The sequence below is a fragment of the Ovis canadensis genome, chromosome 4, assembly GCF_042477335.2.
Source record: "Ovis canadensis isolate MfBH-ARS-UI-01 breed Bighorn chromosome 4, ARS-UI_OviCan_v2, whole genome shotgun sequence".
NCBI lineage: Eukaryota > Metazoa > Chordata > Mammalia > Artiodactyla > Bovidae > Ovis > Ovis canadensis.
Genome location: NC_091248.1, coordinates 80569592 through 80641680, shown reverse-complemented (window position 1 = coordinate 80641680; position 72089 = coordinate 80569592). Strand labels below are relative to the sequence as shown.

Sequence of the window (72089 nt, the reverse complement as noted above, 5' to 3'; positions counted from 1 at the left end):
AACCATAACCTCCCCAAGGGGACTGTCTCTGGCCCTTAGGGAGGGAATTAAAGTTAAATAAAGTCCTAAGGGTGGGTCCCTGATCCAACAGGACTGGTGACTTTATAAGAAGACGGAGATGCAGGCAGGGGTGCCCGGCTAGTATGCAGTGAGGAGGAAGCTGGCTACAAGCCAGGAGGAGGACTCTCATATGAGACCCGGTTTGTGTTACCTTGATCATTAATCTCCTGCCCGCAGAACTGCGAGAAAGTAAATGTTTGCAGTTTAAGACCTCCAGCCTGTATCAGAATTTCCTCCCTTTCTTTGGCAGAATCATACTCCATTGTATGCATATATCACATTGTGTTTATCCATTTATCTCCTTCTATATTCTTTAGAATTCCTTACCCTTTAGTGGTTAACTCTCTCTTATCAGTTAATAATTATATTATCCTTGTTCATATTATGTAGTTCCTATCTCCTGACTGCAACCCTGACCAACACACCTGCCTTTGGGAACTGCCTTTCTCTCAGCATGACTTGGATGGGGCCACTCATGGCCCCTCATTTCTCCCATCATACATCATATTACCCTCATTGTGCTAGTAACAGTGATGAGCTCCAGGGCAATAACATGTCCCAGCCACTGCCAGTCAGAGTCCTTCTGGAGGATGGATGGGTGAACGTGGGAATCCCCATGGATTGCTTCTCCAGAATTCTTGCAGCCACATTTCCAGACACTACAGGGGGCTTATCTTGCGGTAGGAGGAACTGAGACCAATATGCAAAGAGAACTAGAGATGGAAATGAGACAGGAGGAGGTTTCTGATTCACTTAGAGGGGGGACAGCTGGAAAAGGAAGTTAGAATTTAAGGAAATGAGGAAGTCAATAAGAACAGTGAGTTAGGGCAGCCAGATAGGGGAGGAAACCTCAGGAGCTGGTGGCATCCTGCTGTTGTGATCATCATGATATCAAGACAGGGTCTTTTCGGGCGGGGGCAGGGGGGTTGGGGGGGCGCAGGGTGGGACTTCCTTGGCAGTCCAGTGGTTAGCACTCAGGGCTTCACTGCCATGGGCCCAGGTTCAATCCTTGGTTGGGGAACTAAGATATTGCAAGCCAAGCGGCATGGCCAAAGAATAATTAAATACATTTTTTAAAAGAGAGAGAAGGGAAGGGCTCAAAAATGGGCTGGAAAAAGGCCCCTGGATGGAACACTGGTTGGTGGTGGACCCCGGTGAGAACAGGGTGGGTACAGAGCTCTGGACTAATACCGTGGGTCTCTCCCTGTCCATCTCCAAGACCTTCGAGGGCCCTGGGCTCAGGCCACGCTTGTGTGCTTAGTTGCTCAGTCATGTCCAATTCTTTGCAACTCCATAGACTGTAGCCTGCCAGGCTCCTCTGTCCATGCGGATTCTCCAGGTAAGAATACTGGAGTGGGTTGCCATGCCCTCCTTCAGGGGATCTTCCCAAGCCAGGGATCGAACCCAGGTCTCCCGCATTGCCGGCGGATTCTTTATTGACGGAGCTGCCAACCAAGTGCCCGGGCCATGCTTGCTGTTCCTCAAAGGTGCTGTGGCTCTCAAGCTTCACAAGCTCATCCTTTTGACCAAGTCTGACTGATTCTTTCCAATTCAGCCCAAGCAAGGCTCTTTAGAGAAGCCCAGCAAGTCAGCTTCTTGATCCCAAAGAGGAGGTACTTGGTGTGTTTTTTCCTTGGTCAACCACTTACCGTCACTCTGTTGACCCCTCGGGTTTGTCTCCTTCTCCAGCCTGTGGACTCTTTGGAAACAGGGACTTGGGTTTATCCATTTTTGTGTTCCAAGCCCAGGGTCTGGCCTTGAAAGGAGCTCAGGGCACACCAATGGATCCGTGACTGCAGGGGTGTGCTCAGGATCCCCCTGTGAGAGGAGAATGTGATCTGCTTGCCTTGGAGCTGAGAGAGCCACTTGTCCACCTGCTGTTTGCAAAGGGAACAAACCGCGGTGAGTTGACTACATTCGGGCATCCGGCCAGCAGGGTCTGCGGACTCCAGGAGCGTGGATGCTGTGCTAACCCTGGGATGGCCGAGACACACTTCCAGCTACGCAGAAGCCTTTCTGCCCTTTTCTCCCAGGCAGGCAAACTGTTGAGGAACATTGAAGAGTTGCCTCCTTTCTGTCCTTGGCAGCTGTAAAGGCCTCATCTCTTGCCAGTGTTCCCTTAGTTCTCATGCCAGTTTTTTCTCCCCCTTCAATGTCCTTTCTACCTCCTTGCCTGCTGCTACTCTAAGGCAGGGGTTCCAGACTCTAGCCTGTGGGCTGGATCCTTGGAGGACCTCAGTCTTTTCCTAAGGGCTTTCTTCTGTTTGGATGAGGCCCACCCACATGATGGAGATTTACTCCACTCAAAGTCTACTGATTTAAATGCTAATCTCATCTAAAAATTCCTTCCAGGAACACTTGTGTTTGCCCAGATATCTGGACAGTGTGGCCTAGCCAGGCGACGCATAGAGTTAAACATCACACTGTATGACCCAGTGCTGGTCAATGGGATGCTAGCAAAAGTGATTGAGTACCCAGGGCTTCCTGAAGAGGGAGACAGCTATGCTGGCCCGGGTCATGGTACTTCTTCGCCCTTCCTGTCCAAGAGGTGAGCCTATTAACTGGCCTTCCACTAGCCATCTTGAGCCAGCCCTGGAAAAGCCAACAGAAGCTCAAAGAACCTAGCCGCAACATCCTTAAGCCTCGCACCCACCCTGGACTTCTTACCCTTGGGCTTCTTTTCAGATGAGAGGAAAACAGAGCACTGTGTGGTTACGCCTGTTGTCCATGTCTCTGTTACTTGCAACCAGAAGCAATTTCTAGCTAATATTCTCTGCTTCTTGGCCATGCAGACCTCTCTCAAGTCTGCACATCCTGGTTCCCAGGCTCCCACTGACTCCCTGTTGTACCTCAAGTTAGATGCCCAGTCATTTAGGTTAGCCTGAATGGGATCTTGCCTGTATCCACGAACCCTCCTGGTATAAGGCATAAGCCATGTGGGAAGGACTAAGGAGATCAGGGGCATGATGGGGGAGATGGAAGAATCTGAAAAAAGAATATAACTGAATCACTTTGCTGTATACCCGAATCTAACATATTAATAGTATTGTAAGTCAACTATACTTCAATTAAAAAAAGAATTCTGTCGTGAGCACCCAGATGGATACCACGTTTTTTCCTCCAGCAGGCAGTTTATCATCCTCATACCAATCTCTGGTACCTGTGGAAGTGTTCTCAGTGACCAAAGAGCTCACCATCTCTCATCTCTCCCCTAGAGTTGCCATGGTCACAGCCATTCAGGTGGTCTCAGGCTGCATCATCAAAGATACTGAGTTCGGAACAAGGGAGGTGATGCTCCTGCCCTCTTGACTCTGTTAGAACATACTCCAGCTATATCGTGTCTAGTCTTGACCCCTAACCACAAAGAGAAATGGAGCTAGTCCAGGTAAGGTGACCGTCAGGAAAACACAGCAATGAGGATGTTCTGAGGGACTTGGGACCAGATAGCTCTTAAGGGGATAAGGTCCTATGCATAAATGTCTAAGGGCAGAGGGTTCTTGGTGGCCCTAATACACAGCAAGGACAGGTGGGCAGAAGCTGTAGGTAGGCAGACTTTTGCAACATAAAAACATTATCTGGGTCAGAGTTGCCCTGTGTGGACTGGAAGCCTGAGGAGGGAAAGAACAGCCCCTGCTAAGAGGAGTTTTGGGGGCACCTAGTGGGTTCCTCCTTCTAGGCACCAGGGATGTGTGGAACAGGGACCACACAAATGCCCACACGTGCCAGGAGAGTCACGTGTAGGAGCAGTCCAGCCAATGGCACACAAAATCAAAGTTAAAACCAATGGCAGCAACAGCAAGCACTATGCGTACAGAAAAAAGCCTGCTGCAGAGGTGTGACTGAGTGGATGCAGTGCTTCTGCCCAGGGAGGTGGTGGTGGTGGGCTGCTGGAGGTATTAGCTTGCTGGCACTGTCATAATAAAGTACCCCAAACTAGGTGGCTTCACAGAAATTCATCATCTCACAGTTCTGGAGGTTGGAAGTCCAAGATCAAAATACCGGCAGGGCTGTGCTCCCTCTGAAGCTTCCGAGAAAGGATCCTTCCAGCTTCTAGCAGCCTCAGGTGCCCCTTGGCTTTTGGCAGCACAACTCTGATCTCTGCCTCTGTCTCCGTGGCCACGTTTCCCCCGTATTGCCCTCTACTTACAAGGACACCAGTCACATTGGATTAAGGGCCGCCATACACCAGGACAAATTCAATTTACAAGTCATAAAGATAACTTAGTTATATCTTCACTGACTCTATTTCCAGATGAGGTCACAGTGGAAGGTGGCCTTATCTTTTTTGAGAGACACAACTCAAACCATAACTGGGAGTCTGAGGTCCTGTCCAGCTGGAGCCGTGTCGGCCTAGGCGTACAGCTAGCTTGGGTGAGCCTCATGCTTATCTGTCTGGTTTTGTCGTCCTGTCTTCCCAGCTTGCATAAGCTTCCCCCTCTCCACCTAACTGGCAAAGCCAGAGTTCCACTGATATGTACAGACTGACCAACTCTCTACAGGACAGGTATGGAGGGTCTGACTGCCTTAGGGAAATGCTGAGAAGGGGCTTGAGGGCTTCCTTATGGTCACGTTCTGGGGGCAGGGTCCCTGGTGCTCAGAAACCTGCTCAGAGGCTACTTCCTGCACGAACGCCCCAAAAGGCCCGGCCTCCACATGCATGTCACAGCCCTGGCTCTGCGGAGCTGTTGGTTTGTGGGGAGATGCTCCCCTCTGCTGGACAGAGGGAAGTCTGCTCTCCTTCCATTTCTCAGCATGTGTTTCCCTAAGTTGCAGGTTCACAAACCCATAGTAAAAACAGTCAGGGGCTAGAGGTTAGCAGGGCCAGTTTCCCCATTATTCAGTGGGGAGACTGAGGCCAGAGAGGGGAAAGGACTTGTCTCAGGTCCCACAGAGACCAGATGTGCACTGCCTTCCTCCTACACTAAGGTCTGGGAAGCATCTCTTAGGATCCTGGGGCTGTGAGCTGGAAGAAAGTCAGGGTGGGGCCCCTGGGAAGTCTGCACATGGCTAAGCTTGGACAACAAATGGCCAGAGAAGGAGAAGGTAAAGAAGTAGAGGCATCAGAAAGCTAGACAGACCCTGACCCAGGAAGACAGCCAGGACCACCAGTCAGTCCAGTCACTTGGGATGATTCCCCACCAGCCTGTGTGTAGTCTAACTCCACACTCCTAAGAAGTCATGGACAGACAGAACTTTTGTAAATCAAATGCTCTTCCTACCCTCCCTCTCCTCCTGTGTCCCAGATAATCTGACCATCTTTCCCACTTGTGACGCAGTGGTAGGATGGTAGTTAGAGCAAGTTTGTTGTTCAGTCATCCAGTCATGTCTGACTCTTTCTGACCCCATGGACTGCAGCATGCCAGGCCTCCCTGTCCCTCACCATCTCCTGAAGTTTGCCCAAGTCTACTCCTCTGGTAAATACCAGAACGTATCATAGTTCAAATGCAATGGAAACTCACTTTTTGCTGGTGTCAACAGACCATAGAGCTTATCAGAAAGGAGTCAGGGAGGGGCTCTGTTCCCCATAGCCGCCAAGGCACCAGCCTCTGCCATCCTTAACACATGGACATTGAGACCCAACCAGCAGAAAAGGGAAAGGCATAGAGGATGGTACATAGGCTGGGAAGTGATGTACAACAAATTTCAGTCATGTTCCATTAGCTGGAACTCAAAGGACCTGGAAAGGACGAGGAAAAAAAAAAAAAAACCAGTCCAGACCGGGATTAGATGGTGATCTGATGGGAGGCGTGGCGATACAAGAATACACCTGGCAGACTTCCTACCACAGCTGCGGCTCTTTGAAATCCTTGAGTCTCTGCCAAAGCTCGCCCCCTACAGGCTGCTCCCTGCCACTGACAGCGCAGCTGACGCACTAAGGCAGCTGGTTCCTTTGAGTACAGGGGACTCCCCTACTATCAACTTTGTTCCCGAACTCCCAGGGGCTTTGCTGAACCTTCCTTAGACTACAGGGCAGGCTAGGATGCTTCACTCGGCTGTCTCTCCCTCTCTCCTCCCCATGGGGTCAGACTTCCCTGTGGCCTGGTGGTTCTCCCGGCTTTCCTCGCTTCCTCCCTCTTTCCTTTCACATAGGAGCTCCCCCCAATAAAATCCTCATGCGCTTCATCCTGTCTTGACGTCTGCATCCTGGAGGACTCCGTCTAGCACGGGGGACTACTCCCTCGTATCCTGACTCCAGCTCTCTTTGGAGTCATTTAACCCAGGTGGTGAAGACAGACAAGACTTGTCTGAACAAAAGACGCTCTGGGTAATCTCAGAACCTGCAGATTTCATATAGAGGTATCAGGGGTTAGGATTTCAACATATTTTAGCGGGGGGTGGTGTGTGCGTGCGTGCTAAGTCGCTCTAGTTAAGTCTGACTCTTTGCCACCCCATGGACTGTAGCCCATCAGGCTTCTCTGTCCAAGGGATTTCCCAGGCAAGAATACTGGAGTGGGATGCTCTGCCCTCCTCCAGGAAATCTCCCTGACCCAGAGATCGACCTGTGCCTTCTGCGCCGGCTGCACTGCAGGCGGATTCTTTACCGCGGAGCCACTGGGGAAGGCCCTGCCGCCCGAACAGGGTTACTCTACTTTTCTTCACAAGGGCTTTTACAAACTTTCTCCACCCTCCTCGTTACAGCCCTGCAACCCTCCTCTTCACATTCAACAAATGACTTTACCTACTCCTTCTCAGAAAAACCAACACAAGGGGAGTCCCTTACCCCTAAGCTTTGTCTGCCTCTCACTTTCTCCACCTCCTTCTCCTGTCCTTAATCACCATATTCATCCTTAGGTCTAATCTATGGCCTCTGTTTTGGATCCCTGTCCTCTGATGCAGGAACCCTGCACCTCTCCCATTTTTTTTTTCCACACCAGGAAATATACCCACTGGCTTACAAGTCCATTTTTATTATTTGCTTTTCCTGATTCTCCTTTGTCCTCCAACACAACTCTCTATAGCATGTCTGATTTGCTCTGCCTTTAGAATATTTCCTAAATCCAATCCCCTTTTCTCTAAAAGAGAGGATATAGGTTTATATATAACTGATCCACTTTGCTGTACACCTGAAACTAACACCACACTGTAAATCAATTATACTCCAATAGAAACTTGAAAAGCCCCATCCTCTTTCAGTATCACCACTATTACTATTCTGATCCAGGCAATCGAAGAGGCAACTACAGGTAACTATCTCTAACTGGTCTCTCCACCTCCACTCTTATCTCATTCTAGCTCAGTCTCCACACACAGTCAGACATAGTAAAAGACACATTGGACCATTGACTCCTCTGCTTCAAATGTTTCAGTGACTTCCCATTGCACTGAAAATAAATGATTTATTTTTACATGGCCAACCAGATCTACATGATTTGGTCTCTGTTTACCTCTCTGATACTATTTCTTACTTCTCTCTTCACTCACATTCCAGATACATGGGTTTTCTTACTGTTCTTTACACAGGCCAAGTAGGTTCCTACCTCAGGGCTTTGCACATGCTATCACCCCAGGTCTTCTCATGGCTAATTCTTTGTCATCATTCAGTTCAGTTTAGTTCAGTCGCTCAGTCGTGTCCGACTCTTTGCGACCCCGTGAATCGCAGCACGCCAGGCCTCCCTGTCCATCACCAACTCCTGGAGTTCACTCAGACTCATGTCTATGGAGTCCGTGATGCCATCCAGCCATCTCATCCTCTGTCGTCCCCTTCTCCTCCTGCCCCCAATCCCTCCCACCATCAGAGTCTTTTCCAATGAGTCAACTCTTCGCATGAGGTGGCCAAAGTACTGGAGCTTCAGCTTTAGCATCATTCCTTCCAAAGAAATCCCAGGGTTGATCTCCTTCAGAATGGACTGGTTGGATCTCCTTGCAGTCCAAGGGACTCTCAAGAGTCTTCTCCAACACCACAGTTCAAAAGCATCAATTCTTTGGCACTCAGCCTTCTTCACAGTCCAACTCTCACATCCATACATGACCACTGGAAAAACCATAGCCTTGACTAGACGGACCTTCCTTAGTCGGCAAAGTAATGTCTCTGCTTTTGAATATACTATCTAGATTGGTCATAACTTTTCTTCCAAGGAGTAAGCGTCTTTTAATTTCATGGCTGCAGTCACCATCTGCAGTAATTTTGGAGCCCAAAAAAATAAAGTCTGACACTGTTTCTACTGTTTCCCCATCTATTTGCCATGAAGTGATGGGACCAGATGCCATGATCTTCGTTTTCTGTTGAGCTTTAAGCCAACTTTGCACTCTCCTCTTTCCCTTTCATCAAGAGGCTCTTTAGCTCCTCTTCACTTTCTGCCATAAGGGTGGTGTCATCTGCAATGTCACCTGCTCAGAGGGGCCCGACCACCTATCTAAACACCACCCTTACCCCAAGTCATATTTCATATAATTTCTCCCCTTTATTATTTTTAGAGTCTTTATCACTGTCTGAAACTATTTACTAGTCAGCTCATTTTTATCTTGCCAGTCTAGTCCCAAAGAACATAAGCTCCTTGTAAACAGGAAGTCTGTCTCTTCATTGCTGTCCATCCAGTGTCTAGGAACAATGTCTGGCACCTAGTAAGCACTTTGTAAATGTCACTGACTGACTATGTGACAGGTGCCAGGGCTTTTAAGCAGAATGCAAGATTTGGGGGTGGGGGGTGACCTCTTTCTGCTGTGACATTCACCGAGCAAGTCTTCAGAAGTCCCTTGAAGGCCAGTAGTTTGGTCACTTGTGTGCCAAGCTGGAACACAGGAATCGTTTCAAAGACTAGGAGTCCCAGGGCTTGCATCCAGCCTCCCTAGGGGTGCTGCATAAGCATGTCTCACCAAGATCCTGGCACTGTGACCAGGATGGTGTTTGAACAGTTGCTGGTCTCCATTTCTTGAGACTCACAGACCTTGGTTCCCAGTCTCAGAGAAGATTCTGCCGCTCTAGCCACTTCTGCTCATGTTCCAAGCCCCTGGGTAGGCATCTTCCCCCATCTCCCCATGTTAACAGTGTTGGAAGATAAAATCTTCCCTTAACTATGCCAAGGACTCAAGGAGGGAAGGAAAGGGCAGCGGTTCTCTTTCCTCCTGATGCTTCCACACCAGTAAACTCAAAACAGAAATTATTCTGGTGATAAATGACTCTGAAGCAGCCAAAGATATTATCACTCAGGACCTTGCCTCCTAGTTTTTGGAGGACAGAGGCTGAAACAAATCTCTGCTTGGGCAGGCTGGAGGTTGAGACAGAACTTTATTAATGACTCAGAAGCCAGAAAGGGCTTCCCAGGTGGTGCTAGCGGTAAAGAATTCACCTGCAACATAGGAGATGCAGGAGATGTGGGTTTGATCCCTGGGTCGGGAAGATCCTCTGGAAGAGGGTAAGATGACCCGATCCACTCCAGTATTCTTGCCTGGAGAATACCATGGACAGAGGAGCCTGGTGGGCTACAGTCCATGGGGTCACAAAGAGTCGGACACAACTGAAGAGACTTAGCACACACACATGCACACGGGAGCCAGAAAAGAGACAGTGAGAGAGAATTAAGGAAGCCAGCCCAGCTGGATAGTGGCCTGTGTTCACTCCTCCTACATTTGGAATCTTTTTCAGGGCACCTCCCTGCTTTAGTTCCCACTATTGCTCCTGGCACCTAAGTGCAGAAGACCCATAACAATCAAGCCTTGGGGTCCTCTGCTTCTCAGGGGTTAAATGTTTACTGAATGACTATTTGATAAGTGCCTGGCTCTTCTATAGTAAGGAGATTCAGGGAGGACACTACAGTCACTGCTCTGACACTCTCACTGTCAAAGCTTCACAAAGGTCCTTTAAAAGTCAAAAGATTGGCTACTCACTTCTCAAGACAACAGATTTATGGTCGATTCAGGGAAGAACCCTGTATTAGTTATCTGTTTTTGTATAACAAATAACCCTAAAATCTATCACCTTAAAAGACAACATTTATTACCTCACAGTTTCTGTAGGTGAGAAATTTGAGAGCTATTTAGCTGGGTGGTTCTGGATTAGGGTCTTCCATTAGGTTGGAGTCAAGACATTGGTTGGGGCTGCAGTCAGCTGAAGGCTGGAGTGGGGCCAGAGGGCTTGCTTCGTAGGTGGCTCACTTACTTGGCTTATGGTAGTAGGATTCATCTCTTCGTTGGCCATTGGTACTAGTCATCGAAAAGCTGGAGAGGAGACTTCCCTCGTGGTCCAGTGGTTAAGATGCCTAAGGGAAACCACTTGGGAAATTCTGCTAAGGTTCTTGAAGTATACTGAGCAGAGGTGCATGAAGCACAGCTTTGCCTTTTAGAAATAATCACAGAGGCAGAAGTAGGGAGGATGCACTGGAGGGAGGAAAGGACAGATTTGGAGAACAGTGATAAGACTATCCTCGCATGAACATGGATGCAACATTATTGACTGAAAGAATTTTAAAAATGTATAATTGTATCCAAAGTGTAGAGAGTTTAAACATGGTTTAATAAAAATCTAAATAAGAGTATATCTAAAATTTTTAATTGCTTTTCATATTAAAAATTTTTAAGATAAATTCAAAATTACATATTAAAATAAAGCCAAAAACTATGCTTAACAAATATCAAAATTTGAAATAAAAAATTTAAAAATACAAATAATTCTAAAATTTATATGGAAACACAAAAGAGCCCAAATAACCAAAATGATTTTGAGAGAAATGAACAGAGCTGGAGGAATCACCCTCCCTTACTCTAGACTATACTATAAAGCTAATTAAAACAGCATGGTACTGCCACAAAAACAGACAGACAGCTCAATGCAACAGAATAGAGAGCACAGATATAAACTCACATGCTGTGGTCAATGAATCCATGCCAAGGGAAGCAAGCATATACAACAGGGAAAAGACAATCTCTTCAGTAAGTGGTTTTGGGAAAAGTGGACAGCTACATGTATTAATAACAGAATGAAATTAGAACATTCTCCCATACCCTATACAAACTTAAATTAAAATGTTTTGAAGACCTAAATGTAAGACCAGAAACCACAAAACTCCTAGGGGCAAATACAGGCAGAACACTCTGACACAATTCATTGCAATGTTTTTTGTTTTTGGATCTGTTTCCTAATAAAAGCAAAAATAAACAAATGTAAAATGTAAAAGCAAAAATAAACATAAGTAAACTTAAAAGCTATTGCATAACAAATGAAACCACTGACCAAAAAAAGGCAACTTACTGAATGGGAGAAAATATTTGCAAATGATATGACTGACAAAGGGCGCATATACAAAATATGTAAACAGCTCATACAAGTCAATATAAAAAAAACTGATTAAAAAATGGGCAGAATAACTGAACAGAAATTTTTTCAAAGAGGAAATGCAGATGGTCAGCAGGCACATGAAAAGATGCTCAACACTGCTAATCATCAGAGAAATGCAAATCAAAACCTATCCGTGAGATATCACCTCACACCTGTCAAAACGGCTATCATCAAAAAGAATACAAATAACAAATGTTGGCTAGGATGTGAAGAAAACAGAACCCTCACACATTGTTGGCAGGAATGTAAATTGATGCAGCCACTGTGAAAAACAGTATGGAGTTTTCTCAAAAAACTAAGACGAGAACTACAATATCATTCCACTCCTGCATATATACTTGAAGAAAAACCAAAAAGACAAACTTGAAAAAAATACCTGCACCCCAATGTTCACTGAAGCATTATCTACAATTGCCAAAATACTGAAGCAACCCAAGTGTCCATCAACAGGTGAATGGATAAAAAGAAGATGTGGTACATTGGAATACTACTCAGCCATTAAAAGGAATGAAACTTTGCATCTACAGCAACATGGATGGACTTGGAGGATATTATGCTAAGTGAAATAAGTCAAAGAGAAATACTGTATGATACCACTTATATGTGGTATCTAAAAAATAAAACAAACTAGTGACTATAACAAAAAAGAAACAGGCTCATGTACGGATGTAAGAGTTGGACCACAAAGAAAGCTCAGTGCCAAAGAATTGATGCTTTTGAACTGTAGTGCTGGAGGACTCTTGAGAGTCCCTTGGGTTGCAAGGAGATCAAACCAGTCAATCCTAAAGGAAATTGACACTGAATGTTCATTGCAAGGACTGATGGGCAAAAGCTGAAGCTCCAATACTTTGCTCACCTGATGCAAAAAGTTGACCCATTGGCAAAGACCCAGATGTTGGGAAAGATTGAAGGCAAAAGGAGAAGGGGGCGGCAGAGGATGAGATGGTTAGACAGCATCACCAACTCAATGAACATGAATTTGAACAAAGTCTGGGAGATAGTGAAGGACAGGGAAGCCACAATGAATTGGACAAGACTTAGGGAAGGAACAACAACAAATAAAATACAAACTAGTGGTTACCTGTAGGGAGAGAGAAGGATAAAGAGGCAACATAAGGGCAAGGGATTAAGAGTATGAACTATTATGTATAAAAAAAGCTGCAAGGATATGTTGTACAACACAGAGAATATAACCAATATTTTATAAAAATCTGTAAGTGGAGTGCTGTTGCTGTTGTTCAGTTGCTCAGTTGTGTCCGACTCTTTGCAACTCCATGGACTGCAGCATGCCAGGCTTCCCTGTCCTTCACTATTTCCTGGAGTTTGCTCAAACTCACATCCACTGAGGCAATGATGCCATCCAACCAGCTCACCCTTCTCAGTCCCTTAAAAACTGTGAATCACTATCTTGTACACCTGAAACTTATACAGTATTGTATATCAGCTATACTTCAATTAAAAATATAAAATTACCTATTAAAATAAAGCCAAATAACAGTTATAATTAATAAATATCAAAGCTTGTACTAAATGAAGTCTCTTCTAGCAGGTGCCTAATATTTAAGTTTCACGTCAGGTTAACAAACTTAAATATATTCTCTGTGTACAAAACAGTCATACTACAAAGACTTACTGTATAGCCCAGGGAACTATACTCAGTATATTGTAATAACCAGTAATAGAAAAGAATCTGAAAAAAAATATATGTATGAATGTATAACTGAATCACTTTGCTATACACTTGAAATGCAACATTGTAAATTATACTTCAATAAAAGTATATATTCTATCCCCCAAAATTAAATCTTGAAATAAAAGTTTTAAGAATACAAATTATTTGACATTCTGTACCTGCTCTGCTTATGCTAAGCTGTGCGTACTTCTCTAGAACCACAAACTGAAAGAGGAGGAGAAGTACTATGAAGTTTTCACAGTTCTGGGAAAGGTGACTTCAGTCTGTTAAGCCTGTGTACTCTTGTACACTCCTGGGCACGGGTCCTCTTTGCCCATGACCCCTTTCATTCCCTGGAAGACTTGATTTCCAGGCATCTTCCTCACCTCCTCCACTTTGGACTAAGGTGTGTACCGTTGGTTTCAGGAGATACTGTCAAAACTGTCCTCCAAAGTCGGTACCAATCCACATTTCCCTCAGCTGTGTGGGAGGGTCCCTGAGCATCTCCTAGCATTTTCCATCATTTCCATTTTAGGCATTCTAACGGGTGTGTGTAATGCTATTTCTAAAATTAACACATTCCTTATTTTTCTATTCTCTCTGGGGAAACAGAATCCAGCTTCTTCAGCCAACCTGCCCTTGCCACAGGAGGGAGAGAAGAAGCCACTTCCAGAGGGTCCATCATCTGGGGCCTAACCATGAGTCAGGTTAGCTGAGGCAGGGCCAAGCAGAGGGAAGCCGGGGCACTTGGATGCTCTCTCCACTCCCTGGCACAGTATCGCTTTCCAGTCTTTCTCATGTCTTTGCCTCTTGCCTTTCCTCATCTTTGCTGATTGAAATCTTGTTCGCCCAGCAAAGGATGGTCAGCACTGATTTTCTCCAAATAAGTCCATCATTCTCCCTTTCTTCAGCTTTTGTCTTGACATTGGGAAGGGCATGGATGGGTGAAGATGAACAGATCATTCACTTCTCTTGATCTGTTTCCTTATCTGAGGATCATCTGAGCTTGGGCAACACTAAGTCTAAGTGTCTATCTGTTTTGACGTCTACCCAGGTAGCTCAGTGGTAGAGAATCCGCCTGCCAATGCAGGAGACTTGGGTTCCATGCCTGGGTGGGGAAGATCTCCTGGAGGGGGAAATGGCAACGCACTCAAGTATTCTTGCCTGAATAATCCCATAAGAGGAGCCTGGCGGGCTACAGTCCATGGGGTCGCAGAGTCGACATGACCCTTTAAGAACCTGGGGGCGAAAGAACAGAAACAGAAGTGTGTACTCCCGTGGGTCTGCCACAACGTCAGTGTCCCTGTACACGCCTGTGCTCTGAAGGTCCTCGTGAGTTTCAGTCCGCGTGTCTCGGACAGGGCTGAGTCCTTAAATGTCCACTAACGCACTGTGCAAATCTGTTCGCCGGGGGTCTACCGGGGCCCCACAGCCCTCTTGTACGCCCGAGGCGGCTCAAGCCCTTTCGGGGCTCTGAATGATTCCGGGTCCTTCCGGGGTTTTGTGTCGAATCGGCCGGTGGCGACCCGGCGCCGCGTCGCGGGGTGGGGAGTGTGCGGCTGCGCGCGCCGCGGCGTTTACGCGGCGATTTCATCATGCTCCCGGCCCGGCCGCGCGCGCCGCTTCCGCCGCCGCCCGCTCCCGACCTCCCAGCGCCGCCGGCTCATGCCCTCTCTGCGTCCGGCGCTGCTTAGAGCTGCCCGCGCCGCTCTGCTGCAGTCGCTGCCAGCCGGTCTCCCGGCCTGGCCTCCACTCCTGCCCTGCCGGCCCATCAGCAAGCCCGCCCGCGCCCCGACCTGGTTCCCCGCCGCCGCCTCCCGGAGCAGCATGGACGGCGCCGGGGCTGAGGAGGTGCTGGCACCTCTCAGACTAGCCGTGCGCCAGCAGGTACCGGCATTCTGCGCTTTGCACTCAGCCCCGGCTCTCCTCCCTCCTGGTCCCCTCCTTCTCATCTTCTCTCTCTCTTTTTCCCGGGCACCGGTCCACCTCATCGATTACCCGTCTCTTTCATTCTCTGAAAGCCCTTGGTTTCCAGGCATCTTCCTCGCCTCTTTCACTTTGAACTCAAGTCCCCGCGTGCGCCGGCCACCTTCCCTCCCGTGGACCCCTCTCCTCCCCTCTCCTTGGGTGACTCCCGCGGATCCCTCGACATCCTGCGTCCCTTCTCTCGCCATCTGTTCTCCTTTCCCAGTCCTTGTTACTGCCTTGCCTCTTCCCTCTCCGATGACGCTGGGATCTGTAGCCCTTAGCTTCTCCACCCTGTTCTAGCTCAATAACCTCAATTTTAGATTTCCTGTCCCTGCTATGTTCTTTGTGCTTCCTGGGTGGCGAGATTCCTAATTCCTCCCTGGTCAGTTACGATCCGAAGAAGCTGCGGGTTCTCTCTTCTTACCGCCTGACTCTTTTTTTTTTTAATCTTCAAGATGCTTTAAATAGTATTTCTTCCTTGACATCTTCATTCGGTGCTTAGTGAGCCTAATGGTCCGCTGAAAAAGTAAAATAGTTGAAACCTGGATAAGGGGAGGTTTTGAGCTTCCTCCCTCTATTCTAATAATGTGAGTTCATCATCCTTCGCTCCTGTCATTTTCTGGGTTCCGAAAAGACCACTTGAAACGAGTGAGCTTTCAGATCGTAAACGTGGGAAGCTGTAAATGTTCCTGAGTTACTTGGTGAAGGCAGCCATCCTTCGTATGGAACATTTTGAAATTTGATTTTGTGGAAGGGAGGGAGGTTTCATGGAGTGGAGAGCTTGGTGGTTTAATCCAGGCCTCCTTTTCCTAGGGCACTGCATGGACATCAGAATTTAGAGAGGACAGGGTATTCTCACATCCAGTCAGGTAGAACCAGAAGCTCGGAATAGAACCCCAAGAGTAGATGACCTAGTAGGAAGCACCGAACGGGTTTCTCCAGCACCGGCGCCTGATGCAATAACTTGCCTTGGCTACGGAGGGTGGATCCCTCTCTCGGAAATAATTCATTGGGGAAGCACTGCAGAAAATTCGGCAAATTCTTCCCCTTTATCTACTTCTCTCTAGTTTGAGCCTGATTGATTCTGTCCTGTTTAATTTTGAAGTTTTACTGTGGGCTTAATTTATTCTTTTTTCTTGGTATCAGAGCTTTATGCATGCTTGTTCTCCATCTTCCTCCACACACCCTCCTTAAATAAAATTAAGTGTGATTCCTTTTGTCTTTTCTCTCTCAACTTTTTTTCCCCCCTCTTTCTTCATATCCTTCACTTCAGAAGGGAGAATACATCTAATTTGGAAAAACGCACACCCAAACCCCTCCCTCTGCCACGTTACCCTGGAACTGCAGTGCACATTATCCATCTGTAGTAAGACTTCAGAACTAGTTAACTGAAGTACACTTTGATGGGGGAATAGCCTTCCCCTGTTATTACTGTCTTGTGTATTGTTTGTGTTGGCTTGGTTGCTAGATATTTGGTGCTTCAAGCTATTTTCCGAATATGTAAGTTAGTCTATGTCAGTCAGTTTGTGTTTTCTTTTCCTGATTTTTCAGGACCACACATAAATCAGTTAACTACCTGGGACTTTGAATCGCACTGATTTCAGGGTCAACTGGAAGGGAATTTAAAGATCATCTGGTTAACTTTTTTTGCTTTCGAAGAAAGGAGATGCAATTTCCACTGTGAAGTTTGTGCAGTTGAAGACATCCTTGGAGTGGGATTTGTAAGGTGCTTAGTAACGGGTTTTGTTAGTGGCACGTGTTTCAGATAGATGGCTAGTTCCTATAAATTTGCCAATCTGCTATGCCATGTGAATGCTGCTGTTTTTTTACAGATTTGGTTTGTTGATTGGCTGAAATGTGTTTCACCATGGCACATTCTTAGTTGTTTCCTGCAGAATTTAGTTTTGGAGCTTGTAAAAGGGCCTCAGAGCACCTAGAAAACTTAATTGTTTGATGAAGGACACCCTAGGGCATTGAGCTAAAAAAAAAAATTAGCATACAGTGGCCAGACTTTATTTTGCCAGATTTGTTGTTGTTTAGTTGTCAAGTCGTGTCATACTCTTTTGTGACCCCGTGAACTGTAGCCCACCACCAGGCTCCTCTGTCCATAGGATTTACCAGGCCAGAATACTGGAGTGGGTTGCCATTTCCTTCTCTAGGAGATCTTCCTGACCTAGGGATCAAACTCGGGTCTCCTGCATTGCAGGCGGACTCTTTACCACCGAGCTACCAGGGAAGCCCCAGTTTGCCAAATAAGGGCATTAAAAGAAAACAAAGCAGTGCAATCAAGAAACTACCATCTGGTTTCCCCTTTTATTTCATAAAAGAAAATCTATTTTAATACCTAAGAAAGGACAGGCCATAACTCGGAATAAAGAACAGTCTTTTATATTTGAAAAATGTTCTGATATATTGGCACCCCACCACCACAACCACCACCATGCTGATGAACATATCCTGGAGTGTCTTGTTTGGGAAGTGGCTCTAGGGCAGTGTTTCTCAAAGTATGCTCTGCAAACCCTTGGAAGTCTCCAGGGTCAAAACCACTTTCATGATGAAACTAAGATGTTATTGGCATCTTTCACTCTGGACATTTGCACTGATGGTGCAAAACATGGTGAGTAAAACTGCTGGCCTGTTTTACTAATGGGCACATTAGAGCTCTTGCTTAATCCACAAAGGACAAATGATACATTTATGAAGTTTTTGTCAATAGTTGTAAAACATTTGGGAATCTGAAATTAGTTTATTAATCTTCACAAGAACTGTCCAGGTCCATAGGTAGAAAGTTAAACATTGTTAAAAGGTAATGTTTTCTTGTTTTTCTTGGCTGACTGAATATACACCATGATATGTATGAAGGATGAATGAAAAAGGTCTGTTGGAATGATTTCTCACCTGTAATTATTTCATTTTATAAACACAGACTTTTAGTTCTAATCTATGTCTTTATGGTAAGAATTTATATAGAAATTAAGCTTCTAGTTGATGTATCTTGAAGGTGATTTAGAAATATTGATATTTCACATTGATTTCATTCAACACACACATACACACACACACAATAGTCAGTGGTGAAGAAAGAGGAGAGAAAATAATTAGAAATTAGGAATCCATAAGTACTTTCTTTCCATGTTTAGATCATCTACACCTTTTGTTTTCAGAATTAGATCATTATAAATCATGGTTTTAATTATTCCGTTATTCAGAATGAACTCGATTATTTTCTTTTTAAAAAAAATTGTTTATTTTTTAATTGAAGGATAATTGCTTTACAGAATTTTGTTGTTTTCTGTCAAACCTCAACATGAATCAGCCATAAGTATACATATGTCCCCTCCCTTTTGAATCTCCCTCCCATCTCCTGCCTCATCCCACCCCTGTAGGTCAAGTATTTTCTTAATTGACTGAGGTTTTTAGAGATGATTAACTCAGTGTAGGATTCCTGACTGTTCCACTGCTTCTGTTGATAGTGAGCCTCTCCTGGAATGTGTGTGTGCCTCATTCTATGCCTGAACTTTAAAAAACAGAAAAAAAATGATTCAGGAAAATTAATTTTAAGTTCTTCTTACCTTTACCGAGTTGTGGCCTTGCTTGCCCAGTGTCCTTTGAAAAGCTCCAAAAGAAAACATGGGAGTGCCAGTACTTGACACACAAAGGTAGGTATTCAAAAGAACTGCTTGCTTCTTTTAGACATTCAAAAAGAACTGCTTGCCGCCCTCTTTTCAGAACACAGACTCTCATAGGTTCTTATCCCCATCAAAAAGGACTGTTAGTGAACCTTTAAGAGATAAGTGTTCTGACAGGTAGAGGAAGGGAAAAGAACCACTGAATGTGTAAACGCTAAGCCAGTAGATATTTACCAAGTATTAAGTGCTTGGGATTGTGCTAGGTTTAGGTTGTGATAGCAGGCAAGAAATATTTGAGTGCCAGCACTGACATTCTAGGGTTCCTGTCTTAAAAGAGCCTGCTGTATAATGGCAGGGACAAATAAAATGCATGTAAATAAATAAGCCAATCCATTGATGGGATGATTTCAAGTATTGTGTGTATAATAAAGAAGTTAAAATTAAAAGGTGACTGAGGATGTTGCTTTAGCTAGAGGGGTCAAGATAATAAAAGTTGCTAGTGTAATAACAGACCAGACCTATTTGTATGTAATAAGAGAATGGAAAGAAGAACCAACTCAGTGACTCCCAACCATATCAGACTCAGTGTCCCCTTTTATACCACATATTTTGAAATTCTTTACTACCCTGTAATGAAATTCATGCCTCAGAAATATCATGTTTCATAAGAAAAATATATGTACACATAGTGCTCTAAATGTAATACAAATAAAAAGTAATTTATAATAAATAATATGTATTTCAGTACATAAGTTTGGGGGTATGACTCCACTGGAAGTTATACTGAAGTAAGCAGATGCTGCTGTTGCTGCTGCTAAGAAGCTTCAGTCGTGTCCGACTCTGTGTGACCCCATAGACGGCAGCCCACAAGGCTCCCCTGTCCCTGGGATTCTCCAGGCAAGAACACTGGAGTGGGTTGCCATTTCCTTCTCCAGTGCATGAAAGTGAAAAGTGAAAGTGAAGTCGCTCAGTCGTGTTCGACTGTTAGCGACCCCATGGACCGCAGCCTACCAGGCTCCTCCGTCCATGGGATTTTCCAGGCAAGAGTACTGGAGTGGGGTGCCACTGCCTTCTCCGAAGCAGATGCTTATACCCCATACAGATTTACTGTGAATGTGGTTGCTACTAATGCACATTGATAAAGATATATTGCATTGTTTACTCAGGGCAGCAGCATAGCTGGCAGTCACATGTCTTCTTTGTTTTTTGTTCCAAACAATAGCAACTTTCTAAAATTCTGAACAAAGCAAGGTATAGTCTTCCTTTTTTATTTTTTTAGTTGAGGTGTAGTTTATTTAGGGGCTTCCCAGGTGGCACAGTGGTAAAGAATCAGCCCGCCAGTGCAGACGATGCAAGAGATACAGGTTTGATCCCTGGATTGGGAAGATTCCCTGGAGGAGGACATGGCAACCTGCTCCATTATTCTTGCCTGGAAAGTTCCACGGACACACGGCATGGTGGGCTACGGCCCATGGAGTCGCAAAGAGTACCACACAGCTGAGCAACTGAGCACTCACGCATAGTTGATTTTAGTCTTCCTTTAAATTACATTTTCCTGGGTGCATCCGTGGAAAATTCAATGTATGTTAAAACTGGGGAAATACTTCTCATTTATAAGCAGAGTTAGATTCTTAGTTCAGATAATTTTAAACAGCTTTTTCGCTTCCTAACTGGGACATTGTGAAATAGCATGAATTACAGGAGAGTGGGTTCTGTTCACTGAATGGGGGAAGTAGGCAGGAGCTCGGGAAAATATCCACAATGGGGAAAGGATGATGGTAGGCCCCTCAAAGGACTTGGGGTTTTAGAAAGAGAAAGGAGGAATCAGTTTGAAAGTACAGAGGGTGTTGAGGTCCTTTAATGGACCGGAACCTGGTGGTCCGGAGTCAACGATAAGAAAGTAAAATAGAGAGAAAGAGGCTGATATTCCTTGGTTTATGCAGAAAACCAATAAAGTCCTTGATACAGGGCTTGCGTCGCTCATGAAGGCACCTGGCGCCCTCTCGAGGGGGTGAAGGCACAGTGCGCCTTCTCAAGAGGGTCTTAGAAGCCTGGGCAGGAGAATGAGCACGACGGGTTCCTGTGCTCCAGAGAATTAAGCCTGAAAGAGAGAGAGCGGAGGAAAGAAGCAAAGACATGGGGACCCAAGCTCTGATGGAGCAAAGGTGTTTTATTCAACATTGTGTGGGTATTTATACTGTCTTACAAGGTAGCTATTTTCAGCAGAGATAAAATCGAAAAGTTATCAAGGAAACGAGGTCATTCATATGAAAGAGAGAGGGTTGTAAATAATCACTTTAACCGTATGGTTCATAAAACGGAAGGGGTTAGTAAATAGTTACTCATCACCGTATGGAAAAACTAAGGAAGGCAATGCATGCATTCCTAAGCCCCTGGGATAGTTTGCTACTCCACTTAATTCATGAATATTCAGGACTTAATAAGGGACGGAGGATTCTTGACAGATGCAGAGCAGCACACAGGAAGCCTCCTGTTAAATGCTTCCTGACAATTCCCCCTATTTTATTATATTTGTAAAAAAGGTCCTGACCAATTGAGTTTGTTTAGTATTGCTGCTGCTGCTGCTAAGTCACTTCAGTTGTGTCCGACTCTGTGAGACCCCATAGACAGTAGCCCACCAGGCTCCCCCGTCCATGGGATTCTCAAGGCAAGAACACTGGAGTAGGTTGCCATTTCCTTCTCCGTGCATGAAAGTGAAGAGTGAAAGTGAAGTCACTCAGTCATGTCCGACTCTTAGCGACCCCATGGACTGCAGCCTACCAGGCTCCTCCGTCCATGGGACTTTCCAGGCAAGAGTACTGGAGTGGGGTGCCATTGCCTTCTCCGTTGTTTAGTATTAACCAACCTTATAGAAAGGCTATAATAAACAACAAATGTAATTATCAAGACAATCACCAAAGTTACAGTTCCAGACCCGATGCTGTGGGTAATACTTTGAAACCATCTTCGTGGGTCTAGCCCAGATAATTGATCGGCTAGTTGTTCAGCTAACGTTTCCAAATTAGTGGAGGAGTGGAGACGTTTAGAAAAAGTTTCAAAGATTTCCTTTTGCAGTGATTGTACATTCAGAGAGGCATTATCATGTATGTTTTGTAAATGAAATTTGATTTGTTCTCAGTTGTAGGCACTGTGATTAAAATGAACAGGAGTAACACAAAATTGAAGTAATCTGGAAGCAAGTCCAGCCACGGGACCTTCTTCCCAGGGTCGCTGGAGATTTACTGGTAACCACAAATTAGGTCTAGATTGAAGAATCAAAAGGGAACCATTTCTTAAAGGGATAGCGGAGTTAAGACAAGTATATAGTTTGCAATTAATATAAGTTACAGAACTAAAGTCTTATTGTAAATTTCCTATGGCTATAACAAAAGGAAGTGAGACACAGGCCTGTGTAAAATATGACTGATTATAGAGAAAGAAATAGTTACTATGACCACGACTGGTGCCTGTGAAATGTGCGGTCTAAGTTCCAAGTTCTTCGGTGCTCACAGCAAGTTTCCAAATGTCCCATGTTCAGGCCCACTCTGTTTATCGAGGACGATCCTAGGACGAGGTGGGGCTGATCCACCGTCAAGCCACCCAAGAAGTCCTTTGTCGTGGTAATGCTCCATCGTAGTATCGGTGACCTTCCATGTCACTTGTGTAACAGTCATACACCATGCTGTTAACCTCTTCTGAGCAGTTAGATAACCACATACCATGGGGTCACCAAGCAACAATTGTATGATTAGCCACAAACATTAATTTTCCTGATTTGGCTTGACGTTTGTCCCAATGAACAGGAGTATATGTAAAGTTCTTATATGTAAACCCTTTGCATAATGTTCTTTGTTCTTTCCCTGACTCTTTCCCTAAAGTCTCAGTAGTATAAACATGGTTCAGAGACAAAGAAAGGGCAGTAAATGATCCAGGCAATGTCTGAAAGTCTTCTTTTGGAGGCAGGACGAAAGCCCAAGTTTGTTGGCTGACGTTTATGCATAATTTTCCTGGGCCCAGGTCACAGGGGAAGGACTTCATAGCTTAAAGAAATGTTAATTAGTTTTCCCTCCTCCCCAAGATGTGAGGGCCCTTTCACGTTCCAGGGAGGAGGCATATGGGTGGAGTCATTGACAGGATCGGTCTTCTCCTCCATTTTATGACCTGCAGTAAAAGGGGGTTGAGTAAGTAAGCCCAGTTAAGTCTGATTAGTTAATCTGGTTCGAGCAGGGGAGGCACAGGTCAGGAGACTGAGAATTCTCAGGAGAACGTATTCAGGACTCAGGGGCATTCTCTGTTGAGAAACCAGATTTTTAGCTTGATTAGTAAGGGTTTTATTTGTCCCCAAGTGGGGAGATCATAAGGGTGATGCCACCGAGGGCGGTACCTCCTAGAGATCTTTAGAGCCATCGTGGCCCATATTGGAATTTCTTCCTCCTGGGGTTTTTGTTGTCCCGTCTCCATTTTGGAGGCCGGGGTCCCCCTTGGGTCGAATCTTCCAAAGAGGAAGCCATGTGAGTTTGTTGGATCCATCTGGGGAAATACAAGCATAACCCTTTCCCTGTAAGATTAATTTCCCAGATTTCCATTGTTTCGTTAACCCGTCTTGGTACCAGATGGACAGAGGAAGAGAAGTGTTCTTCAATTCCTTGAAATGCTTTTCTGCCCTCGTTAAAATGTCTCCCTGTGGTAAGTTTAAAAAATTTAAAACAAAGCTGTATTAACAATAGTTATAGGTTTAGAAAATATCTTATGTTGGAATCTAGTAAAGTCTGCTTTAGATAAGAAAGACAGTGGTGTTCCTGTGTATTCCCCCTTTTTAATTTTTTATTTGTAACTTTAGTGTGTGATGTGCTCTTTCGACTATGCCTTGTGCCTGTGGATTATAATGAATACCTGTAATATGTTTGATAGAAAAAGATTGTAAAAATTGTTTAAAGTGTCTAGAAATATAGGCAGGGCCATTGTCTGTTTTTATAGAACTAGGAGTTCCCATTACAGCAAAACAAGTTAATAAGTGAGTTATAACGTGTTTTGTAGCCTCACTGCGACGAGGTGTGGCCCAAATAAAAGGAAAATTAGTGTCGATACAGACATGCAAGAAAGAAGATGGAGAAAGTTCAGGGCAATGAGTTGCATCCATTTGCCATAGTTCATTAGGTTGCAAACCTCGAGGATTAATACCTTGTGCGACCGGTTGAGTTGAAGATGTAGGGGTCTACAAGTAGAGCAATTACTAATAATTTCTTTAGCCTGGCGGTATGGGATTTTCCATAGCTGGTGTAGGGAACCAGCATTGTTACGCAACAGAGCATGCTGTTCTTCTGGAGTACCAAAGGAAGCCAGTTTACCAGCTTGCTCATTACTATAAGTCATGGGACCGGGAAGGAAAGAATGTGCTCGAGTATGTGTAATATAAATGGGAGAATTGCGGTTTCTAACAACAGATTGTAGTTCAAAAAAGAGTTGTTGAATAATAGGTTGATGGGAGTTTATGGTGGAGGTTTCTATGTTTTTTAATACAAAAACTGAATATATAGAGTCAGAGACTATATTAATGGGGTAGGGATGTAGGCAAATAAGTTGAATAAGAGTGTATAATTTATTTTGTTGAGCAGAATGAAATTTTTTTTTCTTTTTTTTTTTAAATTTTAAAATCTTTAATTCTTACATGTGTTCCCAAACATGAACCCCCCTCCCACCTCCCTCAGAATGAAATTTAGTATAAAAGACTTTATATTCCTTAAGAGACCAGAACGAAGCTTTGGCGTTTTTAGTCCCATCTATATAAAAAATCTTAGCCTGTGGTATAGGCTGTGAGCTGATAATTCGAGAAATAATAAATTCAGTATTTTTGAAGAAATTCCACAGCTTACCAGAAAGATAATGAAATGAAATTTCTCCAAAATATTCCAGAAAAGCTATTTGGAAATCAGTAGAAGTTTTTAATGTGTTCTCAAATTGAGATTTATTGATAGATATTACAATTTTATGAGGATCAGAGCCAACTAGAGTTTTAGTCCTATTTCTTCCATTGATAATGATTAGAGCAATTAAAGTAAGGTAGGGTGTACGTGACTTTATTCCCCTAAAACGGGTATAGATCCTTTCTACTCGGTGTTCTTGTTGGGCAAGAAGTCCTGTGGGAGAATGAAGAAAGGGGAGTACAAATAATTCTAGAGGTAAATCCAGTTTGATGTAAGTAAGAAATTGTTTTTGTAATTTATTTTGCACCAAATAGAGTTCCTTTCGTGCCTCTTGAGAAAGTGAACGAGGGCTATTTAAATCAGGATCTCCTTTTAAAGTATTAAATAGGTTATTCAGTTGATAATTAGCAATGTCTAAAGAAGGTCTAATCCAATTTATATCATCTAAGAGCTTTTGAAAATCATTTAAGGTTGATCATTTATCAGTACGGATCTGAGTTAGTTGGGGAGTAATATGTTGTCTATTAAGAACAAACCCCAAGTAATGGTAAGGTGTAGAGGTTTGAATTTTTTCAGGGACAATGATTAATCCAGAGGTTTTTAAGCATAGTTGAGCTATATCAAACGTGTGTTGAGTTTCTAAGATAGATGGAGCCGAAAACAATATATCATCCATACAGTGAATAACAAGAAAGTTAGGAAATTGCTTTCTCACAGGCTCAAGGGCGTTGGCTACCTAGTACTGACACATGGCGGGAGAATTCATCATCCCCTGTGGCAGTACAGTCCATTGGTACCTTTATGGGGTCCAGTATGATTAGGATAAGGGAGAGAAAGCAAATCTCTCTCTGTCTAAAGGGTGTAAAGGTATATTAAAAAAGCAATTGTAAATCAGCAATAATAATATGCCAATTTTGAGGAATAGTGGTAGGTGATGGGATTCCTGGTTGTAATGCACCCATAGGTTTCATAGATGCATTAACTTTTTTAAGGTCTGTTAGGAGACACCATTTGTTAGTTTTGTGTTTTTTTAATAACAAAAATAGGAGAGTTCCAAGGAGAACAAGATTCCTCAATGTGCTTTAATTCTAGTTGTGTATCTAAGTTCCTTAGCCGCCTGTAATTTCTCTTTGGTGAGGGGCCACTGCTCTGTCCAAATAGGCTCGTCATTCTTCCAAGTTATTCTAATAATTGTATTGTTTGTTAAATGAGCAGTGGCCCCTAGGAAGAATGTGGAATGCACATCTGAGTTTGCCGTTGCATAAGGAAGTCCCTCCCTATCAGGTTAAGGGGTGCGTCTATCACATAAGGTCTTAGTGCTGCAGGTTGGCCTTCTGGTCTCTCACAGGGATAAATCTGAGTACTCTGATGAACCTCTTGTACTTTGGTTTGAGAAATCTCTGCAATTTGGCAAGAAATTTTTTGTACAGGCCACGATTTGGGCCATAAATGTTTGGAAATAATAGTACTATCAGACCCAGTGCCGAGGAGACCAGAAAATCTTTTACCATTAATTTTGACATTTATAGTTGGTTGGGCAAATTCAGATACTAATGATGTCCAAAAGGACTGTTTTTGATCTGTACTGCCAAATCCACCTGTCCATACGTCATTAGAGGAATTAATAGAAAAGTAAGGTAAAAGAAGTAATTGAGCAATTTTATCCCCCTTTTTAAATTGTCATAAAATCTGAGATGACATCATAATTTGAATTTCTCCTGGTTTAAGGAAAGCTGTTATGAAAGTTCGCCAGTCATGGGGAGTAAAATCTCCAATAGAGGATGTTATAGAATTTAGAAGTGCTTTAGTAAAAGATGAATGTGGGCCATACATAGTTATAGCTTTTTTTATTTGTTGCATGTGAAAAAGGTTAATACCCTCATAATGAGGTATTATTTGCCCTCGAGCATCAGGATTTCTAAAAACTCCAGTTTTAGAAGGCGGAGAAACATCCGCTTCAGAGACCTGTGATTGTAAAGCCAGCAATTCAGAGAGCCTCTATCGTGAAGGAGAGTGAGTAGGTCGATTATTGTTATTCAGAAAGGTGCTGTCGGTTTTAATGTCAAAAGGTGTCTTAGAGGAGTCGTTGCCAGAATCTTTAGGTTCTAGCAAAGGAGAGACTTTGGGATTCGTGCCTGCTGGCAGGGGAGGAGCGCTTGGAGCAACTTGGGCAGGGCTTGTAGGAAAATTCTGAAATATTTTATGTTGTTCTAATTCAAAACCACCTTCATCAGGGAACCAAGGGTTACATTCATCCACTGTCTGAAGGCAAGCCTCTATTCACTGATGTGAAACTGAAATTCCCTGAGCTTTAAATAAGTGCTGAAGTAAAGTAGAAAAGTGGCGGGGCTTTCCAGCCGTATTACCCATCTCCTAGTACTTACCAGCCATATTACCCATCTCCTAGTACTTTCCAGCCGTATTACCCATCTCCTAGTACTTACCAGTCTCAATAGGCCCTTGGGGTCAGCTTGTCCGAATTTGCCAAGTGCACCAGGCTCCTGTTTGGACGCCACTTGTTGAGGTCCTTTAATGGACCAGAACCTGGTGGTCCGGGGTCGACGATAAGAAAGTAAGAGAGAGAGAAAGAGGCTGATATTCCTTGGTTTGCACAGAAAACCAATAAAGTCCTTGATACAGGGCTTGCGTCGCTCATGAAGGCACCTGGCGCCCTCTCGAGGGGGTGAAGGCACAGTGCGCCTTCTCAAGAGGGTCTTAGAAGCCTGGGCAGGAGAATGAGCACGACGGGTTCCTGTGCTCCAGAGAATTAAGCCTGAAAGAGAGAGAGCGGAGGAAAGAAGCAAAGACATGGGGACCCAAGCTCTGATGGAGCAAAGGTGTTTTATTCAACATTGTGTGGGTATTTATACTGTCTTACAAGGTAGCTATTTTCAGCAGAGATAAAATTGAAACTTAGAAGTTATCAAGGAAACATGAGGTCATTCATATGAAAGAGAGAGGGTTGTAAATAATTACTTTAACCGTCTGGCTCGTAAAACGGAAGGGGTTAGTAAATAGTTACTCATCACCGTATGGAAAAACTAAGGAAGGCAATGCATGCATTCCTAAGCCCCTGGGATAGTTTGCTACTCCACTTAGTTCATGAATATTCAGGAATTAATAAGGGACGGAGGATTCTTGACAGATGCAGAGCAGCACACAGGAAGCCTCCTGTTAAATGCTTCCTGACAGGAGGGGAATAAGGAGAACATGTATCCCATTTCCAGTCTCTTTTCTGTGTTTGATTATCTGTATTTTCAACTTTGTCTTTCTGTTCCATCCCATGGAATGAAAATTATCCAGGGGTAATTTCTTTTCTAAGTCACTAATTCTCTCTTCAGCTCTCTGATCTGCTGTTTAAACTGTCCAGTGAGTTTTTAATTTCAGTGATTTATTTCCTAATGTTCTATGTGTTTCTTTTTCAAGTCCCCTGATTGTTTTTGATAGTCTCTTATTCTTTACTCATGTTTTTGATTCCTCTTTTTATTTTACTTTAAACATCTTAAGCATTTAAAAAGTATGTTTGGTCATTCTAATACTTTTAAAGGATCTAATTTCATTATTTGTTGTTTTTGCCGAGTCTCATTCATGGTGTCTTTCTTCCTCATGGATTTTAAAATTTTGAGCTGAGTTCTTACTTTGGTAACCTTTAACTGGAAATCCTAAAAGGCCTGTGGAAGGTCTACTTTAGAGAGCAGTTGCTTCTGTTGGGCCCCCCAGGGCTCTATTAATTTGATACCTTTTAATTTCTCATCTTGAAATTTCCCAGACCATGTGGTAACGTTTTGTTTGTTCTCTCAGATTACTTATTCTACCACGTTACTGTAAGAAAATCAATGTACGGGTGGTAGGTTGTTGGAGGTGAGTAAAGTAGTCTAAAGAAATTAGCAAGGAAAAAAATGCAACAGTAAAGGGCAGAGGAAGGTAAGTGACTGAGAACAAATGGGCAGAGAAGTAAGCAGAAAACTAAAACAGTCTCTCTTTTTTGTATGCAAGAAAAAAAGAGATTCAAGGAGATGGTAGTCTCATTGGTTCTTCTGAGTCCTCAGCGCTTATATTGCTCTTTACTTTTTTTTTTTTTACTGTGCTGGATCTCTGTTGCAGGGAGCAGGCTTTCTCTAGCTGCAGAGTGCATACTGCCTAATTGTAGCATGTGGTCTTAGTTGCCCTGCGGCATGTGGGATCTTAGTTCTCCGACCAGGGATCAAGCCCTCATCCCCCTGAATTGCAAGGCAGATTCTTACCCGGTAGATACCAGCAGGGTTTTTACTTTTTGATCAGTGCTTTTCTCCCCTCTGTGCATCTCCTCCCTACAAAGAAAACAAACCAGTAATAATCACAGTGCAAGAGTAGTTATTTATGTACCTGTCTATATGTTTAGATTATACATGCTGAGAGCAGAGACCTACAGTATTCATAATGACCTTTTACATAATAAACCTTTGAATTTCCTCATTCTCACACAGATACTGTTTAAAAGACCTGCTGAAAAGCACATTTCTAACTTTACTTCTGAAACCAATCATGACTACAGATTTTCTTTGTTGGCTAGGGAGATCTCGTACGAAAACTCAAAGAAGATAAAGCACCCCAAGTAGATATAGACAAGGCTGTAAGTGAGCTCAAAGCCCGAAAGAGGATTCTGGAAGCAAAGGTGAGTCTTGGATCCTTGGAAAGGAACGTAAGTAGATATAGAATTGCTCATCTTTACTTAGTCTCTGTGGGTGGGAGAGACCTAGAAAAAAATCTAAAAGTTGCTCTATTTCTGTTTATCCAGAATGCCTTCTCCTCCTTCTCTACTTGGTGGATTCCTTTCTTTCAATGTGTAATTCAAAATGTCAGCTTTTCTACAAAACTTTTCCTCACCCTAACCTACTCCTTCTCCCACCAGACAAAAACCCTAGACTGGTTGTGTTCCATTAATTTCCCTGGAAGGCAATTGTGTTCTTCTTGAGGAATTCTTTTATATTTACAAATAATGGTTATGCTGTTTTAGAATCTCTTCTTTTAAGGAAAAGTTTTATTCATCTGATACCTGCTCACAAACCTTTCATATTATCTCACATCACTAAACTGAAATCGTTTGGAGTTTTTTCTTTTTTTGGCCAAGCTGCACAGTTTGTGGCATCTTAGTTCCCCAGCCAGGGGTTGAACTCAGCCCCAGCAGTGAAAGCGTCCAGTCCTAACCACTGGGAAGCCAGAGAATTCCTCATTTGGAGTTTTAAGTCACTATTTCACTACAGTGATCCTCTAAAAAATACTCTAAAATACTGTTTATTAGTATCTACATCTAAGTAAGCTTAGTTTTATAGTCTTGGAAATAGTCATACATTTTCCTAAATAGTTAAATAAAGGTATCTTTTCTGTAACTCAGAGGGAAAAACCCCCAAGGTTTCTATTGTTTTAAGGGTATGAAAATCTTGTCTGATAAATTTTATATTGAATTCTGAGGAATAAAGTAAATTTAGGTGTGTAAACTGAAATTCCCACTCACTCCTTCAATCACATATTTTCTCCTTAAAAATCTCTTACAGGAGCTAGCATTACAGCCCAAAGATGATGTTGTAGACAGAGCAAAAATGGAAGATACTCTGAAGAGGAGGTTTTTCTATGATCAAGCTTTTGCTATTTATGGAGGTAGGGGATTAATGAATGAAAAAATGTGTTGTTAGTGGCTTTAATATGGTTCCTAAATGAAAAGCACAACTTGCCAATGGATATCTCGTTGTATCAGGTCATGCAAAGCAGGGAATAGATATCTTGCATTTATTTGTTTAGTCATTCATTTGGTATGATACCAGTTCTTATTTCCTTCTACCCTCCTTATTCCTGAAGATGGCTTTTTTCCCATTAGGACCTAGGGAATTGGAGGGGTAGGCAGATATTAAGTGTTTGATGTGTCCGTGTACATATCAGACTCTTCTTAAAATCCCAGTGGAGACTTGGGAGTAGTAGAGGGCCATCTGTAGCACTGGCCAGCTGCACTGTGCTGTTCCCCACAGGGCAGTGATAAACTCTAGTTCCTATGTTACTCATTATGGCAACTGCCAGGTGAAAACATTCTTCTTAGCTATGCAGATAAATTTCTACATCCCTCTGAACACTACATGAATTTATATAGACAAATATAATTCACTGATATTTTCATAAGTAATGGAGATCATTGCCACAGTATTAAACTTTCAATACTTTGCCACTGAAACTTGATTTGATTTTTAGTCCCAGCAGATCTCTAAATGTTTTATTTCTTGAGGTTTAAATAGTGGCTCAAATACCAAGAATAAATTGGAGAATGGGGTATTGGGCATCATTGTTATTCCACTGATGCAGCAAGTTATTTTCTCATTTCTGTGGCAGAAAACTATAATCTGCTTTTTCATTTTGTTTCTTGCATAAGGAGGAACTTCTTTTTGTTTTTAGGTTTTTCTAATCCTTCTTGAAATTTCAGCCTTCACATACAGAAATAGTAAATAGAGTAAGACGTTTTCAGTTTAAACATCTGTTGGCTAGTTGGAAATAAGACTCTTTAGTATTGGGGGATTTGAAATGTTGGCTTGAATACCTGTTTTGGGAATATGTGAGTCTTTCGGCTTTCTGATGTCTTCTTGCTTTGATTTGTTCAGAGTGATAAGGCAGAGTACGTTTTCCTTTCATTTTGCAGGTGTGAGTGGTCTTTATGATTTTGGCCCAGTTGGATGTGCTTTAAAAAACAATATTATTCAGACCTGGAGGCAGCATTTTATCCAAGAGGAACAGATCCTGGAGATTGATTGTACCATGCTTACCCCTGAGCCAGTTTTAAAGTAAGATTTCTACTTTGAAGGCTGAAATTCTTTAATTTATATACCTAAGTAACTTTTTGATTAAAAAAAATTACCCATGTTCATTGTGAAAATCTGAAAAATAAAAACAAAATATATACTCATTGCCAACAGATAGCCAGTTTAAAATGTTGTATTTATCCTTTCTTTTTAAGTTTAGAAGTAGCATAGTGTGGCGTTTAGTAGTAGCACAATGCTTTCTTTCACCTAATATAGGTGAACATTATATCAATAAGCTTCAAGAGTATTTTTAATGACAGAATACTATTCTCTGTTACAGATGTGGCATAATTTACTTAGCTGGTGCATTAGTATAGGCGTTTTAGTTTCTGAGTTTTGATTGTGCTGAACATCCTAATAGATGAATATCTTGATTTCTTTAGTATAAATTCATAGAAGTTCTGGGCAAAACTATGTACATATTTTAAATTAAATACCACTATGTGTATTGACGTTTCAATGCCGAAATTTAGATTGTTCCTACCAACATTGTTGAAAGCAGGTCAGCATTTCTCAGATATGAAACTGAAAGAGGAATTGTTACTATTTTTCATCATTTCATTTAATATTGCTTGTTAAAGAGCTAATTTTCACTTTCTGTATACTTTAAAGTGAAAGTGTCAGTCTCTCAGTCGTGTCTGACTCTTGGCAACCCCATGGACTGTAGCCTGCCAGGCTCCTCTGTCCATGGAATTCTCCAGGCAAGAATACTGGAGTGGTTAGCCATTCCCTTCTCCATGGCATCTTCCCAGCCCAGTGATCGAACCCAGGTCTCCAGCATTGCAGGCAGATTCTTTACCATCTGAGTCACCAGAGGAGCCTTTTGCATACTTTAAGCTCTCTCTCAATAATTTCAGGCAATTAAAATAAGTTGAAATTCTTGATGATAGATCTAAAAGATCAGGACAACCTATTCTTAGCTGCTTGCTCCACTAATAGGAGCCACGTAGCGATAAAACCAGTGTCCCTACAGGTTTCAGCGGCAGAAAACTCTTTCTGTAAGGTTCAGTGTCTATACTGAGTTCTTGCAGATTCTTGGCTAGTCAAATTCCCCATGGTTTTGGCTTTTGCTTGGATCACTAATAATAATGGGATAGGCATGGAGTAACTGATCCTGAAAAGTAGCACAGACCTTGACAATTTGTGAAAAAGTATAATCTAGCTAATATTTTTTTTCCTAAGGGAAGGGAGAATTTGGGAAGCAGGTAGGAATAGATTTAAGGAAGAATTTTCTTTGGCATACATTTTTATCTACCATGGGATATTCCATAATGGATATGGGAGTTTTCATCTGTCAGATACACAGATGTAAGCTATGGATAAATATATAGATGGCAGATTGTCTTAAAAGGTAAAATTTATGTGTTAAGCTGTATGAAAATGACTAATTGACTTGGTATTAACTTAGGACTTCTGGCCATGTAGACAAATTTGCTGACTTCATGGTGAAAGATTTAAAAAATGGAGAGTGTTTCCGTGCTGACCATCTGTTGAAAGGTATGGCTTTTCATCTCAAGTAAACACCTTTTCAAGTAGGATTGATCAAAGCAAAGGGTTTGGATTAAACTTTTCTCTCAAGTTTTTACATTTTTTTTCTTGGGACATAATATACAAAGAATAAAGTGCACAGATCTTAGTATATAGAACAAGTCCTTTATTGAAAAAAAAGAAATATATATACATATATATACAGATAATTAGAAATTCTAAGTCACCGAAAGAATCAAGAGAGTATCATGACTGTCTCTGTAAAATCAGCCATAGGATTCATATAAATTAAGAATATTATCCTTGGGTTCAGTTTTTCACCTGTCCAGTGTTGAAACTCAAAAGTACATTGTCCTTTTTTCCCACTGATTGAAATTGACATGTACAACACTATTCTTGCAGCTCATTTACAGAAATTAATGTCTGATAAGAAGTGTTCTGCTGAGAAGAAATCAGAGATGGAAAGTGTCTTGGCCCAGGTAAGTACTTGAGAGATGTTATCATGATAACCCAGGTAGGTGCTGTCTTTCTTCAGCATTTGATGACTTAAATTCCATATTGTGCTGACCTGGTCACAATAGTATAGGAGAGCTTACCTTCTGTCCTTTGTATCATCTGTTTTTGCATTTTTATTTTCTCTGTCAGCATTTTATGGTTAACCCTTTATTTATGTCAAACTAGCAAGTCAGTGTAAATAGGAATGAAATTAGTTTTCTCTCCTTAGAAACCAGTTTTCTGGATTTAATAGCAAAAACCAGGACAGTGTCTAAGGATGGGTAGTGTTCAGTGTGGAGATCTGGGGCAGACATCTGTGTGAGACTTTCTCATCAGCCACTTGATCTATTTCGGATTGGACTGTCCCTGACTATGTGCTGTTCTTAGAACCTGATGGAGCAGGCCCCTGCTTTTGCTGTAGACCTTTAGTTTTGTATTTAAGTTGACAAGTTTTAGGGAAGGCATTGAGATCATCTATTCTAACTTTTAGCCAAATGCAGAAATACCTTCTCTATCAGAAGTAGTTCTTACTCTTTCTGGGGGGGCCACAAACTGCTTTAAAAATTGATGAATACTGCACACCTTTGCCCCAGGAGGATTACATGCCTATATGTGAATGTTGCTGATTTCTCACCTCATCTGTCTTTTTAAGCAAAGTATTTCTCCAGCACCATATTTGATCGTGAAATCCACCACAGCTCATCTCTTAAATTTTATTTACTTCCTTGGATGAAAAAAAAAACAACCAGTGCTTTTTTTTTTTCATCCAAGAAGTAAGATTTTCTCTATCTTGTGTATGAATAAGTAAGGCTGAGTGTAGAACTAACACCCCCAAAAGATGTCCTTTTCATTATAGGCGACTGAAATGCAAAAGTAGGAAGTCAAAAGATACCTGTAGTAACAAGCAAATTTGGCCTTGGAGTACAAAATGAAGCAGAGCAAAGGCTAACAGAGTTTTGCCAAGAGAACACACTGATCATAGCAAACACCCACTTCCAACAACATAAGAGAAGACTCTACATGTGGACATCACCAGATGGCCAGTACTGAAATCAGATTGATTATATTCTTTGTGCCAAAGATGGAGGAGCTCTATACAGTCAGCAAAAACAAGATTGGGAGCTGACTGGCTCAGATCATGAACTCCTTATTGCCAAATTCAAACTTAAATTGAAGAAAGTAGGGAAAACCACTAGACCATTCAGTTCAGTTCAGTTTAGTTGCTCAATTGTGTCTGACTCTTTGCAACCCTGTGAATTGCAGCACTCCAGGCCTCCCTGTCCATCACCAACTCCCGGAGTTCACTCAGACTCATGTCCGTTGAGTCGGTGATGCCATCCAGCTATCTCATCCTCTGTCATCCCCTTCTCCTCCTGCCCTCAATCCCTCCCAGCATCAGAGTCTTTTCCAATGAGTCAGTTCTTCACATGAGGTGGCCAAAGTACTAGAGTTTCAGCTTCAGCATGATTCCTTCCAAAGAACACCCAGGACTGTGTTCTCCTTTAGAATGGACTGGTTGGATCTCCTTGCAGTCCAAGGAACTCTCAAGAGTCTTCTCCAACACCACAGTTCAAAAGCATCAATTCTTTGGTGCTCAGCTTTCTTCACAGTCCAACTCTCACATCCGTACATGACTACTGGAAAAAACATAGCCTTGACTAGATGGACCTTGGCAAAGTAATGTCTCTGCTTTTGAATATGCTCTCTAGGTTGGTCATAACTTTCCTTCCCAGGAGTAAGCAAAGTAATGTCTCTGCTTTTGAATATGCTCTCTAGGTTGGTCATAACTTTCCTTCCCAGGAGTAAGCGTCTTTTAATTTCATGGCTGCAGTCGCCATATGCAGTAATTTTGGGGCCCCCCAAAATTAAGTCTGACACTGTTTCCACTGTTTCCCCATCTATTTCCCATGAAGTGATGGGACCAGATGCCATGATCTTCGTTTTCTGAATGTTGAGCTTTAAGCCAACTTTTTCACTCTCCTCTTTCACTTTCATCAAGAGGCTTTTGAGTTCCTCTTCACTTTCTGCCATAAGGGTGGTGTCATATGCATATCTGAGGTTATTGATATTTCTCCCGGCAATCTTGATTCCAGCTTGTGCTTCTTACAGCCCAGCGTTTCTCTTGATGTACTCTGCATATAAGTTAAATAATCAGGGTGACAATATACAGCCTTGATGTACTCCTTTTCCTATTTGGAACCAGTGGTATGACCTAAATCAAATCCCTTAATGATTATACACTGGAAGTGACAAATAGATTTCAAGGGATTAGATCTGATAGACAGAGTACCTGATGAACTATGGATGGAGGTTTGTGACACTGTATAGGAGACAGGGATCAAGACCATACCCAGGAAAAAGCAATGCAAAAAGGCAAAATGGTTGTATGAGGAGGCCTTACAGATAGCTGAGAAAAGAAGAGAAGCAAAAGGCAAAGGAGAAAAGGAAAGATAGACCCATTTGAATGCAGAATTCCAAAGAATAGCAAGGAAAGATAAGAAAACCTTCCCCAGTGATCAGTGCAAAGAAATAGAGGAAAACAATAGAATGGGAAAGACTAGAGATCTCTTCTGGAGAAGGAAATGGCAACCCACTGCAATATTCTTGCCGAGAGAATCCCATGTACAGAGGAGCCTGGTGGGCTGCTGTCCATAGGTTTGCACAGAGTCGGACACTACTGAAGCGACTTAGCAGCAGCAGCAGAGATCTCTTCAAGAAAATTAGAGATACCAAGGGAACATTTCATGCAAAGATGGGCACAATAAAGGACAGCAATGGTATGGACCTAACAGAAGCAGAAGATATTAAGAAGAGGTGGCAAGAATACACGGAAGAGCTGTACACAAAAGATCTTCATGACCCAGATAACCACGAAGGTGTGACCGCTCACCTAGAGCCAGACATCCTGGAATGCGAAGTCAAGTGGGTCTTAGGAGGCATCACTACGAACAAAGCTAGTGGAGGTGATGGAATTCCAGTTGAAGTATTTCATATCCTAAAAGATGATGCTGTGAAAGTGCTGCCCTCAATATGCCAGCAAATTTGGAAAACTCAGCAGTGGCCACAGGACTGGAAAAGGTCAGTTTTCATTCCAATCCCAAAGAAAGGCAATGCCAAAGAATGCTCACACTACTGCACAACTGCACTCATCTCACACACTAGTAAAGTAATGCTTAAAATTCTTCAAGCCAGGCTTCAACAATACGTGAACCATGAACTTCCAGATGTTCAAGCTGGATTTAGAAAAGGCAGAGGAACCAGAGATCAAATATCCAACATCTGTTGGATCATCGAAAAAGCAAGCGAGTTCCAGGAAAACATCTGCTTTATTGACTATGCCAAAGCCTTTGATTGTGTGGACCACAACAAACTCTGGAAAATTACAAGAGGTGGGAATACCTGACCACCTGACCTGTCTCCTGAGAAATCTGTAGGCAGGTCAAGAAGCACAGTTAGAACTGAACATGGAACAACAGACTGGCTGCAAATCAGGAAAGGAGTACATGAAAGCTATATATTGTCACCCTGCTTATTTAACTTATATGCAGAGTACATCATGCCAAATGCTGGGCTGGATGAAGCACAAACTGGAATCAAGATTGCCAAGAGAAATATCAATAACCTCAGACATGCAGATGACACGACCCTTATGGCAGAAAGTGAAGAAGAACTAAAGAGCCTCTTGATGAAAGTGAAAGAGGAGAGTGAAAAAGTTGGCTTAAAACTCAACATTCAGAAAAAAAAATCATGGCACCTGGTCCCATCACTTCATGGCAAATAGATGGGGAAACAGTGGAAACAGTGACAGACTTTGTTTTCTTGGGCTCCAAAATCACTGCAGATGGTGATTGCAGCTATGAAATTAAAAGATGCTTGTTCCTTGGAAGAAAAGCTATGATCAACCTAGGCAGCATATTAAAAGGCAGAGACATTACTTTGCCAACAAAGATCCATCTAGTCAAAGCTATGGTTTTTCCAGTAGTCATGTATGGATGTGGGAGTTGAACTATAAAGAAAGCTGAGTGCCAAAGAATTGATGCTTTTGAACTGTGTTGTTGGAGAAGACTCTTGAGAGTCCCTTGGACTGCAAGGAAATCCAGCCAGTCAATCATAGTCATGAATATTCATTGGAATGTTGGAATCCAGTCATGAATATTCATTGGAAGGACTGATGGTGAAGCTGAAACTCCCAGTACTTTGGCCACCTGATGCAAAGAACTGACTCACTAGAAAAGACCCTGACTCTGGGAAAGATTGAAGGCAGGAGGAGAAGGGCATGACAGAGGATGAGATGGCTGGATGGCATCATTGACTTGATGGACATGAGTTTGAGTAAGCTCCTGGAGTTGGTGATTTACAGGGAAGCCTGGCGTGCTGCAGTCCATGGGGTTGCAAAGAGTCGGACATGACTGAGCAACTAAACTGAGGACTCCCTAACACTGCTTTCCTCTGATGGAAATTACTGGACACTTCTCCACTGTTGCCTTGATTTTTTTAAACTTGCTGATTTTCCTCTGCAATGTCTGGCTTTCCCAACATTAGCTGAGAAATTGTCTCCTTTGTCATTTAAATTGAAAAACTTCTTAATTGACTCATCTGCCAATTTATTTTGGGCCATATGAAGTATATTCTGTTCCCTTTTTGAAACTCATTTCTTCCACGTTGTTGCTTATGGCTTAGAAAATGAATTCTTATACTTTAATACTGTTAGGGCCACACCCTCATTTCTCATTTCCTTCCTTTTCCAAAGACATGACCCTTAGTAGAAAGAAGACATGAAAAGAACCCCAAGTTACACCTAAATTATTCTCTTTCACATTCAGAATTGTAGATTTATTAGGGATTTTGTATGTATGTGTCTTTGATCTTAACAGCTTCGTTCATTTCCAAATAAATTGTCAGAAACAGGAAGTAGTTAGTTGTTTTGTTAAGTCGTAGTTTATAGTTTGAGCACTGACTTTCTGTTTCATCAGGTATATGTTCCAGGAGAACAGTTTGGATTTTGATTTTGATTGCCATATCATATATATCTGTGATATCTCATACACACACACACACAGTCGACCCCTGAACAACATGGTTTGAACTTTGCAAGTCCACTTACACTGTGATGAGTTTCAGTAGTAAACTCTATAGTACTACACAGTTTTTAGGTGGTTGAATCTGCAGATACAGAATAACTGTGGATAGACAGGGCTGGCTGTAGGTTACACGTGTTGTTCAAGGATTAGTTCTGTATTCTTGTCAATTTAATCTTCAGTGAAGTGTTAGAAACCCATGGAAGTGGCCTGATGCTGAAATGGCCCCAAAGGATTTCCTGGGCAGAGGCCCATCTGTTGCTTCAGCATATAATAGCATTTTTTGCATCTGTTAATGCTTGTGATTCCTTCTCAGCTTTATGAAGCATGATATTAATAGTTTATCTAAAAGGCATTGATTCACCCTCTGTGGCTAAGACACGAGGTAGAATCTGTTCTCCCCATTTTGCAGATAAGCAAACAGGCTCAGAGAGGTTAGGAAGGAACTTGATCCTGAATCACACAACCCATCTGTGGTGAAGTTGGGCAATTTACCCAGGATTTTCTGATCCCGAATGGCCATAAATCATTAGTTGATTTATCTAATTATTTTTATTAGACATTTTTTTAAATTATTTTTTTTATTAGACATTTTTTAAGTTTAAATATTCTTTACTATTAGATGGTTTGTCATCGTCATTCGAGGTTCTTGAATGGGAGATCCTATATCATTTTAAAGGGTTTGGCATTGATCATCAGTGTATAGGATGTGCAGTGCACTGGGAAATGCAGAAGTGGATAAGACACAGCTTCTGCCTTCAAGCTTCTCCCATGGTATCTAATGGGAAAGGAAAGTTACATGCACATTTAATTAATAGACAGGGAAGCGCACCTGACTCTTAAGTATACAGAGTAGTAAAATTCATTGTGTAGACTTATCTGCATGATTCTTGCCAACCAGTAGCTGTTATAATTGAACAAGAGATATTTTGCCCTATCTTTCATTGTGAAATGGTACATGTGTGAATTTTAGGTCGGTCCTACAAAGACACTCCATTTCTCTGTTGGTGAATGTAAGCTATGTAAATTGGCTATGGTTTTAATATTGACATCTTGAAGATTAGGTTAATCTGATATTTTTATTTTGGGTGAATCTTAATGGTGGGTGGGGTTTTATATATAATATTTTATTGGTATGCCTTGTTTTTTCTCAGTCTCTTACACTAATCATTTTCTTGATGTATTCTTCAGCTCGATAACTATGGACAGCAAGAACTTGCAGATCTTTTTGTAAACTATAATGTAAAATCTCCCACTACTGGAAATGATCTTTCCCCTCCAGTGCCTTTTAACTTAATGTTTAAGACCTTCATTGGACCTGGAGGAAACATGCCTGGGTATGTATCACTTATTGTTTATGTAATTTATTATAACTACTTGTAATAAAAGGTAAATATTAGTAGCAACCATGAAGGAAAATGTTTGAAAAATGATTTGTATGAAGTACACACAAATATATTAAGGAGAAATAATGATAGATATATTCTAAAATTTTATTTCTTCTAATTCTTTCTGAGTTTAATTTTTTTTTATTATATATTGTCATTTGGGGGAGGGCATAAATACAGAAGTCTGTAATCATCACTTCTTATAGTTATTACTGCATAGGGCAGGAGAGAGAGTTGAAGAATGATTTGAAGGATATTGAACCCATTGTTGAGGGAGACTTTAGAAACCATTTAGTGTAGATCACACTGCCCACTGGAACTTTCTGCAGTGTTGGAAATAGTCTATAAGCTGTTGCTGTCCAATATGGTAGCCACTAGCCACTGCCATGTGGCTGTTGAGCATTTGAAATGGGGCTAGTGCTTCTGGGGAACTGAATTTCTAAACTCATTTATTTATTTTTTGGCCATGCCACATGGCATGTGGGATCTTAGTTTCCCAACCAGCAATGGAACCTGTGGCCCCTGTGCTGGAAACAGATCTTAATCGCTAGACATGTGACTAGTGGCCTACCCTGTTGGACCGGATACATTTAGCTTGTTGATTCATTAAAAGGTGGTTTTTGCAGATAGAATAGAAAACCTGTAACAGTTTGCAGTATGATCCAGAATTTATGTGTTCAGATTCTTTGTTCATTGTTAGCAAAGTTAGTCAAAGTATTCCATTTCATAGCCTCAGATATTTTTCTCATGGTCTCATTTTAGGGTAAGACAGGATAGGTTTTGCTAGATAAAACTAGATCATGCTTCCATAACAAACACGAATTGTGACAGTGTATTATTGGAGTAAGACAGTGGGCTGGTTTAGGATATTTTGTGGAAAGAGGCAAAGGATGAGCCTTTCATTTTGTTAATACAGAGAGTCATAAAATGGGCCATGACCTGTGACCTGCCTTCCCACTGCTGTGAATTTATCTAAGGAAAGAATTCAAAAGGAAAGGAAGGTATACTTATCAAGAGCATATTAATTAATGATAGAAGATAGTGGAACAAAACAGCAAAAATGTTGTTCAGTAAAGTTCTTGGGGAAAAAATAAAAAACAGCTAATTTTAATATGTCTTTAACTATTCCTACTTTAAAAGAGGATTTTAAAAGATAATTCAAGATAACCTGTGCTCTGAAAGTGGTTTATAACATCTAATTCTTGCTCTATGTCTTTAAGCAGTAACCTAATAGGATTTTATTATGGATGTGAAAACAAATGTGACTACTTTGCCAAAAAAAAAAAATAGAGTATATAAATTGAAAGTAAAAATAACCTATTCATCCAGTAATTTGAGGACTGCTAAATAAATGATAGTAGTTTATTTTAGTAGAATACTCTGCAACTGTTAATAAGAAAATTTTACTGTTTTTTATAAAATGGAAAAGCATAAAAGAAAGAATTAATAATTTAGTACATTCTACTTAATAAATATGCATAGTAACTGTAACTATGCTTATATTTGGATAAATACCAAAAAATAAAAAGAATTGATATATTAGAGTGAGAAGACGGTAAAATTTTATTTTTTGTTTAAAAATTTTTTTCCATAAAACGTTTCTTTTGAAGTAAGTTCTTGAGAGTGCTTTCTTGTGTGATATTTTGCATAGAATATTTTCTGTGAAATTGAAAAGAAAACAATGGCTATAATGGTATATTTGAGTGACTATGTCTTTTTAAAATGTGGAGAAAATCAGAAGCAGCCTTGGGCTGAAAATACAAAATACCACAAAGATTTGATCATTCTGGATTTCCCTATTTCTTTGTGTCTCTGGGTACAAAGAAGAAAATTATATGGAAAGCCTTGAAAATTGCCTGCTGTGATGTAATGGTTTTGTTGAGTGAGTTCTGATGTTAATTGTCAGCCTGTACTGGCTTCTTTTTATTAATAGTTCTACGGTTATGCTTTGATGTGGGTTAACAGCAGAGGGATGCTTAACTTTATTTTTAAAAGGATCTAAAATTGTCATCTGCCTCCAAAGTAAGTGATTAATCAGGAGAATATCTGAAGTTTTAGAGACATCATGAGAGAAGTCATCTTTGATTCACTGGAGTGATGAAATAAAATGACATTTCTAACAGTGGTATTTCCATACCAATCACCTGATACCTTCTCTGTTACCTGTGTGAGAATGTTTGCTACTGAGGAAAATATCTATTTCTAAAACATTTTTAGGGCCCATACAGCTTTGTGTGAATAGTATATTTAGGACTTTCAGGATTTGTATCTAGAATTTCAGATTTATTGGAAAACATGATTTCTTCCTTTGTAACAGACTGGTTTGTTTAAATTTATAGATATTTGAGACCAGAAACTGCACAGGGGATTTTCCTGAATTTCAAACGGCTTTTGGAATTCAACCAAGGAAAGTTGCCTTTTGCTGCTGCCCAGATTGGAAATTCTTTCAGAAATGAGATCTCCCCTCGATCTGGACTGATCAGAGTCAGGTACCACCCATGGTGTTCTGCTGGTGAAATTAGTGAGTGACTTTTGCATTGAAGTGGAAACAAAGGCTTGCTGATTTGAAACAGCTTTCTTCTTGCTTACCTCATTTTTAAACTTATTTCTTTTTGGTTGCACTGGGTCTTCGTTGCTGCTCACCGGCTTTCTCTAGTTGCCGGAAGCAGGGGCTGCTCTTTGTTGCGGTGCACAGACTTCTCACTGGGGCGGCTTCTCCTTTGGCAGGGCGCCGGCTCTAGGGCGCATGCTCAGTAGTTGTAGTGCCCAGGCTTAGTTCCTCGCCACTTGGAATCTTCCCCGACCAGGGCTCAAACCTGTGTCCACTGCATTGACAGGCAGATTCTTATCCACTGTACCACCAGGGAAGTCCTTTCTTACATGATTATATCTTTATTTTTATCCTCCAAAAGTTTGTTTCATGTTTGTTACCTGCAGCTGTAGTCTCTGGGATGATGGGCGGTTTTGAGTGACTGTGTGGTTTGAAGGGAAGGGGTGAATAGCTGACGTTTCACGTCTGCTCCAAAATGATCTTTTCCCCTTGTTCATGTTCCGTTTTGAGGATGGCAAGATCTTGATTGTCAACGCAGGCATATCCTGGAAGTGGTGGTGGAGATGAGAGTAGGGTGATTTAGAAGGAGGTGAGGATTATGGCAGCAGGGCCATCCTAGGCATCCAGGGCAGACAGTGTTGCTGGTGTTGGGGTGAGGGTGTTTCAGTAGCCAGCTGGTATTCCTCCACATATTTGGGGCGCCTTTATGACAGAAAGTCCAGCTGGCAAGCCTGCTTCTGTCTGCTCTAGTTCAGACAGCCTCTTGTCCCTATTCTAATAACCTCCCTTTGTCAGATGTATCCAGGAATGTGCAGGAAGGCGTCTTGGCCCTGCTGAGTTATGTTTTTCTCATTATGAGTTAGCTATTTATGACTTAGGTTTTTTGCAATTTCTGTACATTTTCTTAGTGATATTTTAAGGTAATAAATTTCATATGAAATGGGCTGTGTTGGTAAACTTCACTTTCTTTTTCTTAGACTCCAGAGTATTTTCCACAGCCCCAGCAGCCCACCCACTTCCTTTGTTCTCTTCTTGTCATGCTGTGCTTAGTCTCCCAGTCGTGTCCGACTCTTTGTGACCCCATGGAGTGTAGCCTGCCAGGCTCCTCTGTCCGTGGGGATTCTCTAGGCAAGAATACTGGAGTGGGTTGCCATGCCCTCCTCTAAGGGATCTTCCTAACCCAGGAATCGAACTGGGATCTCCTGCATCGCAAGCAGATTCTTTACCAACTGAACTATGGATCTTACTTGCTGAAATTACAAGCATCAGGCATCGCATATCCCTCCTATAACTATCAGAGCATGCAAAGCTCCTGCCTAATCTTATGAGTCCTGGTGACACCCTCTGAGGAGATGCTCCTATGTTCTCACCAGACTTTATCTTCAGGCCTGTAGTCCCTTCAGCTGAATGGTCTAGGAAAGGGAGAGTTCATGAGGAAGGAGCTTGTACAACTTAGAGAAGTGGAATGGGGAGGACCTGCTGAGCCTTGCTGCAAAATGAAAAATAGTGCTAAATTTTAACTGGGTATTGTAACATTGACAAACTTGTCAGACTTAAATTTGTCTTATTTCTCAGTCTCTGGGTTTCTCCATGTCTTTTTTCCTTTTGCTTTTGGAAAAGAAAGTGTCTGCAAGCGTGCTTTCAGAATAGCTGTCTGAGACTGAGCTTGTCTAAAGCCAGTGTTTTGGAGAGGGTTTACATCAAAGAGAGTAACCATTGAGTGATTATAAAGGACCATGAATTAAGGCAAAACTTGGGGCCTGTGGAATAAAAAGTGATAAGCAGGGAAAGCAGTTTAGAACAGAGAAATTGTCCCAGGAGTTAATGGGGGAAAGTCCACTGGGGCTTCCTGCCATTTTATTTCCTGGTCTTCTGGATTTTGGTTGATTTTTGTCATGTGCCTTTGCAGAATCCTGGTGGAAATCCATTCATCCTTCACAAGTCAGTATCTCCATGGTTTTTATTCCATGGTAGGGCTAGGACGGAGAAGGCAATGGCACCCCACTCCAGTATTCTTGCCTGGAGAATCCCAGGGACGGGGGAGCCTGGTGGGCTGCCGTCTATGGGGTCGCACAAGAGTTGGACACAACTGAAGTAACTTAGCAGCAGCAGGGCTAGGACTTGTTTAATGTTTCAGCTTCTTCTTGACTTAGAGTTGGCAGGTGGTAAGTCTTTGTATAGCTGTGATCCCTTTCGTTTAGGTGGGGAGTATCAGTTGTCCATATGAAATTTTTTAAAATTAAATTTCATTTTGATTGTCTGGCTCTGTCTTCTAGTCTGATGACTATTTTGTCTCCATAGTTCAGGTAGAGTCTCTGAACTCAAAGACGAGAGACAGCTGATACAGCCAGTGCTTGTGATGATCTCCGTCTCCTGTCTGTGAGCTTGGATTAATTGACAGGACTTTGGCAGCTGATTATCTGGGGATTCTGGGCAGGGTCTTTATTTTGATCTGCCCTTCATTTTAGGTGTTCTCTTGCTGTCGTCCTGGTTGGAAGCTTTGTAAGGACAGACATCAAGCTTCTCTTGTCTGTCTCTCATTGCTATGCTTGCAGAAGATGTTTGATAGCTTTTGAAAGGCAATTAAGATATAGGTGCTGCTGGACTGAACAAGAGATGACATTAAAAAGTAAAAGTAAAAAAAAAAAATCAAAGCTCTTTTGCAATGCATTTCATGTATTTTTAGGACCCATTTAAGCAATTTTTCATTACTTCTAAAACATCTGAGGTAATCATGGAAGTACCCTAGTAAATTATGTATGTGTGTTTTAAAAGAAGAGAGATTTGATTTTGACTCATAAAATTAACTTAAAACATTCCCCCCCCAATAGCTACTAAATTGCCATTCAGGGAAATCTTTTTGGGAAACCATTACTATGTGCATATTTATCTCATCATTATGCAGTTCGTTTGATGTTAGCTTGTTCAATTCATGCTTTACGTCCTCTGCCTTGAATAACACATCATTTAGGAAGCTGTTAGTCTAAAGACACCAACTGTATGGTGCCATCATCAGTCATTTACTTGTTCAGAGCAATAAAAAGGAAGAAATCAGACTGTTATAAAAGCTAAATTCACTTTTAATTGCCATTCTTTGAGAAGTAAATATCAGGCACTTCATTTAGTGTGCATTAGTAAAGACTTGCCAGTGCTTTAAGGAAAATGGTTTTATTTGGAAGGCACTATTCAGTAACTCATTTTTTGTGTGTGTCTGACATTTGCTCAGATTCTCTTAAATTTTATTTTTTAAAGATTGTTTTTTGATGTGGACCATTTTTAAAGCCTTTATTGAATTTGTTATGTTATTGTTTCAGTTTTATGTTCTGGTTTTTCGGCCAGGAGGCATGTGGGATCAAGATCAAGATCACTCCCAACCAGGGAGTGAACCCACATCCCTGCATTGAAAAGCAAAGTCTTAACCATGGGATCACCAGGGAAGTTCCTGGGTTTTCCTAATGTAGAAAAAACTGTATCAATCTGTTCTTTAACAACTATTTTCCATATCATTCTGTGTTATTGTAAAATGAAGTTTAAAATAAGGGCTTTGTTCATTTTTTTTAAGTGTGCCACTTTTATCCTTTATATTTTTGCTTTCAGAGAATTCACAATGGCAGAAATTGAGCATTTTGTAGATCCCAGTGAGAAAGACCATCCCAAGTTCCAGAATGTGGCAGACATTTACCTTTATTTGTATTCAGCGAAAGCCCAGGTCAGCGGACAGTCTGCTCGGAAAATGCGCCTGGGAGATGCTGTTGAGCAGGTAAGATTCCATAGATAACTTAATTTAGAGCATACTTCTTCCTGGAGTTCAGCACTTAGCAGATTCTGTGTACTGGATGATAAAATGTTTTGACAGTCACTTTATTTTGATACAGTATGTGGTTTGTTTTTTTTTTTTTACAGTATTTATTACACACTGTTTTTATAGTGGGAGGGAATTACCTGAATATGCTAATGTGTGGGCCATTGGGACTAACATGAAAAAAATTTAGTAGGGCATGTGGAAAAACTTTGTTGGTTTGAGTTGTACCGCATCAGTTTTGTTTTTTTTTTTTTTTGGCCACACTCGTCTTCATTGCTGCATGCAGACTTTCTCTAGTTGCGGTGTGGACTTCTCATTGTGGTGGCTTCTCAAGCTGTGGAACACGAGCTCTAGGGTCTTAGGCTTGTGGAGTTGTGGTGTGTGGGCTCAGTAGTTGCAGCTTGCAGACTGTAGGGCTCAGACTCAGTAGTTATGGCACACCAGCTTAGTTGCCCCACAATAGCTGGAGTCTTCCCAGCCTAAGGATCAAATGTGTGTCCCCTGCATTGGCAGGCAGATTCTAACCACTGGACTACCAGGGAAGTCCCCCATCAATCTGACTTTTAACAATATGGACTGCTTTTGGGGAGACATTTTGACTTACAGGAAGCAAGCCCTTTATTTTAAACTCCTTTGTATTACCCATAACAATTGGGATAAGGGCTTGCATATAATAGAATTTCTCTATGATTATTTGCCTAGAGAAATGAGTGAGTGAAAACTTGGTAACAGTAGTTGCTGCCTAATAATGGAATGAATTGCCCTGGGAACAATGAGCTTCCTGTCTGAAAATATTCAGGTGGAGGCTGAGTGATAATTTGTCAGCCATTTTGCAGAGAAGAGCCCTGTAGGTGGTAGGAGATGGGGCTAGACGATTTCTAAAACCCTTCTGTACTAAGGTTGTAAGGGGATTTATACTATATGGGGTTCACAAATTTTAGTGGATAAGAATACATTAAAGTCCTTTCAGCATGCCTTATGACTTTTGTTAATTCAGAAAGAATATATGCCATTCCTTAGGGTCATTACTGTGAATGTCATTTTTAGTACTGTAGATTTAGAAGGTATGAGGTAATAGGCTGAATTTTTGCTGACCCAGTGAGTATGGTGGAAAGATTTTGAATGACATCATTCATTATTATCTGCTTGTTAATCTTGACAGTTAAACTTTTGAAAATAGCCTTAATCACATTTTTGGGTATTTCAGATCATTCTGAAAGCTGTACACATTAGCTTGCTTTGTGTTTCAAAGATTTTTCAGTAGATGATAAATAACTCAATGGAAAATGGTACCTTGGCCTTCAGAAGCCTTAATGTTTGTGATTTTTTAAAATTCCTCTGTGCTTGTTTGCATGTTGCTTGCCTACTTACCTATGAGTTTATTTATTCATTTATTTTAGGGTGTGATTAACAACTCGGTGTTGGGCTATTTCATTGGCCGCATCTACCTCTACCTCGTGAAGGTTGGAGTCTCTCCGGAGAAGCTCCGCTTCCGACAGCACATGGAGAATGAGATGGCCCATTATGCCTGTGACTGTTGGGACGCTGAATCCAAAACATCCTATGTGAGTAGAACGCAGTGGCTCTAACCACGCGATTTTCACGTTAACTTGGACGCATAGATGTCAAAGCTGCCTTTTATGTGCTTCTTGTCAGAGTGGAACAAAAAGGAAAGAGATCTCTTCCTGAGCAAAATGGAAAAAGTAGTTGCCCCGGTGTGCTCTCATAAGAGGGGGCTACCCTTATGTCCTAGGATCCCTTTGTAGATATGGATGGCTTTTACAGAGAGAGAGAGAAGGCTGGTGACAGTGTGTTCCTGGCATGTCCTTTGCTGGTGTGGGCAGTGTGATTGGTGACATGCCTGAACACAGCTAAGATGGAGTGGCCACCTTCCTGACCCCCGCAGATACTGGAAGTGGTGGCCAGGCTGAGTAAAGAAGCCCATAGTGCTCTTTGTTTGGAGAGCTGTTTGGTAAATTTGGAGGATAGACTAGGAGATTCTGATCTCTTATTTACGAACTACCTTTTTTCAAATTCTGTGTATTTAATAATAATTCAGAGAAGACCTCCAGGTTACCTCTTCACTGTTCCTTCCCCTCCTCCACCCCCCAGACGTGAACATTAGTACTAAAGTCTAGGATTAAAAGGCATTTAGATATAGGAGGTGCTTTAGCATTGGTAGCAGTGGGAACAGGGCAGCAACCACGAGAAGCAGGCCCCAGAGTCTTCTGCATTTCCTTTATTTGGTATTGGAGAGACTTCGCACCCATACAGAGACTTAACTCAGGGTCCTTGATTCTCACATGCCCTTGGTTTCTCTTAAAAAGTAAAAATTGAAAAGTGCCTTTCTTTGAGAAAATAGGTTCTTTTTTTTTTAATTAAAAAAAAATTTTTTTAATGGTACTGAAACTTCTATTTGCAGAGCAGGAATAGAGCTGCAGATGCAGAGGACAGACATGTGGGCACAGGGTAGGAAGGAGAGAGGAGTGTTAACGCATCTACACCACCGTGTGTGAAATAGACAGCTAGTGGGAAGCTGCTGCAGAGCACAAGGAGCTCAGCTGGGTGCTCTGTGATGTCCTAGAGGGCTGGGGCGAGGGCAGTGGGAGGGGGGCTCACAAGGGAGGGGATATGTATATACTGAGGGCTGATTCACATTGTTGTACAGTAGGAGCTAACACAGCGTTGTAAAGTAGTTATCCTCCAGTTAAAAAAAAAAGTCATTTAAAAAATGGCAACCTTTTTTTGTAAAACGGAAAGTGAAAAATAATTCTTTAAGTGTGTTATATAAAAAGTGAAACTTCCAACTGTGCTCCCCAAGAGTATTCCATGTCTGTTTTCTCAGTCAGGGCTCAACATTTTCCGTAGTAAACACAGTAAGTGTTTTAGGCTTTGTGGATCTCTGTGGCTCTCTTCTGTTTTTTGTTTTTTCTTTTTTTAAAAACCCTTTAAAAACATAAAAACTATTCTTAGTTTCATGACCCTTGATTTGTCAACCCCTATTCAAAGTAATTTTATATGCTTTAAAAACATATACATAAGTGACAGATAGCCAATAAACACTTGAAAAGATGCTCAACATCACTCATTATTAGAGAAATGCAAATCAAAACTATGAGGTATAGTAGAAACCAACACAAAATTATAAAGCAATTCCTCACTAATTAAAAAATAAATAAAATGTTTTAAAAGTACGCATGTGTATATGCATGATAAATGCATATATCTGTAGTGACTATTATTGATATTGTTTTTAGCATATACTCTTAACTTTATTGAATTAGGAAAGAATCTGTTTGGTTTTTCTTATTATGTTAACTTTATTCACAAACTTACTTGACATATGTTTGCTTAAATGATAGTGGTAATTAGTTTTGGATTATAGGTGATCATTAGTTTCTTTATATGTACTAGATATTCTGAAGTCTCTCTTTATTTTCAAGTTAAACCAATAAAGTGTTTTGTGTGAGAAGATTTCAAGCTAAACCAGACCCAGATTCTTGCTGTTTTCAATTTAGATTCTGAATCCTGCCTGAATGGCATTTCATTTGTTTGATCATTCGGTATTTGTAATTGTTAAGGGCTATATACCATTCTAAGTGTATCAGCCTGTGTAATCCTCACAATAATTCCATTCATTGGTTCTATTTCTCAGGAGACTGAAGTGCTGAGAAGTTAGTTGATTTGCCCAAGTCTCAGCAAGGGAGTGGTGGAGTGGGGATATGAACCAGGGCTGTCTGACTCCAGGCCCCTGCCCTTAACCATGATGCTACACTGATTTCATAAACCCTGCTGCACTCCTGCTCATCCTTTCTGAGTGTCACTGTGAGCTGTGGCCAAACCCTCAAGGATGGGAAGTCAGAAAATGTGGGTCTGAGAAGTCCTGAGGATGGAATATACAGCATGGTGACTATAGTTAATAGTACTGTATTGTGTATTTGAAAATTGCTTAGACAGTAGATTGTAAAAGATCCCATCACACACACAGACACGTGATTATAACTGTGTGTGGTGATGGATGTAACCTAGACTTATTGTGGTGATCATTTAGCAATATATACAAATATCAAATTGTTACATTATACACCTGAAACTAATATCATTGTGTATGTCAATTATATCGAAATTTAAAAAAATTAAAGAAAAAATTAAAAAGAAAATGTGGGCCTAGCTTTGAGATTAGGCCTCACATTTTGTGTAAGATCATAAGAAGACTGGACTCAGTTCAGTCGCTCGGTTGTGTCTGACTCTTTGCGACCCCATGAATTGCAGCACGCCAGGCCTCCCTGACCATCACCAACTCCCAGAGTTCACTCAGACTCATGTCCATCAAGTCAGTGATGCCATCCAACCATCTCATCCTCTGTCGTCCCCTTCTCCTCCCGCCCTCAATCTTTACCAGATTCAGGGTCTTTTCAAATGAGTCAGCTCTTCACATGAGGTGGCCAAAGGATTGGAGTTTCAGCTTTAGCATCAGTCCTTCCAATGAACACCCAGGACTGATCTCCTTTAGGATGGACTGGTTAGATCTCCTTGCAGTCCAAGGGACTCTCAAGAGTCTTCTCCAACACCTAACCAAAAGCTCTGAAGTAATAAACTTTTAAGAAGAGGGGGAAATGCTTTTAGAGACTTGAATATTTTCTTTTTGTGTGCTTCATATTGTATTTTTTTAAATAAAAAAGCTACTGATACAGTTAATGCTCTAACCTTTTCTTCTCCCTCCTAAGGGGTCACCATGATTTCAAAATTGTTGTCTACCATTCTCAGGCATATTTTTGTAGTTTCACCATTTAGTACATAAATATCTTCATCAATATCTTTAGTAAATGATAATGAGTAAGTATATGTTTAAGAACATAGATATACTAGTTGGCATCTTTAGTGACTCAGATGATCAAGTTACATGTTTTTAGCTTTTTTTTCCCCCGTTAATTCCTGTTTTGTTGTTTTTATGTGCTGGGGTTTCTGTGCATATATTAGTTTTATTTTTGCCTCTTTGTTTGAAACACCCCATGTGGTAATATGTGCTTGGAAAGCTTATTAGGTGTTATGGTTGAATTTTCCCAAACTCTGGATCAAAGGCAAAAATAAGTATTTATGAGAAGGACTAACTAGACATCTGCTGAACTAATAAGCCTTTTGCCTCTTTGGTTCTTACTCAAATAACAGGTTCTTAAGAGTCTTTGAAAACACTTTAGATTATGCTTTTGAAAAGTGACTTGGGCAATAACAAGAAATGGAACCTGCCACTGCTGTGATAGTAGTGCTGTTATTAAGTTTTATTCTGTGATCTAAACAGTACCTGTTCTTTACTGAGTTTTCTTTTGTTGGGTAGGAAACTGGATTGAGTACAGACGCCCACATTTGTGGCCAGCTGAGATGTGTGTTAGTATAGTCATCTGATGCCAAGTTTTGAGGGCAGTAGACACTTCGTACAAAGAGAATGCAGTCATCCCTCAGTGGCTGCTGGGGTGTTGTTCCAGGACCCCCACCGACACCAAAATCCTGGGATGCTCCAGTCTCTTACGTAAAAAGGCTTAGTATCTATGCAGACCCTATGCACATCCTCCCATACACTTTAAATTAGCTAGGTTACTTACGATACCAAACATACTGTAAATGCTTTGCAAATAGTTGCCAGGTTTGCAGCAAAGTTTAAGTTTTTGTAACTTTCTGAACATTTTTTTTAAAATACTTTCGATTCACAGTTGAATCTGCAGATGTAGAAGCCACAGATACAGAGGACTGGCTGTATTGCTGGGTGTTAACACTTAAATATACCCTTCAGAATCTACTTACAGTTTTTCAAAACCTTTTTAGAGGGAAAAGGCCAATAAAACAATGAAGTAACAACATGAATAAAGTTCCTTTGTCCTCTTTGTCCATCTGTCCTCTCTGAGCTAAGTTTACATTTGTATGGTTTCTTCTTTGACCTTTCCATGTGGTGAGTACTTACACAGAGTTTACCCACTTAAATTAACAGATTAAAAAGAAGAGGAAATAGATGACATTTCATATATTTGTGTTCCAGTTTAATAACGTCTTTCCAGTATACAAAAATCGAGTGTGACTTTGGTACCACCATCATTGTTAGGCCAGCGTTTTGACATTCCTCTTAGTTCTTAGGTTTTCCCTTGATCTCTGAGTCCTGGTTTTGGCATATGTCCATTCTGTGTAGCCATCAAGGCTGATGTGATGCATTAGCACTCTGTTCATTTCCTCCTCCAGTGTAGTCTCGCTGTTTTTCTTTTTCTTTCTTTTTGAATGATTCAGATAAATGTATACATGCTGTATTATTTTCCTTATAATTTCTCATAAATATCTTCCAGTGAAGAGTTACAAGCGAGACTGTAGGTGCAGGGCATGCTGTGATATAACTTAAGTCCCAGTGGATTTCCCCCCACAGGTGTTACTGTCGTATCTTTGTCACTTGCGTTCAGAGTGGCCATCACACAGCACCCTAACAGCATGTTCTTTCTCCTGCTCTTCTGCTGTAGTGCCATGATGTCTGTGGTAGTGTCTCCTCCTCCCAGCTTACCAATGCCTTTGGTGAATCCCTGCCTTCCTGCCTGCAGCTATTATTGACCTTATTTTTCATCACCTGTGTTGGTCTCTGAACCCACAAGAGATTTTCAAGGGGCTATTGGGTCACTCACCCTTGACTGTTGTTTTCCGTGGTAAAGACTGGTAAAACCCTTCCTCCTCTTGACTGTCTTCCATGTTTTTAAAAGATTATGAAAGTTGTTGTCCTTCTCCACAAACTTTTTTTTGAGGTGAGCACTACATTTAGATTTGTGGATGCATATGTTCTGCGCTGACTCACAAAAGGGAGCTTGGTTGACCCCTGGGTCCTCCACGTGAGCGGCAACAGGAAGTATCTGGGAGTGTGCTGTTGTGTGTGTCCTGTGGAATTCGGGAGGTCGACTTCTGGCCAGGACTGTGATTTACTTGCTAGTGTAGAGCTCTTCTGAACTAGCCATGCCCTTCTCTTTGGCAGTTCTTAAAAGTGCACAGAGAGTAATGACTTTGTAGGTGGAAATTCTTTGATTTGAGCCAAAGTGCTAACAATACAATTGTATGGGCAGGAGGGAACCATTACAGTCGTCCTTGGGAATCCATGGGCATTGGTTCTAAGACCCCTTGCTGTTGTTGCTCTTGTTTGGTTTCCCAGTTGTGGACTGCAGCATGCCAGGCCTCCTTGTCCCTCACCATCTCCCGGTTTGCCCAAGTTCATGTCCAGTTTATTGGTGACCCCTTGTGGATGCCAAAATCCATCAATGCTAAAGTGTTTTATGGAACAGAGTGTTGTGCTAGTGGTTTCTACCAGATTCATTTTGACTTCTGGTCAAAAATTTGAAAGAGATCTACAAGTTTTGTTTAGGTTCACATTTTATTTCCATAGGTAAATCCCAGCAAATACTAGTTTACCCCACATTCACAGTATGGCAAAATAATTCTGTCCAGAAAATAAAAAGACTATTTTGTGTACATGTGTAGATTATATTTTATAAGATTGCTACTGCTTGATGTATAAAACTGTACCCATTTCAAACATTTGTAAAAGTTGAGTGGAAATTCTGTAATTGAATTATTCATGAGTACGTATAATCTGCATGCATTTGTGAATGAACCTTGTGTGAGTTACGGATGTTTATTATGTCTTCTTAGGGCTGGATCGAGATTGTTGGATGTGCTGACCGTTCCTGTTATGACCTGTCTTGTCATGCGAGGGCAACCAAAGTCCCACTTGTAGCTGAGAAACCTTTGAAAGAGCCCATATCCTTTCTGGTCACTTCTGCAAATCAGGAGTAAACATCTTGAAAATGGATAAGTTCAAGACTGTACCTTGATCTGTGGATAAACTGAGATGTTTTGGCACTTTATTTAAACTAGTCATTTTATGCATCTCACTGTTCCTTTCTTGTTCTCTTTACCTGTAGTCTAACATGTGCCCACTCAGTGTTTGGTCCTTGAGAGAAAAATGCTCTGTATCTCTCAGGATGTTGACCAGTTTTTCTCAGCTGTTTCCAACACCTGTGTCTGTGTACATGCTCTTTAGATAAAGGGTGCTTGGTGAATGTTTTCTCTGTTAAAAGATGAATGCCCTTTTATGATGAAATAATATATCTCATTTGATCTGTTGATCAGCAAAGGAGAAATTTCCTTCCTTTACCAGACAATGAGATTGTAAGTTTATCTAAGGGCTAGAGTGGTGACAGGAAGTAGATCCTATTGTGCTGACATAAAGAAACAAATGAATTGTTATCAGAGTTCATTATGCTATGTATTGGGTTTATTGCTGATTAGATAATGTCCCTTTATCTCATTGTAACTTTGGAAAAGTCTTTTGATGATGTTCACTTATTTTGAGTGGGGTTTATCTGAATGATTTTATGAGTAGTTGTTTTGTCTTGTACTTGAAATCAGCATAAAGAGGATCTTGGGAACTGGTAGTTGTTTTAAGTCAATGAAGGCTTGTCCTCAGAATCATTTCTGGAAGTACTGGGGCAGTTCTGTAGCTTTGTATTCCTTGACCCCTTCATACAAAACAGTCAGTGTTGTTCAGTTTGAACCCAATAAGGGAGCAATTGGTAAGGCGTATAAGAAGGATGCAAAGCTGGTGATGGAATACCTTGCCATTTGTGATGAGTGTTACATTACAGAAATGGAGAAACTGCTGAATGAAAAAGGGTAAGTTTTAAGATGTGTACTTTAACATGGGCTCCAGTCAGCCATGTTTTGAAAATTAGGGGGACATTAGTTTCTTTATAAATTTTTGCAAGTGAGTACCATCTCTTGGCTACTTTTGAGGGACTGTTTGTTGAGATTTTGGCATTGAGGCCTGGAAGTAGACTTGAAATGGACTACAAAGACCTTTCTTCCTCCCAATAACCTTCTTAAAGGAGGAAACTTACCCACGGTAATTAGAAACTCCATCTATCTCTCAAGTCAATACCCTTTTTCTGAGTTTGGAGTCCTGAGCATAATTGTTGTAAGTATAAGAGAAAAACCATAGAGAAGAATCTCTAAAGGAATTCAACAAAATTCATTAAACAATGTAGAATTTACTATGTCTGGCAAACAATGAAAAAATCTCTAGCCATATGAAAAAGCATGAAAAGACCCAAAATAAGGAGAAAAATCAATCAAAGAAATACCCAGAAGTGACAAGCATCATGGAAATAATACAGAAGGATGTTAAAACCGTGTTCATGTGCTCAAGGTCATAAGAGAAAACATGAACATATGAGGTGGAAAATGGAAAAGTACATATTTTAAGAAACCAAATGGAACATCTAGATAGAGGTGATATCACAAATGTAATTGTGTGTACGTAGCCACAATACAGTCTAATGAAATCTTCTCAGGTACTTACAGACAAAAGCCTATACCCGCCGAAAATGTCTTTTCAAAAAAAATACTTGAGGAAAAAGAAGAGAGAATATTTTCAGACAGAAAACTTGGAGGATACATTGTCAGCCAGAGTTACACTACAGGAAATGTTAAAGGAGTTCTTCAGGCAGAAGTGTGGAAACTTAGACCTACCCAAAGAAACTAAGAGCTCTAGAAATGATGGCTATGTGGGTGATATGAGTGACATTTTCTTTCATTGATTTAAAATGACATCTCTAAATTTCTTTAAAAGATAACAGGTTGTTTAGAGAATATTAAGTGTATTGTGGAATTTGTAATGTGTAGAAATAGCATTTGTGTCATCAGCCCAAAGGATGGGAGCCAAGTATTGGGAATATGTAAGAGTATGTATACTTTTGTAAGGTACACATGTTACATATGCTAAGTTTAATAAAAAGGGACATGTAGTCAACTTTAGATAATTGTCTGGATAATACACGGAGAAACCAAAGGGATGTAACTAATAAACCAATAAGGGCGCTAAAATGGAATAATAAATGCTCTAGAAAAAGATAGGAGAAGAAAAATGAACAAAGAACAGATGAGACAAATAGAAAACAACTCAGGAAGTGGTAGATTTCAACTCAACAGTATTGATAGTTATTTTAAATATAATGATCAAAACACTCAAATTAATAGCCATGTCAGACTGGTTAAAAAATTCGAGACCCAGTTAAATATTGTTTACAGGAAACCAACTGTAATTTTAATACGGGCATACTTTGGAGATATTGTGGGTTTGGTTCCAGACCACTGTAATAAATTTGTCCCAATAAAGTGAGTGACACAAGTTTTTTTGGTTTCACAGTGCATGTAAAAGTTATGTTTACACTATAATGTACTCTGTTAAGTGTGCAATAGCATTATATTTTTAACAACAGTGTATGTACCTTAGTTTAGAAATATTTCATTGCAGAAAAATGCTAACCACTATCTGAGCCTTTAGCAAGTGGAAATCTTTAGTAACATCAAAGTCTTTTACTGATTATAGATCACTAGAACAAGTATAATAATAATGAAGAAGTTTGAAATATTGTGAAAGTTGCCAAAATGTGACTCAGAGACATGAAGTGAGCAAATGCTGTTGCAGAAGCAGCGCTGATAGACGTGCAAACGCTGGGTGGCCACAAGCCTTCCAATTTGCCAAAAAATGCAACGCTTGTGCTTCTTGTGAAGCACAAGAAGGCAAGGTATGCCTCTACTCAAATTTTAGGTTTAAAGGGAAAAGAATTTTTAAAATATTCCCCATAAAAACATTAATCAAGAAGGTGGAGTGCCTTATTAACATCAAAGGAAACTTAAGAACAAGAAAAATTATCAGGTTGTATTTCATAATGATAAAGGGATCATCAATTCATCGAGAACATACATCACTTCTAGCCATGTGTGCCACTAAAAATCACCTCAAGATATGTAAAGCAAACTTGACAGAACTGAACAGAAAATTAGACAAATTCAGTTACAGTTAGAGATTTTTATACCCCTCTCAGTGGTTGGTAGACAAAAAAGAATTGGTAGGAGTTTGAAGGTATAAACACTATTTATCAACCTACTTGTTGTTTGTAGAATACCTAATAACTGGAGTATATACTTTTAAGTACATTTGGAACATCTTTCATATTTTTTGTATCACAATGCGAAGAATGACTTGGCATTTTCAAAGGGTTGTTTTTTAAAAAACGCAGTATGGGAGTCTGCTTATGGTCTCCAAACCCAGCAAATTTTATAACTGAATATTTCATGATTAGCCCTATACAGAAAGTTTGCCAAACCTTGTCATAGACATTAGGCTAAGTGAAAGAAGCTTTACACAAAAGATTATATGCCAGACTCTAGGAAAAACAAACCTAGTTTAGAGTAATAGAAAGCACATCAATGGTTGAGTGAGAACGGAGGGGATCAAAAGAGAAGGGACCCAGGGGAACTTTCGGGGCCATAGTGGGTGCATATGTATATGTATTTGTCAGCTGTTGTAAGATGAACACTTCAAAGTTGAAAATAAAATTATCTATTTCAATAGGAAAATTTTAAAACATTTCTGGTCTCCTAGAATTAATGTCTGTTTATGCTAGAATAACCTCATATCCCATTAAAGTTAACATAGGTTACTAACAGATTTATATACAAACAAGACAGCTGTTTAAAAATTATTCTCAAATAGTAACTGTCTCCTTGCTAATTTCAGCTTTTTTATAATTGTTGCATACCGGTACACTTAGACTGTGCTCACAGAGAAAATATATATGATACTGTCTATGTGGAGTCTTTAATACATGCATGCACAAACTCCAGAATAGTAAAGTTGGAAGAAATCAATGAAAATCATTCATATGCTGCACGAGATTATCAGTGCTAGAAACTAGCAGAATGCAGTGCACCATGTAGCAGCCATACAGCTCCAAGGACAACCACTTGAGGGCTCTCTTCCCAGCACCAAGCTGCTCGTGAGACCAGACACATCTAAACTGATCATAATGTAATGGAATGCCTCATAAGCTAAAATACAGGTATTACATGAAGTGCTTTATAAAGGTGAATTCTTATAACCTGAAATGGAATGGGCATATCTCAGGATATAAACATGAAGCAGTCAGTGATTTGGGGGGGGATAGTATTTTATATTGACATATCAAGCAGAATCTTTAAACTTCTTTTAAGCTGATCTTCATCAGCATAAGTATAAAACTTTAGTTTGGAAAAAGTGTGGGAATTTTAAAAATTCTTTCTGTAAGATGACAAGTTGGTCATTTTTACATTTGTTGGGATAGTAATAAGAACAGTGGTCTTTTTGCCAGCAGACCTGTTTCTGACAATGTAATTATTCTATAACTGAGTTTAAAAAAATTTTTTCTTTAGTTTTATCTTGATCTCAGAATCAAGGAGTTGGTCACTAAGTCACTTGTGGAATTTTATAAGACTAGCCACATATTTGGGTGCCTTCCAAAATACTGTTTGGTGCTGTTGTTAGAATAATACTTAATTTGGTACTCCTTATGAAAAATTTAAATTTGACTTCAGTTGTTATATCTGGATTGTTGACCAAGTTGTATTACACTTAAAATGAAAAGAGGTTTAGCAGTCTGTAAAACTCCTTTAAATTAAGGCATGGGCATATACGTTTTCACTAATATGTGCTTTGTTTCATTGTAGGGAATTTACTGTTGAAACTGAAGGGAAAACATTTCAGTTGACAAAAGATATGGTCAATGTGAAGAGATTCCAGAAAACACTACATGGTAAATTTGTAAAAATAAATTAAGGAACAAGCAGACAAAAATCATTACTCCTTAATGGCATTTTTTTTTTTAAGTTTCATAGCATAACTATTTTATGGAAAATTTGAAGAAGAAAATGAATCCCTAATGTTACAGCCCTAAATTTGATGAATATGTTCAAGACATTACCTTGTTTTTTAAAAAAGAAAAAAACATAATTGTACTCATACTTAAAAATAACTTATAATGCCATCGTTATATGTTCTGTGACCAAGGCACATATGAAGAGTATCTCTGATTAAAAGCATCTTTTCTTTTTTCCCTCACTTTAAGGAAAAATTCTTTTTTTTTTAAGCAAAAGAAAGAACTTATCCACACTGTCTTTTCTGGCAGATTAACTTATTAAAACTCATTTAGGCTAGTGGTCGTTCGTGCTTTTTAAAAGCCAAGGAGATGATGATCGTTTTGTAGGACAAATTCTGTGAGTTGGTAAGTGAATATTTTGGAGAAGGTATGAAGGATTCTTGGTTGAATTGATGCTCCTGGAAACTGCGAGTAGTGGGTATTTGAGACACTACTGCCCGTGGAGTGAGCTGGCCTCCTTTTCCATTTGTTTTTGGCTTGCCTCGTTGTTGCTAGGCCTCATGGAGCTGTAAAAGCAGTCAGAGCAGTGATAGGAGAGAGCAGGGGAGCCCTTCTTCATGCTCTGAGGCCTTTTAGCCACATCCTGGCAGCTGGCTTAGAGCTGTCCTTCAAGATGCCACCTTATCGGCAGAAAATGCCTTGGTCATTTCTCAAATGTTACTCGCATGTGCGAGCTTTGGGTTCCAGTTATCTCATTTCTCTTGAAACAAGCTCTCAAGGTGAGGGTCAGTTTAGTTAGATGTGGATGGTGCTTAGCCATGGTTCCTTTCTGAATAATAAGTGATAATGAAGGCAATTCCTATGTATACCACAAGTATAACTGCACCCATGGGAAGAGCTGTGGGTTTCCTGGTGTTTGATTGACTTCTGGTACCTGAGCAAGCTCTTCTCTAACGGACTCCTGACCCCAGAATCTTGGAAATACAATAGCAGTAACCTGACTGTCTTAAGGAGTTCTCATCCAGATAGTAAGATAAAGTGTAAAGCACAAATCACATGATACTTGTATGTAGGAGTTGTTTTCATTAAATTTGCCAGCTGCGGTAGTGGATTTTTAATTCTAGCAAAGTCTTACAGAAGCTCTAGAGTTTCAATGCTTTCTGCATAGGTGAGGCAGAAGGCATTGCTCATAGCTTACCAACTTGGTGAAGGAATACACTGGTATCTTGTTTTATTTTTTATGGTATGTAAACAATTAAATTTGGTGAAAAAAAAAGTTTTTCTCTCCTGTTTTCTCTTTAAAGGCATCATATTTTCTACCAGGAAATGGTTTTTAGGAATGTTCTGATTTTTTTTTTTTTTTTGTCCTGCTGTACAGGATCAATCACAATCCATCTAGAATAGAGATATTTTTAGGGCCAGTTAGAATTGTTTCGAGAGGACCCGAAGTGCTTCATGTGGGGTTTAAGAGAGTCTTACTGAATTTCTGTCTCTCTTGCAGTGGAAGAAGTTATCCCAAGTGTAATCGAACCCTCTTTTGGCCTGGGCAGGATCATGTATACGGTATTTGAACATACATTCCAGGTTCGCGAGGGAGATGAACAGAGAACGGTGAGTTGCCATGCAAAGTGTACTGTTTGTTATCTTACAGTGTCAGAGAATGACATCTCTTGAGTGATGTTAAGACAACTCTGAAACAATCAGTTATTATTTACTGGAATATTAACACCTTTGCTTAACTGTTTACGAAGCAAAGCACTTCCTTCTCTCATTTGTGCTTTCGAATGTGTAGGTTATTCCAGATGCCATTGTTTTAGTTGCTTCTGAGTTCTGAGACAACATATTACTTTGGGAGAGCTGTCTGTATTGCATCAAGGGAAGAAGGCGATGATTTATAGAATTTGGACAAACTTAAAAACTGTGTTTATACTTTGGTAAAGCATTAAAAGGAACCTTCTCAAACTGCATGTAATTGTCTGAGGTATTTTGAGGGTAAAGATGTAAATTCCTAGGTTTTAGTCCAGAGATACAGATTCATTAGGTCTGAGACCCCAGGATCCAGGTTTGTGTGTGTATGTGTGTTTATAAGAAACCTAGATGATTCCCTTGTGGGAGATTGACATATTATAAATTTAGCAGAAGTATGTGACGTGTAGGCTTTCCCAGCATTCAGACCTAGCTAACGCTGCATGTTTTTAGGAAGTCTTCATCCACCAAGCTTTCTTTTGGCTCCAGTGCTTTTGAATTGCTGCTCCATGTCTTCCACACAGCTCTTCATTATGGCTTATTTCGCCTTCCTCACCTAACCTCGGGTTGTGGAAATTATACTCCTTTGATGTATAACTACAGGTTTCCAGGAAGGTCACTCAGAAGAAGAATGCTAGAGAGGAAAGGTTGTACAGGTCAAAGTAACTGAAAGAAGCATTCTTACCTGTGTGACCAGCTAAAGCTGAGTGTGTACACATCAGCTCTGTAGTTTATCCTAGGGCGTTTAGCCTTAAAGATGAACTGATTAGTTCTTGGTTGGATGGCATCACTGACTTGATGGGCATGACTTTTGAGCAAGCTTCCGCTGTTGGTGATGGACAGGGAAGCCTGGCGTGCTGCAGTCCATGGGGCTGCAAAAAGTCGGACATGACTGAGCAATTGAACTGAACTGAACTGATGAGTTCTTGGCACCAGTATTTTTAAAAGTTTGACATAACTATTGATAATGTACAGCTAATAAAGCTACTCTTTTATTCTGTGCCCTAAAGTCACATCTTCATTTCCTGACGTTTAAGGAGTGGCTTTTCATTCATTAACAGATAGCAGGAACCTGAGCCTGGACCCCAGAGATAAGACATAAGGGATGGTTCTTCCTGAGGAATGACATCATACTTTACTGAATGTGCCCTTTTTTAGAGACCAAGTTTGCTTCAAACTTTTCCTGGTTATTTTTCTAATTAAGAGTTTTTTTTAAAAAAAGCTTTCAGCTATTCCTTTGACTCTATCGTGATAAAACCAAAGTTGTAATAGAAATTTCTTAAAGGCTAGGCAAGAATAAGTTATAGGGTTTTATGAATTACATAGAGATTTCACCATGAAAAGGAATTTGATTAGGCTGTAAGAAGCCAAAAATGTTTCTAAATTACTAGCACGTAGTCCCTCGATCCATTTTCCTATAAATTTGGTATAAAAGCATTGCTGGTTAGATAACAAAAAAAAAAAAAAACATTTTTCTATAAAGTCAGTTCCCCACTTCTCTCTCACATTAAATGGAATTATCATAAGAGGAGGAGAGGAGTGGAATTAGGAGTGTTCCACAATTCATGTGCCATATTGGTGCAGTCTAGGGTTTACTTACAGTGGAATATTCACCATTGCTTGACATTTTAAGATTAATTAGGCTTTTGGGGGGCCAAACTGGACCCCATGCCATTCATTATATTTATGGGACCTATTCATTCTGAGTCCCATATTCTTGTCTTCAAGTGAACCTTTTGTACAGATCCTATTTAAGAACCATCTTCAGCTCCCATTTCCAACCCAAAATGGTAGAATTGTTCGCCTTCTGCCAACTATTTTTGCTTTCTTTTATTTCTGAGTAACTCTGAAATCTGTTTCAGGAGCAGTTTAGGAGGGCTGTATTTCTCTCTGGGTATACAGAACCTCATTTTGGGTTTTTTGTTTGTTTTCTTCCTACTGTTTATTTGGGACATGCATTTGTAAGCTAATTAAACTGTTCTGTTTTATTTAGTCACTAAGACTCATTCATCCTTCAACTCTGTTGAATCTCTTAAAGGACAGAATGGAATTTTGTCTGTTGACACTACTTTTTTGATGATTTGGGGGGAGGTTCTTAGGGATCTCCACAGAAGGAAGTAAGGCTTTTAAGTAGTACCAAATAATTACCATCTTAGATGTCAGTTTTCAAAATACTCTACATCATTTAATATTTTCATGATTGACCTGCAAAGTAGGCAGAGCAGATAGCAGAGACCTACGTTTTAGACAGAGAAGCTAAGATCCAGAGAGGTAGAGTCCACTGAGTTGGTCCAGATTCTGAACTGAAAACCAGATCTTTGTGATTCTAACTCTGGTTATCTTGCTATCTGTTTTATCACACTGCTTTTTAACGTCCTATTTTCCGGTATTTTGATAGTGAAATTTGGACGTTAATGTTTAGATCTTTATACACTAACGCATTTGGATGTCTTTTTAAAATCATCTAGTTCTTCAGTTTCCCTGCTGTAGTAGCTCCATTCAAATGTTCCGTCCTTCCATTGAGCCAGAACCAAGAGTTCATGCCATTCGTCAAAGAATTATGTAAGTAAATCCAGTTGGTTAATCTCCATGGGAATACTGTCAGGCAGACTGAATTTTAGGAAATGTCTCTTAAAAAAAAAGTATTGAATAAAGAGTATGCTTGCTCGGGATGTTCTCTCCTAGCATTTGAATGAGTTGGGATAGACCCGAAGAGTCAGATTGCATATTGCTTCTCCTGCTGACCCTGCTGGTCACTTCATCAGGGGACACCAAATGGAGGGTGACAACCCTGCAGATCTGCAGCTGCTGGACTCACAGCACTGAAAGGGATCTTTGCGGCCATCTGGTGTGGCCACACATTTCAGAGTTGGGAGATGGGAGGCATCCACTGAGCTGCTTGGGGCCACACCAGTCTCCTCACCTTGGCTGCTCATGCCCCTATAGCCGAATGAGGTGCAGGGATGAGTTGAGGGTTTGGGCTCCAGCAAGGGCTTAAACTTTGGGAATGTTTCTGTCTCTTGCAGCTGCAACTTCTTGCTCTATAGTGTTAGCTCCTCTTATAAGTTTCCTGAGCTCATATGACATTTTTAATTTACTGAATTTATTTTGGATAGCGGAGGCCTTGACCAGGCACGGCATCTCTCACAAAGTAGACGATTCCTCGGGATCCATCGGAAGACGCTACGCCAGGACTGATGAGATTGGTGTGGCTTTCGGCATAACCATTGACTTCGATACAGTGAACAAGACCCCTCACACGGCCACATTGCGGGATCGAGACTCCATGCGGCAAATCAGAGCAGAGGTGGCTGCCTTCGCTTTGGCATTTGTAGTCTTAAAAATGCTGGTTGCTTCTGAGCTGAGATGGATTTTGTTGTGTTTATGCTTCCCTTCTTGTTTTTGTCTTTTTCATTTTAATCGTAAGTTTGGATCAGACAGAGCACAGATTTCCCAAATCCCCTAGGCTTAATTATGAAAATATTCATTAACACTTCTCTAATATTTTACGGCCGTTTGTATCACTCTGGGCTCATTCTCTGACAGTTTGCATTTATGATTGTTTATCTGAGCAAGAGAAATATGATCGCAAGTGGTTGTTGCCATAGTTTTATTGGCAGGCTTTGGGGGGCTTAGACAGTTTTATCTTCATATTTCCATGTAAGTATACACACGAGTATGTATAAAGTTCTCCATGCTAATCAATTTCAAAACAGTGAATAATATTTCAGTAATTGTACTTGATCGGAAGGGAACGATGGAGATGGGAAAAGTACAGGAGGGAAGGAAAAGAGTGGCCACTTTGACAGCTGCCTGACCAGTTTATGTTGAGCAAGTTTGTATTTTGAATACCTTTCATTTGCTTTGCTTATTACTAAGAGTTTGTAATAGGGAAAACAGGAGTGAAAGGCTGCTTTTTTCCCAAAGGAATTTTCAGTCTACCTTAGAGGTCACAGATTTCTGGCTCATCTTTTTACAATACCAGATCTGGCTACTCTGAACCTGTATTCCTGTCAGGCAGGGGTTCTCAGAGTGTGGTCCCTGGACCAGTAGCATCTGCATCACCTGGGAACTTGTTAGAGAAAAGAAATCTCCACCCCAGACCTGCTAAGTCAGAAACTGGGATGGAGCTGGGGTTTGGAGAGGGAGAAAGGGTGGGCAGAACTGTTTTAACAAGCCCCCCAGGGACTTGCTTGGCAGCCCAGTGGTGAAGACCCTGTGCTTCCAATGCAGAGGTGCGGGTTTGGTCCCTGGTCAGAAAGCTAAGATCCCACATGCCTCACGGCCAAAATGCCAAAAACAGAAAACAGAAATGACATTATAACAAATTCAATAAAAACATCAAAAATGGTCCACATCCAAAAAAAAAAAAAAACTTTAAAAAAGAAACAAGCCTCCCAGATGATTCCTATGGTTGGTCACTCAGGTTTGAGAACCCCTGCTGTGTGGTGGCCACCGTTGGTTCTGGCTGATGAACAGCTGGCCCCTTCCTTAGGGCCTTTTCAGTTTCCTGACTCCCTTCACTCTTGTTACTTGACTGACCGTGGTTCTAAGAGTTGAATTAATACGAATGAAGTGACTTCAGGTCACTGGAGGCTTGGAGGCTTGGAATGACTAGGAAAGGCTCTGTGGGGAATTGGGGTACCCAAGGGAGCTGGCAGGGCTTCTGGCCTGGAGGAAGAGCAGGACCCCAGCCTGGGAGGGGGGGTAGGTAAAGAGGCTTCGGTGGGAGTCACTTAGAAACACACCGTAGGGACCAGTTTTTGGAGGGATCCTGTCACTGTGTAGACACGGACTCGACTATGTCGTTTCCTGAGTTCAGGGTGAATCCTCTTTTTTTGACAGCCTGATCCAGTTGGTTGATTCTGGGACTTCTCTTTTCTTTTACCCCAGGTCTCTGAACTGCCTGGTGTTGTCCGCGATCTAGCCAATGGCAGCATCATGTGGGCAGATGTGGAGGCCAGATATCCTGTCTTCGAAGGTCAAGAAACTGGGAAAAAAGAGGCAATTGAAGAATGAGAACAGTTTTGGCAACTTATGACCATTTGCTTTAATAAAAGAATAACTCTTATCATGTCCACTTTACAAAAAAACAAAACAGCATCTCAGTTCCTCCCCAGGACTACATTTTATCCTCAGTGGCTGCCTGATCTTACTCCCACAATTAAAGTGGAAGGAATTCTGAACAGACTTGTAACCTACATGCTCTTGTTTCTGCTATTTTTCCGACCTTGGGTAGACACTCATGACTTAATGTGAAACAGTGAATACACCTTAAACTTAACTTTAGTCATAAGACCGTAAAACTCACCTGAACAAGCTGATGACATGTAGTGTATTTACAGAGTTGTGCAACTGCCACCACCATCCAATTTTAGAACATTTCCGTCGCTCCTAAAAGAAATCTCATGCGCATTCCAGGCCCAAGCACCCACTTACTGTTTTCTGTCTCTATGGATTTGCCTTTTCTGTTCTTTTCTGAGCTGATGCATTGTGCTGAAGAGGCAGCAGTCTCTGAGTAGGGGGACTGGCGTCTGGGAGGTGCTGCGGTGTGCAGGAGGCTGCAGAAGCAGTGAAGAAGGAAGAGACTTGCTGGGGTGGGGGTCAGGGCTGCTCACCCCAGTATCCTGATGACACTCTGCTCTTCAGAGTGTCCAGGTGGGGTGCATCAACAGAAACCGTCTATTTTAATTCTAAGGTGTGCTTGGCTTCCCAGATGGCCCTAGAAATCGCTGAACTTCTGATGCTAGAGGAGCCCCATCTGCCGTGTCTTGACGTAGCACTTTTCAACTGTCACAGTGTCTTTGATTTTAGCCTAGTAGTTTTTGGCTCCGCTTTTGAGGGACTTCACTGCTATGATGTTTTTGTATAGAGTCAGAACACATGTGTTCATTTGTTAGGAAGAAATTCAGGATGTGTGTTTGAGCAGCTGTTTATTTGCTGTGTTAAGACTGTCTAGCATCCCATCGTCCTCTCAGACAGTAGGGGGGTGGGGTGCCATATCTAGAATGTTTTCCTTGTCTTGAGAATGAAGCGCAATTGAAGAATCCCACTGGGATTCTCTCATCTTTATCTCTTCTGCAATAGTGCCTACCACAGTGCTGTACACAGTATGTAGTCAGTAAATAGACTTTGCATGAGTCTTGATTTTGAACAAATCTCTGGGGTATAAATCATTTCACTGATGCTTATTTCTCCTCTGACCTATGCTTTTTAAAGTATTCATTATTAAATTAGAAGAAACTAGCTTTTAAATAAACTTGAGTTTTTATTTTCTAGGTATTTTTTCACCCCTTATAATATAGCTCTTAACTTGGTGTATATTCTAGTATTCTCACATTGGGGCTGGGACAGAGGTATAAGGGGGCAGTTGTCTTTACTACTTAACATTTATTTAACTTTTCACAGTGAGCACCTCCCTAGTCAATCACCCCCACCTCAGGCATTGTTAAGAGCTGCTTAATAGGAAAAATTTAGTAGTAGTAGTAGTAGTAGTAGTAGTAGTAGTAGTAGTAGTAGATTTATCTACTTTGGATCATAAAAGGATTGGAACCAAAGCTCTCTTCACTTTTCATTGGCAAACACATTTGTCATGTGTTAGATGGTGGATATGAATTCTATAAGCCCTGCTTTCTCTGGTCTTTCCTCTAGGTGCAATGCATGATTTCTTCCCAAAGAGCCCCTACTGCCTATCAAGTGATTGATTACCTGCATGGGGAAGCTGGGTCAATAGCCAATGGTTCTGTCTGTCATATGCTTGCTTCTAAGCAAGCAGGGGAAGAGCTGTTTTCTAAAGAGGCTCTACACACTAAAGAGTTGTGTGTACAACTCCTCTCTTCTGTTCAAGTCCAGTGTGTAAGCCAGGGACTTTCTGGCTTGATGTGCTATGCAGCCCATCATTTATGCATTTGTATCAAACTGTGGGCTATCTTGGGGGCTGGCTAAGTAGCACTGTCACACCTGTTCTCCATTATTCTCAAAAATAGGAAGAAGGGTGACAGTCTGATTCCCATGCAATGTACATTAAGAAAACAGTAGTTTCTTGAAAACAGGTTGAATTCAGGACATTCAGACAAGTAGGAGTTGTGTCTAGAGAGGTGGTTGGTGCCTGAGTTCTGCAGGAGTCCAGAACCTTAATACTGCTTAATGGCTCATAATAAAATACTGAATATAGAGTGCTCCAGAATTCATTGTGAAGTCATATAAATAAATGATCCTACTAGTCAGGTGAGATAGTACTAGAGCTGTCAGATTGTTCAAAGGTCTTTGTGATAACAATTTGAAAATCATTTTGTCTAGACCCTTATTTATTAATCCCTTAACCAATATAAATGTAGGCTAATGATAGTGACTGTCTTTCCTAGTGGAGTCTATTCACAAGAGAACCAAATAAACCAGAAATAAATCCAAATTATCTCTGGATGCAGCTGCACTTAACCTCCTATCACCAGGGATAACTATTAATCTGCATCTCTTGGGAGGGGCTAGGATGAAGAGGTTTGGATAGCATCAATCACGTTAAAGAGCCTTGCACCGGCATCTTTGCTGATAGTCTGACTATGTGTAAGGCAGGTTTTGTTTGCTTGGCATTTGTCCACCCCAAAGAAGTTTAGTTGAAGATTCAGCATATGAATGGATGAATAATTTTATTGTGCCTCAAAATTCGCCTGTCTCTTCAATAAATCTCGGTTATTGGGTTGCGTCTAAGCAGTAATTGTGTTAGGATCATGTGGAAGGGATTAATGGCTCTCCTGGAAATTGGTTATTATTTGGGAGCATCACCAGGAAATACCTGAGAGCTGGAGCCTATGGCCCTGACCTCTTGCCAGGAGCTTTTCTGGTGCTGGTGACTTCTGTTCTCCCAGCTATGAGGGTAGACCTTTCTTGCATGATTAAGGATACATCCTTTTAAACCTTTTGCAGCAGTGAGAGTTAGGACAGTAGTTCTCAACCCTGCCTGCACACTGAATCACTGGAACTTTTTAATGCTCATGTATGTGCACCCTTCAAGCCAGTTTACTGAGTTTTGACGTTCAGACAGCAAAGTTTTGAAAGCCCCCTTAGGAAAACCTCTGCTAAAACAGATATTTTGGCTCAAGCCATAGAAAGGCTGAGCCCTCCCCACTCCTGCCCCACTCCAGAGTGGGGAAGCATCTTTTGAACAAAATTTTTACTGACAACAGGTTAAAAGTTGTCATTAAAAATACCAAAGTTTCAGAAAAGATGAATTTAGCAGGCATTGTTTTATGTTGCTCTGGTGAAGTGTCCGTAAACATGCTCTCACGAACCCTCCACAGCTCATAGCCTGCCTCCCTTGTCCAGTGTTGGGGGTTCAGGCCTCTCCTCTGCCCACCTGCCCTTCAGGACTTCAGTGGTTGGAGCTCAGTGTTTCCAGGGAAAATAGCACATTTGCTGGGTGCCTATCATGTGCCAGGCTCTATTCTAAGAGAGGTCCTTTGTGTTCTCTCTTTTCACCCTTAAGGTAATTTAAATATTACTGTCCTTTAAAAAAGAAGAAAAAGTGAAAGTGTTAGTCGCTCAGTCATGTCCGACCCTTTGGAACCCCACAGACTGTAGCCTGCCAGGGTCCTTAGTCCATGGGATTCTCCAGGCAAGAATACTGGAGTGGGTTCCCATTTCTTCTCCAGGGGATTTCCTGACCCAGGCATCGAACCCAGGTCTCCTGCATTGCAGGCGGATTCTTTACCATCTGAGCACTCGGTTACTTATTAACACAGTTCCAAACAGTCTGTTGCTGTCAGGAAATGCTTGCTTGTACATAACCCTCGCCCTACAGCTCAGGACCTTTCCTTCTTGTCCCACACTTTGGAGTTTGTGAATGCAGATTCTCAGCCAGGTTAGGAAGTCTAGGCTTCTCAGCCATGACTTAGCTTCATGAGAAGCTGTGCCTGCAGACCTGTGTTTGACGAGGGTGTTGCCAGCACTAGAGATGACAATGAGGGGAGGAAGAGGCATGAAAACTGCTCCCAGGCTCTGGTAGACTACAGCACTGATTTTTGTCTGTCTCCACAAACCCATTTCTGTCCTCAACCACCAATTTTGCTTAATACCCTATCAAGCTCAAATTTTCCTCCACTCCCCTTCCCATTCTCTTTCTCTTTCCCTTGCTCATCTTTCTACTTTAATCTCTTGTCCACTGTTCAACGTTTTCCCATTTGGGGTATTTACCACAAAACACAATTCTTACTTAGCATCGGGAGATTCACAGCATTCCTGTGTACCTCAATATGTAGATTTACCAAAACCCTTTGGACATCATCTGTGTAGCCATTTAAGATTCTTTGCTCAGGTTAGGACGTGTATCAGAACTGGGCTATCGGTCCAGCAGCTACAGCACGAAGTACGCATAGCTATCTGCTGTCTGGGGCTGTGAGGAGGGCTAAGAGAGTTATTACGCAGGAAACCTAAGAGGCTCTAGCTTAGAGAGGGGAGAGCTGTCACCTGAATCAGTTCTTTTTCTGTTCTCCTTGAGAGTTCATTTCCTTTTCTGAAACCTGGTTGAACAGAATGATTTCAGATTTTAGTAGGTTGGTCCGTAAACGACTAAGTAAAAGCTTTCTCCTTTACTCCTCGGAGTCACCAGCGGAGGTGGTTGAGTGGGAGGCATCTGTCCTTGGCCTGACTTCTCTGTGCTGGTTGATACTTGGGTTCAGAATCTGCGACCATTCTCGTTTTCCTGTTCAATGTCATTTCCTGCAGGTGAGATATTATCATAGTAAAGCATTGACTCTGGAGGCAGACATATGCACAGGAAATGGACTTAGACACACAGGCAGTGTTGTGGTGGGCAACATGTCTAACCCAGAGCTGACAGTCCTTTACTACTAAAGAAGCTATGTCCTCATCTGAAAACAAATAAGAAAAAAATCCTCCATCAGTAGAACTTTAGGCAGATGAATCTGTGCTGGGCCTGGGGGGTTGGGGGTAGGGTATGGTGTGGCTCTGTGTTAAATGAAAAAAGCTTGATTTTTTTATTTTCAAAATCTAAATCCACTCCAGCTTGGCTAGAAAGAAGACTGCAGAACTACTGTTGTGAATGCTGGATGGAGAAATCTAGCCCTGGGTCACGTGCTATTGGGTTTGCAGAGAAGGGGGCCTGTTTGCAAGAGCAAATGGACACTGGCTCTCCACCCCGTGGGAGCCCAGACTCTGTGGATTGTGTGTGTTGGGGGTCAGGGACAATGTAGTCAAGGTGAGCCCTGGGGGATCCCTCAAAGGGGCTGTCATTGCTTTTGTCCCTTGTAGTGTTTCCCCTACTTTTGCACCACTGTGCACTTTCTCAGCCATATGAAATGCTGGACTGCTTGCTCTCCTGAAAAGGGCTTCCCTTTCAGAGTTTGTATTTAGAAGAACCTTGTATCCAGTAAGACAATTAGACAAGCAGGTGTGGGGTGGGGAAATGAGCAATGAATGGACTTCAGTTTTCCCAGGTGACCTTAATTTAGGAGCCGTGATCTTGCTGAATGAGGGTGGCTGCAGCTGTGAGTTTTGTGCTGGAAGCCAAGTAAAGTGGACTCTGGTCCTGACTCTGAGAATCTAGCAATGCCAGCCTTGCTCTAACTGTCATACCTCCATCCCAGGCCACAGCCTGAACCTGAACCTCATGGAAGTTTCTGGACCTTGGGGCTGGGAAGAGAGAGCCCTTTCTCTTTGGGAGCCAAAGCTTTCTGCCCTCCTCTTTCAACTTTGAGGACTTGGAGCAGACATGAGCCCCAGGAGCATTTTTCCAGGCAGTGTCTACATTTGCTGGATCTTAAAACTCAATCACCAACAATTAGTGCAGAAGCAGTTATGCTAACTGAAACAGTTTAGACTAATTGAAACCTTTTTTGGCTCATCAAAACCCACTGTTCTGCATCTGAGGGTGAGTTAATTGATAGTGAGATTAAGCACGAGATTACAGGAAAGAAAAAAAGCACTAACAAGCTTTTAAAAATCTTTATGAACATTCATTTTAAAATTGAGGCCAGATCTTCTATCTTGCTAAAAAGAATTCTGAAGCAGGCTTGCAAACTGGTCCACTCCATTAACCTGTCCTCTGGATTAGTAACAATGGATGCCAGTCTTGACTTCTCTTTCTCATCCATGCCACATCGAGGCCATCAAGTCCACCTTCAGTAGATATTCAGAATCGGGCCACCACCCTGGTCCAAGGCACCAGGCCATCTCCCACCTGGTCTACTGGACTCTTCCATGAACTCTTTGCTGTACCTGTACCCCATCACAATCTATTTACACCCAGTAGTCAAAGAGGAGCCTGGTGGACTACAGTCCATGGGGTCGCTAAGAGTTGGACATGACTGAGCGACTTCACTTTCACTTTTTACTTTCATGCATTGGAGAAGGAAATGGCAACCCACTCCAGTGTTCTTGCCTGGAGAATCCCAGGGACGGGGGAGCCTGGTGGGCTGCCGTCTATGCGGTCGCACAGAGTCGGACTTAGCAGCAGCAGCAGTCAAAG

At 41.3% G+C, this 72089-nt stretch overlaps 1 protein-coding gene across 1 annotated transcript; it reads left to right on the top strand.

The window, feature by feature from the left end:
• Positions 1-14538: 14538 nt before the first annotated feature.
• GARS1 (glycyl-tRNA synthetase 1) lies at positions 14539-65797 on the top strand. The gene is made up of 17 exons (XM_069588068.1): positions 14539-14891; positions 29078-29179; positions 30060-30162; positions 31187-31328; positions 32755-32843; positions 33237-33313; positions 39599-39744; positions 42135-42284; positions 45944-46106; positions 47549-47713; positions 53817-53924; positions 54694-54839; positions 58713-58798; positions 60363-60472; positions 63076-63169; positions 63724-63914; positions 65501-65797. Exons 1-17 carry the CDS (start codon positions 14670-14672, stop codon positions 65624-65626), a joined length of 2220 nt encoding a protein of 739 aa, XP_069444169.1. The 5' UTR covers positions 14539-14669; the 3' UTR covers positions 65627-65797.
• Positions 65798-72089: the final 6292 nt, after the last annotated feature.

Bases quoted from the DNA above. Each gene is read 5' to 3' on its own strand.
- GARS1 (XM_069588068.1), top strand. From the start codon at position 14,670: ATGCCCTCTCTGCGTCCGGCGCTGCTTAGAGCTGCCCGCGCCGCTCTG. The intron at 14,892-29,077 runs GTACCGGCATTC...TTTGTTGGCTAG, and splicing joins GACTAGCCGTGCGCCAGCAG to GGAGATCTCGTACGAAAACT. The intron at 58,799-60,362 runs GTAAATTTGTAA...TCTCTCTTGCAG, and splicing joins ATTCCAGAAAACACTACATG to TGGAAGAAGTTATCCCAAGT.